This window comes from Coregonus clupeaformis, chromosome 19 (genome assembly GCF_020615455.1).
Source record: "Coregonus clupeaformis isolate EN_2021a chromosome 19, ASM2061545v1, whole genome shotgun sequence".
Lineage (NCBI taxonomy): Eukaryota > Metazoa > Chordata > Actinopteri > Salmoniformes > Salmonidae > Coregonus > Coregonus clupeaformis.
The window spans coordinates 43,060,637-43,122,610 of NC_059210.1; the positions used below are offsets into that span (position 1 = coordinate 43,060,637).

General features: G+C 43.8%; 1 protein-coding gene across 1 annotated transcript; it reads right to left on the minus strand.

Annotated features, from left to right (window-relative positions):
- Positions 1-29,433: 29,433 nt before the first annotated feature.
- LOC121531945 (protein FAM107B-like) lies at positions 29,434-48,009 on the minus strand. Its single transcript, XM_041837532.2, has 4 exons — positions 47,792-48,009; positions 34,738-34,912; positions 31,541-31,697; positions 29,434-29,561 (listed from the first exon to the last, which is right to left on the minus strand). The coding sequence occupies exons 2-4, from the start codon at positions 34,863-34,865 to the stop codon at positions 29,442-29,444; spliced, it is 405 nt and encodes a 134-aa protein (XP_041693466.1). The 5' UTR covers positions 34,866-34,912; positions 47,792-48,009; the 3' UTR covers positions 29,434-29,441.
- Between the last annotated feature and the right edge of the window lie 13,965 nt (positions 48,010-61,974).

Below are 61,974 nucleotides of genomic sequence, written 5' to 3' on the forward strand. Positions count from 1 at the left end.
ATAGTTATTAAAGCCATAAATATATCGCATTTGATTATAAGGGAACCAATAGCTCCAGCACCAATTTTAGGGAAAAAATACTTATTAGGGTTAGGATGGGGACGTTCCTCTCACATGGAGAGATAATTATGGAGAAGAAGTATACTTATCTAGTGCAAGCATTAAAATTTGTTCCGGTTAAGAATTATTGGTTAAAAGGCTATGTAATTCATAAAGTAACGCTTATAATGGAAGAGTTGAGGTCTGTTGTAGCCTCCACAGTCATTGAGGGAGTTCAGGAGGAGTAGATTACAGTAGTCACTCCAACAGTGAATAATACACATAGGATATCGGTAGTGAAGAGTGTTAATACATCAACTACATCAACTACTTTAATGGTAACTTTGGAAGGGATTAATGATACGATGGCAATAGCAAATGTAGGAAGTATGACACCGACAACAACTTTTCTGAAATTAAAGGGGTAGTAAGAAGGACTCAGGGGTTATGTTACGGATGGAGAGTGCTGTCAATGATAGTACGAATAGGGTTAAAATAGGAGAACAGATAGTAGTAGAGAGAATATAGATTCATCATGGAGGTACAGGATGAGGTCTTTGATTTTAATGACAGACAAGGAGAGGTATCTGCAGTACCGCTCGTTAGGGGAGAGAGAAACTAAAGGGAGTGGTTTGATTCTTCTGTTGTGAAAATTAGAGATAGATGGGTAGGTTCCAGCAGCTCATTCTGTAATATCAGTGAGGAATCTTGAGGGTCCATGTCTGTTGAGAATTCCAGCCAAACATTTTAGAGACGGTCGTTCGACCTCTATCCAGTATGTGTCAATCTTATGCTTTGTCATGACTGTGGTATCAGCAACAATCAGTAACAGATAAAATAATGTCGTTGTCAAAACATTTGTTTAAGCCTAGGGTTAGGTGTTATTGGGTTAAGTGAATTAACTTGGGTGCATTTGTTAGATGGAAAGGAAACTCAGGTAACAGCAAACCCTGGAGCATTTGAGGTGTAACCATTGAGGGCTAAAAGTTGTTTTGTTCTAATAAAACATATGAGGTAAGGGGTATGTTTATGGGAATATCAGATTGTGATGTTATATGATAACTTTGGGTATGCATGACCTTAAGGGTAGTAATGAGAAATATGTTACTTTTTATGTACCAGGTAGTAAGAACAGCAGGACTTTGATGGTTAAAAGATTAGCTTTTGCCTGACAATGTGACTATGGGGAATTTTAGAGATATTTGGAGGGTTTGTGGTGATAAAGCGTATATATTCTTACCCTATGGATGGATAGGATTTTGTTACATGTCAACGTTGAAGCTTCCATATGAGGTTTCTACCATTATAAGAGGGGTAGCACCGGACACAGAATTCTGAAGCTAGGTTTGAAATTGGATGAAAAGAGACATGGCTACATGTCATAGTCTTCAAGCCTATCATTGAAGGATAAATCTAAGGGAGAAGGGGGGACTTTTTCCATGGTATGGTGTAACATTTGGGAAGATCATATTGATAATATTAGGTATACTTTGAGTCCAGATAGTTCAGATATTATCAGATAGTTATATATGCATTGAAGAATATAAGGGATGCATTTGGGAGATCTGAGAAGACTTGGTTGCAAGATCAGGTAGGCCAGTAGGGGCAGTGAGGGGTTACATTTTAATGGCAGCTTTGATAACACTGTGTGATGTTTGTAATTTGTTACTGACCTTTGAGAAAGCTATGATATTGAGATAGGTTGGAGAGTGATGCCTGGAGACAACACTCAGATGCCGGTGTTGACTGTTCCTGATCTGGATGAAGATGGACAAGTGGAACTGAATGGATAAATATCATTTTTGATTATTTGATGATTTTTCAAACAAAAAATTTTTTTTTTTCAATATTGGGGTGATTTTAGTATGATTTTATGAATCAAGGGGGGGAAGAGGATAATGTGATTCATATATCATTTATATAGCATTTTTATATTCTTAGTTGATATTGATGTTTAATTTGAAAGTGTTGTTTTGCAAAAGATACTGTTTGGTCTTTCCTTTTCTTTCAGAAGCATTTGGGGGAACATATGGAGATTGAAATACTCAAACAGGGACAATATGAAGGGACAATATGACTGGAGGAGATGAAACAAGGAGGGTGTGGCCGATTCCATCATCAACAGTCCATTGGAAGAGGAGACTACGGGGAGATGAAGTGTAGTGGACTACATTTCAGTGTCTGCAATGAAATATAGACATATTTGATGTGTAATACATAATTGTGTCATATTCTTAGGTATTAATTTTTGTAGAATGATATTTGATGTTATTGAATACATGTGAGGATCTTAGATGTTTTTGTTTATTTCGGTGATGTTTAGGGACAGGGAATTTAGGCAGGGAGAGGTTCACTGTAGGGTCCAATGGGTTGACCAGCCTTACAAGTGGATGTTTTTGGATAGGATTTTGTTTGCAGGGGCTTACATGTGTATTTAATTGCATCATAGTTTCAAATGCATTTACATTGTTTATGAGGTTATCTGGAGTACCGAGGTGGTTGCCTGGGGCAGAGGGACCGTGAGAGAATTTTACTGTCTTGATTGATGGATGGATATCTGAAAAGATGGCTGCCGGACAGTTTTTCGCTCTTACACTCCATAGAGATTTGTTCATATGTCATAGTAATGTATTCACACTTCATAAACAGTTGTTCATATTTCATAGAAAGGTATTTACACTCTAGAGGAGAATGTTTTTGGTTTAATGTTAAAGATACTCAATAAGATAAATTGTTACTTGTCATAATCCTATTCTGTTTGTTTTCGAGACTTTTAGTTTGTCTCGAAAGGGGGGAATGTAGTGTATTGAGATTATGATGGTGTTAAATGTTTTTTAAGTGGAACTGAAAGAATGTTGATTTTAGTATCAAGAGGGAATGTTTTAGTGTAACGCCACATACAACAGACAGGAAGTGTGTTGTAGACAGGAGAGACTGGTGATTGGCCAGAAGAGGGAGCCCATCTTTTTGCATTGTTTATAAGTAGGGGTAAACGAAGAAGAGAGGCAGAGCGGCCATTCTGAGGCGCCGCTCTCCGGGTGTCATGTCACCTGTCACTTATGCTGAAAGCTTGTGATCTGAATAAACTTATGATCAAGGATTCAGTATGAGCGGACTCCTTTGTTTATCAGCAATAATTGCCACCACTCACTCGATACGACAGTATATTTCTATGTTGGGGGTTCTAGTTCTTCTATTTCTATGTTGGCTAGAGTGACTCCCAATCAGAGGCAACGGGTGTCAGCTGTCGTTGGTTGTCTCTGATTGGGAGCCACATTTAAACTGTCTGTTTTCCCTTTGTGTATGTGGGTTTTTGTTCCGTGTTGGTCATTGTTACCGTGGACTTCACGAGTCGTTTCTTGTTTTGTTTCGTTGTCTATTATCACTAAAGATAATAAAGTTTAAACATGTTCGTTCATCACGCTGCGCCTTGGTCTATTCCCTACGACGATCGTGACAGAAAAACCCACCATACCAGGACCAAGCAGCGTGTCCAGGAGCAGGCAGCCTGGACGTGGGAGCAGATTTTGGACGGACAGGGGTCCTGGACCTGGGAGGAAATCCTGGCCGGGATGGATCGCCAGCCATGGAGTGAGACGGTAGAGGCGCGACGGAGAGAGGAGCAACAGCGTGATCAGTGTCGTCGTCGGACGGTCGAGAGGCAACCCCAAAAAAATTTTAGGGGGGGGCACACGGCATGGGCGACTGGGCAGCAGGAGGCTGCCACAGGGCGATTAGGTGAGGAGGCCACCAGGTTAAGGGGGCTATTGGCGCAGAGGGAGCAGGAGTTAGTGGTGCAGAGGGTAGAGTTACTGGAGGCGATAAGGGAGAGGGTGAGAATAGAGGCACGGCGAGAGGAACTAGGTAGGCAGCTGAGGGAGCGGAGGGTTATGATGAAACCCAGTCCCGCTCCTCACACCAAGCAAGTGGTGTGCGTCACCAGTCCGGTCCGGCCCGTTCCTGCTCCCCGCACTAAGCCTACGGTGTGCGTCGCCAGCCCGGCCCGGCCTGTTCCTGCCACTCGCACCAAGCCTACGGTGTGCGTCGCCAGCCCGGCCCGGCCTGTTCCTGCCACTCGCACCAAGCCTACGGTGCGCGTCGCCAGCCCGGCCCGGCCTGTTCCTGCCCCTCGCACCAAGCCTAAGGTGTGCGTCGCCAGTCCGGCCCAGCCTGTTCCTGCCACTCGCACCAAGCCTACGGTGTGCGTCGCCAGCCCGGCCCGGCCTGTTCCTGCCCCTCGCACCAAGCCTAAGGTGTGCGTCGCCAGTCCGGCCCAGCCTGTTCCTGCCACTCGCACCAAGCCTACGGTGTGCGTCGCCAGCCCGGCCCGGCCTGTTCCTGCCACTCGCACCAAGCCTACGGTGCGCGTCGCCAGCCCGGCCCGGCCTGTTCCTGCCACTCGCACCAAGCCTACGGTGTGCGTCACCAGCCCGGCCCGGCCTGTTCCTGCCACTCGCACCAAGCCTACGGTGTGCGTCGCCAGCCCGGCCTGGCCTGTTCCTGCCACTCGCACCAAGCCTACGGTGCGCGTCGCCAGCCCGGCCCGGCCTGTTCCTGCCACTCGCACCAAGCCTATGGTGTGCGTCGCCAGCCCGGCCCGGCCTGTTCCTGCCACTCGCACCAAGCCTACGGTGCGCGTCGCCAGCCCGGCCCGGCCTGTTCCTGCCACTCGCACCAAGCCAGGGGTGCGAGTCGCCAGCCCGGCCCGGCCTGTTCCTGCCACTCGCACCAAGCCAGGGGTGCGAGTCGTCAGCCTGGTCCAGAACGTTTCTGCTACTCGCACCAAGCCAGGGGTGCGAGTCGTCAGCCTGGTCCAGCCCGTTCCTGCTACTCGCACAAAGCCAGGGGTGCGAGTCGTCAGCCTTGTAAAGCCCGTTGCTGCTCCACGCACCAAGCCAGGGGTGCGAGTCGTCAGCCCGGTAAAGCCCGTTCCGGCTCCACGCACCAAGCCAGGGGTGCGTATCGTCAGCCCGGTCCGGCCCGTTGCTGCTCCACGCACCAAGCCAGGGGTGCGCATCGTCAACCCGGTAAAGCCCGTTCCGGCTCCACGCACCAAGCCAGGGGTGCGCATCGTCAGCCCGGTCCGGCCCGTTGCTGCTCCACGCACCAAGCCAGGGGTGCGAGTCGTCAGTCCGGTAAAGCCCGTTCCGGCTCCACGCACCAAGCCAGGGGTGCGCATCGTCAGCCCGGTCCGGCCGTTGCTGCTCCACGCACCAAGCCAGGAGTGCGAGTCGTCCAGTCCGGTGAGGCCCGTTCGGCTCCACGCACTAAGCCAGGGGTGCGTATCGTCAGCCCGGTCCGGCCCGTTGCTGCTCCACGCACCAAGCCAGGGTGCGCGTCGTCAGCCCGGTCCGGTCCGTTCCTGCCTCACGCACCAAGCCAGGGGTGCGCGTCGTCAGTCCGGCACAACCCATGCCTGGGTCATCGGTGCCTAATCAGGTACCGCTCAACTGCTCCACAATGGAGCTGAAGCTAACCGCTCCTGCTACGTCCAGTTCAGCTCCAGCCAGTGGGGCCAGACTGGACCAGGGGCGCTATGGGGGGATTATTGGAGGGTGGTGGGCAAGGCCGGAGCCAGAACCGCCGCCGAGGAGGAATGCCCATCCAGCCCTCCCCTGTTTTGTTCTAGTGGAGGCGCGGTCGCAGTCCGCGCCTTTAGGGGGGGGGTACTGTCACACCCTGGCTCTGGGACTCTATATGTTGAGCCAGGGTGTGTTCATTCTATGTGGTATATTTCTATGTTGGGGGTTCTAGTTCTTCTATTTCTATGTTGGCTAGAGTGACTCCCAATCAGAGGCAACGAGTGTCAGCTGTCGTTGGTTGTCTCTGATTGGGAGCCATATTTAAACTGTCTGTTTTCCCTTTGTGTTTGTGGGTTTTTGTTCCGTGTTGGTCATTGTTACCGTGGACTTCACGAGTCGTTTCTTGTTTTGTTTCGTTGTCTATTATCACTAAAGATAATAAAGTTTAAACATGTTCGTTCATCACGCTGCGCCTTGGTCTATTCCCTACGACGATCGTGACAGTTCTGATTAATATAAAAAATATGTGGAGTTAGGAGTTGTTTTGTTTTGTTTAGATAAACACCTCAGCTACTGTTATCCGCCTGCCATTCTCACATGCTCCATGCTAGGAAACCACCATACCAGATGGACGACTTTCTGCCTGACTACATTGCAGATGTTGCATTGCATCAACCAAAGGCTCGTAGGGCGTCAGGTTGCTATATCATATAATATTATGTGTTTAGTTGATATGTTTAACACTTATCCAAGTGTTGTGAGATCTGGCAAGCATCTGCAATGTAGTCAGGAATGCCATCACGTCCTGTGGGTAGGCAAGGTTTAAAATTAGAGTGGGAATTGTGCTCTTGAAAAATTATCTGATGCTTGTACCTGTGCAGTTGTGTATGTTGGAACATTCTTAATGTGGGAGGCAAACTGTCTGCCTAGGGAGACATGTTTGGTGAGAGCACATGGCATATGGAGTTTGTGATAAGATGAATACTGCTACCTGGGGCCGTGCATTATCATGCTGAAACATAAGGTGATGGCGGCAGATGAATGGCACGATAGTGGGCCTCAGGATTTCATCAAGGCATTAAAATTGCTATCGATAAAATGCAATTGTGTTAATTGTCTGTAGCTTACGCCTTCGGATACCATAAACCCACTGCCACCATGGGGTACTCTGTTCACATTGTTGACATCAGCAAACCGCTCAACCACACACAATGCCATTCACGCTGTCTGCCATCGGTACAGTTGAAACCGGGATTCATCTGTGAAGAGCACACTTCTCCAGCGTACCAGTGGCCATCAAAGGTGAGCATTTGCCCACTGAAGTCGGTTGCGATGCCAAACTGCAGTCAGGTCAAGACCCTGGTGAAGACGACGAGCAAGCAGATGATCTTCCCTGAGACTTTTTCTGACAGTTTGTGCAGAAATTCTTCGGTTGTGCAAACCCACAGTTTCATCAGCTGCCCGGGTGTCTGGTCTCAGACAATCCCACAGGTGAAGAAGCCGGATGTGGAGGTCCTGGGCTGGCGTGGTTACACGTGGTCTGCGGCTGTGAGGCCTGTTGGACGTACTGCCAAATTCTCTAAAACAACGTTGGAGGTGGCTTATGGTGGAGAAATAAACATTACATTCTCTGGCAACAACTCTGGTGGACGTTCCTGCAGTCAACATGCCAATTGCACGCTCCCTTAAAACTTAAGGCATCTGTGGCATTGTGTGTTGTGTCAAAACTGCACATTTTAGAGTGGCCTTTTATTGACCCAAGCACAAGGTGCACCTGTGTAATGATCATGCTATTTAATCAGCTTCTTGATATGCCACACCTGTCAGGTGGATGGATTATCTTGGCAAAGGAGATATGCTCACTAACAGGGATGTAAACACATTTGTGCACCAAATTCGAGAGAAATAAGCTTTTTGTGAGTATGGAACATTTCTGTGATTTTTTTGTTTTAGCTCATGAAACATGGGACCAACACTGTACATGGTGCGTATATATTTTTGCTCAGTGTAGATAAATGAATATTGTTTTGAAAGAATATCTGTCAAATAATTTGCCTACAGGGAGGGACCAGGATATCTGGCCACAATGCAGACACAGTGGACAAATAAGAGACACATTTTACTACAATGTGTAGATGCAATGGCTACAATGTAGGCACAATCAGAATGTTGATAAGATCAGGACAAAGGGCACATGTTAGTACTAGGTATAAATGAGGATAAAGATACGGCAACCATTATGTTTCACTTCTTCTTCTGCTATGATATTCTATGGATGATATTTAAGTATCCTTACAAGTGCAGAAAAATTATAGGTTTATGGACTGAAGTCAAGATGAAGTACACATTTTTAGAAGAAGTTGACATTTACTATTTCAACACAAAAAAAAGAAATATGCCAATGTAGAATGAAGTAGTACATCGATATTGACAAAGTATGTAAGTCAATACCAAATTATGTACAGAGATTAGCAAAAATGACAAAATAACATGAAGATCAATGTATCAAAATAAACTACAAAATACTTGTATTTTGAAATGTATTTAATTAAAATACAGAAACAGCAAAAACATTCTCAGTAATAGTTCCAGAAACATTTTACTTGCAATTAATGTGTTAAATTGTTGTTAATCTACGTTGATTGAATGCACTGACTGCAAGTCACTCTGGATCAGAGTGTCTGCTAAATGACCAAAATGTACAGTGGGGAAAAAAAGTATTTAGTCAGCCACCAATTGTGCAAGTTCTCCCACTTAAAAAGATGAGAGAGGCCTGTAATTTTCATCATAGGTGCACGTCAACTATGACAGACAAAATTAGGAAAAAAATCCAGAAAATCACATTGTAGGATTTTTTATGGATTTATTAGCAAATTATGGTGGAAAATAAGTATTTGGTCACCTACAAACAAGCAAGATTTATAGCTTTCACAGACCTGTAACTTCTTCTTTAAGAGGCTCCTCTGTCCTCCACTGGTTACCTGTATTAATGGCACCTGTTTGAACTTGTTATCAGTATAAAAGACACCTGTCCACAACCTCAAACAGTCACACTCCAAACTCCACTATGGCCAAGACCAAAGAGCTGTCAAAGGACACCAGAAACAAAATAGTAGACCTGCACCAGGCTGGGAAGACTGAATCTGCAATAGGTAAGCATATTGGTTTGAAGAAATCAACTGTGGGAGCAATTAGTAGGAAATGGAAGACATACAAGACCACTGATAATCTCCCTCGATCTGGGGCTCCACGCAAGATCTCACCCCGTGGGGTCAAAATGATCACAAGAACGGTGAGCAAAAATCCCAGAACCACACGGGGGACCTAGTGAATGACCTGCAGAGAGCTGGGACCAAAGTAACAAAGCCTACCATCAGTAACACACTACGCCGCCAGGGACTCAAATCCTGCAGTGCTAGACGTGTCCCCCTGCTTAAGACAGTACATGTCCAGGCCCGTCTGAAGTTTGCTAGAGTGCATTTGGATGATCCAGAAGAGGATTGGGAGAATGTCATATGGTCAGATGAAACCAAAATAGAACTTTTTGGTAAAAACTCAACTCGTCGTGTTTGGAGGACAAAGAATGCTGAGTTGCATCCAAAGAACACCATACCTACTATGAAGCATGGGGGTGGAAACATCATGCTTTGGGGCTGTTTTTCTGCAAAGGGACCAGGACGACTGATCCGTGTAAAGGAAAGAATGAATGGGGCCATGTATCGTGAGATTTTGAGTGAAAACCTCCTTCCATCAGTAAGGGCATTGAAGATGAAACGTGGCTGGGTTTTTCAGCATGACAATGATCCCAAACACACCGCCCGGGCAACAAAGGAGTGGCTTCGTAAGAAGCATTTCAAGGTCCTGGAGTGGCCTAGCCAGTCTCCAGATCTCAACCCCATAGAAAATCTTTGGAGGGAGTTGAAAGTCTGTGTTGCCCAGCGACAGCCCCAAAACATCACTGCTCTAGAGGAGATATGCATGGAGGAATGGGCCAAAATACCAGCAACAGTGTGTGAAAACCTTGTGAAGACTTACAGAAAACGTTTGACCTGTGTCATTGCCAACAAAGGGTATATAACAAAGTATTGAGAAACTTTTGTTATTGACCAAATACTTTTTTTCCACCATCATTTGCAAATAAATTCATAAAAAATCCTTCAATGTGATTTTCTGGATTTTTTTTCCTCATTTTGTCTGTCATAGTTGACGTGTACCTATGATGAAAATTACAGGCCTCTCTCATCTTTTTAAGTGGGAGAACTTGCACAATTGGTGGCTGACTAAATACTTTTTTTCCCCACTGTAAATGTATATGGGAAAATGAACTCCAAAGCACATTGGATATTATTATTGGCCTTGTTTCATTAGAATAATACTCAGCATGCTTTGCAATTGTTCATTTTTACATATACATTTATATTTAGTTAATTTAGCAGACACTGTTATCACACCATAGTGCCATTAGACTTCTGATACCAATGTAGGGTGAAAGGGAGCCACAAAATTGTGAACTGCTATTAAAAATGGTATAGAAAAGTATTTTGTATTTTTAAAATACAGATTATAGCTCTCGAAAGTATCTTGTTACAAAATACATTGGAGTGTAGTTCAGCCCAGTGTAATACAAATTACAAAATACTCAGAAGTAATTGAAATACATATTTCAAATAAAGTGCATTCGGAAAGTATTCAGACCCATTGACTTTTTCCACATTTTGTTGCGTTACAGCCTTATTCTAAAATTGATACAATTATTTTTTTACTCATCAATCTACACACAATACCCCATAATGACAAAGCGAAAACAGGTTTTTGACATTCATGCAACTTTATTAAAAATAAAAACAGAAATACCTTATTTACATACGTATTCAGACTTTTTGCTATGACACTCAAAATTACATTTACTCAGAGGTGGATGAACGCAATGCCCTCGTTTGGGTATATGGACTGATCAGAGCCTGAAGGTACGGAGGTGCCGTTCCCCTCACAGCTCCGTAGGCAAGCACCATGGTCTTGTAGCAGATGCGAGCTTCAACTGGAAGCCAGTGGAGTGTGCGGAGGATCGGGGTGACGTGAGAGAACTTGGGAAGGTTGAACACCAGACGGGCTGCGGCGTTCTGGATGAGTTGTAGGGGTTTAATGGCACAGGCAGGGAGCCCAGCCAACAGCGAGTTGCAGTAATCCAGACGGGAGATGACAAGTGCCTGGATTAGGACCTGTGCCGCTTCCTGTGTAAGGCAGGGTCGTACTCTGCAAATGTTGTAGAGCATGATCCTATAGGATCGGGTCACCACCTTGATGTTAGCGGAGAACGACAGGGTGTTGTCCAGGGTCACGCCAAGGCTCTTTGCACTCTGGGAGGAGGACACAACAGAGTTGTCAACCGTGATGGCGAGATCATGGAACGGGCAGTCCTTCCCCGGGAGGAAGAGCAGCTCCGTCTTGCCGAGGTTCAGCTTGAGGTGGTGATCCGTCATCCACACTGATATGTCTGCCAGACATGCAGAGATGTGATTCACCACCTGGTTATCAGAAGGGGGAAAGGAGAAGATGAATTGTGTGTCGTCTGCATAGCAATGATAGGAGAGGCCATGTGAGGATATGACAGAGCCAAGTGACTTGGTGTATAGCGAGAATAGGAGAGGGCCTAGAACTGAGCCCTGGGGGACACCAGTGGTGAGAGCACGTGGTGCGGAGACAGATTCTCGCCACGCCACCTGGTAGGAGCGACCTGTCAGGTAGGACGCAATCCAAGAGTGAGCCGTGCCGAAGATGCCCAACTCGGAGAGGGTGGAGAGGAGGATCTGATGGTTCACAGTATCAAAGGCAGCAGATAGGTCTAGAAGGATGAGAGCAGAGGAGAGAGCGTTAGCTTTAGCAGTAAGAGAGCCTCCGTGACACAGAGAAGAGCAGTCTCAGTTGAATGACCAGTCTTAAAACCTGACTGGTTTGGATCAAGAAGGTCATTCTAAGAGAGATAGCAAGAGAGTTGGCTAAAGACGACACGCTCAAGAGTTTTGGAGAGAAGAGAAAGAAGGGATACTGGTCTGTAGTTGTTGACATCGGAGGGATTGAGTGTAGGTTTTTTGAGAAGGGGTGCAACTCTCGCTCTCTTGAAGACGGAAGGGACATAGCCAGCGGTCAAGGATGAGTTAATGAGCGAGGTGAGGTAAGGGAGAAGGTCTCCGGAAATGGTCTGGAGAAGAGAGGAGGGGATAGGGTCAAGCGGGCAGGTTGTTGGGCGGCCGGCCGTCACAAGTCGCAAGATTTCATCTGGAGAGAGAGGGGAGAAAGAAGTCAAAGCATAGGGTAGGGCAGTGTGAGCAGGACCAGCGGTGTCATTTGACTTAACAAACGAGGATCGGATGTCGTCAACATTCTTTTCAAAATGGTTGATGAAGTCATCCACAGAGAGGGAGGGGGGGGGAGGAGGATTCAGCAGGGAGGAGAAGGTGGCAAAGAGCTTCCTAGGGTTAGAGGCAGATGCTTGGAATTTAGAGTGGTAGAGAGTGGCTTTAGCAGCAGAAACAGAGGAAGAAAATGTAGAGAGGAGGGAGTGAAAAGATGCCAGGTCAGCAGGGAGTCTAGTTTTCCTCAATTGCCGCTCGGCTGCCCGGAGCCCTCTTCTGTGAGCTTGCAATGAGTCGTCAAGCCACGGAGCAGGAGGGGAGGACCGAGCCGGCCGGGAGGATAGGGGACATAGAGAGTCAAAGGATGCAGAAAGGGAGGAGAGGAGGGTTGAGGAGGCAGAATCAGGAGATTGGAGGGAGAAGGATTGAGCAGAGGGAAGAGATGATAAGATGGAAGAGGAGAGAATAGCGGGAGAGAGAGAGCGAAGGTTGCGACGGCGCATTACCATCTGAGTAGGGGCAGAGTGAGTAGTGTTGGAGGAGAGCGAGAGAGAAAATGATACATAGTAGTGGTCGAAGACTTGGAGGGGAGTTGCAGTGAGATTAGTAGAAGAACAGCATCTAGTAAAGATGAGGTCAAGTGTATTGCCTGCCTTGTGAGTAGGGGGGGACGTTGAGAGGGTGAGGTCAAAAGAGGAGAGGAGTGGAAAGAAGGAGGCAGAGAGAAATGAGTCAAAGGTAGACGTAGGGAGGTTAAAGTCACCCAGAACTGTGAGGGGTGAGCCATCCTCAGGAAAGGAACTTATCAAGGCGTCAAGCTCATTGATGAACTCTCCAAGGGAACCTGGAGGGTGATAAATGATAAGGATGGGCTAGTGACTGTGACAGCATGGAATTCAAATGAGGAGTGTCGTAGAAATATTTGACTCAAAAGTAGTCAACTCAAAAATATCTCTCAAGAGACTGGAGCTTGTGAATCCAAAAATTACACTTTATTATTTGCATAACAAAGCAGAGCTTGCTCCATGGAACAACTGTCTTTCTTTGGCTTAGAGCTCCCTTTTATACACACAAATGCATAATCATGTTTACATAGCATACAATTACTCCCCTTAGGGCAAATTATTAACTTATTTTAGTGCCACTCTACCCTTATCTTTCAACGTACAGATGTCACATGTGGCTTACTCCAAAAGGCCATGGGCGCTTTTCCACATGAGGCCTCTTCCACTTATCTCATTATATTGGTGGCAGACCCTTTCTCAAAAATAATACACATACATACATTAAGGCATGGTTACACACTGTATTGGCTATATTCCTTATTTAATCATACATCTGGATTATAGAATGTCAATCATGTTTACTATATTTTACTTTTGACATTCCCAACATTTGCCTTAATGATGCATAAAATATTACCATAGGAGATAGACAGATGGGTCAGGGGAGAAAGAGAGAATGTCCACTTGGGAGAGATGAGGATTCCTGTGCCACCACCCCGCTGACCAGATGCTCTCGGGGTATGCGAGAACACATGGTCAGACGAGGAGAGAGCAGTAGGAGTAGCAGTGTTTTCTGTGGTAATCCATGTTTCCGTCAGCGCCAAGAAGTCGAGGGACTGGAGGGTAGCATAGGCTGAGATGAACTCTGCCTTGTTGGCCGCAGAACGGCAGTTCCAGAGGCTGCCGGAGACCTGGAACTCCATGTGGGTCGTGCGTGCAGGGACCACCAGGTTAGAGAGGCAGCAGCCACGCGGTGTGAGGCTTTTGTATAGCCTGTGCGGAGAGGAGAGAACAGGGATAGACAAACACATAGTTGACAGGCTACAGAAAATGGCTACAATAATGCAAAGATCGGAATGAAATTAACTAAACATCTGGGAAAGCGAGAGAGCGGGGCCTCCCTCACTTATGTTTTACTGAAACACTCAAATATAACTCTCCCAACTTCCACTTTAGAAATTATAATTGTTGTAAACTACAGCGGTTCAATGTTTTCTAGGAATAGACTAACTTAGTTTATTCAGGAAGCTAACTTGGTACAGTATTCTTCCATGAAAACCGTCTAGGGCACCGAATTCTATGACGCCATAGCCAACTAGCATGCCAGGCTCCAATAACATGGTTTAGCACCAATACTCGGTTACATCAAACCACCAGTGTGTTAACACGCCAAGCAGATCATTCGTGTCCGTGTCTAACGTTGTGTAAAGTTTTGGGTTAGTTTTGACAGTTTGTGTGAGTCCGTCGTCAACTTATTCAGCCAGTTAGTTAGCTAGAATAGTTAGCATACTAGCTAGCCATTGCTCTCTGCCAACGAAAAAACACCCTCCTCCCACGGCATGAACACACAGAGAAAGCCAAGCTAACGTTAACTAGTCACCCATGTCCCGAATTCCCTTGAACGACTCTGGTTACCAGTATGTAAAAACAAAACACAAATGTAGGTTATAACTTACCCTTAGTAGCTACTGTTAGCCAGTTAAGTGCAAAGCTAGCCACTGAATCGACTCAGCCAGTTCGCGTCTGTTCGCTAGGTCGTTCCAGCTATTGTCTAGTTAGCTATCCAGGTAGCAACAAGCTAGCTACATTTCGAGTATAGTAGCTACTAACTACCTAACGTTAACGCTTCAGATAATGAGGTTAGAAAAACAGCTGAATGGTAGGCAGCTAGCTGGCATAATTACAGGTACTCTTAAGCGTGAAATAACATTGGAAACAACTATCCACAGTTGCTAATAGTTACCAGTAGCTACCCGCTAGCTAGTCCAGGTAGTGGGTTAGCTAGCCTCGTGCTTCACCGGGCTCAGCCGAATACAATACTTACCAACAATAATTACCTACAATAACCTACGATAACCTACGATAACTACCTAGATAAACTACCTACAATACCTAACTATAATCTAAATACATGGTTTAAGCTTTACTCGACACCATATAAGCCAAGCTCACCTCCCGCCAGAGAGAGACACAACCGCACCTGACGACCTTCAGCTCATGCGTACATACAGCTCAGATGCATCCTGTTTCCATTGATCATCCTTGAGATGTTTCTACAACTTGATTGGAGTCCACCTGTGATAAATTCAATTGATTGGACGTGATTTGGAAAGGCACACACCTGTCTATATAAGGTCCCACAGTTGACAGTGCATGTCAGAGCAAAATCCAAGCCATGAGGTCGAAGGAATTGTCCGTAGCGCTCCGAGACAGGATTGTGTCGAGGCACGGATTTGGGGAAAGGTACCAAAACATTTCTGCAGCATTGAAGGTTCCCAAGAACACAGTAGCCTCCATCATTCTTAAATGGAAGAAGTTTGGAACCACCAAGACTCTTCCAAGAGCTGGCCGCCCGGCCAATCTGAGCAATCGGGGGAGAAGGGCCTTGGTCAGGGAGGTGACCAAGAACCCGATGGTCACTCTGACAGAGCTCCAGAGTTCCTCGGTGGAGATGGGAGAACCTTCCAGAAGGACAACCATCTCTGCAGCACTCCACCAATCAGGCCTTTATGGTAGCGTGGTCAGAAGGAAGCCACTCCTCAGTAAAAGGCACATGACAGCCCGCTTGGAGTTTGCCATAAGGCACCTAATGGACTCTCTGACCATGAGAAACGAGATTCTCTGGTCTGATGAAACCAAGATTGAACTCTTTGGCCTGAATGGCAAGCGTTATGTCTGGAGGAAACCTGGCACCATCCCTACGGTGAAGCATGGTGGTGGCAGCATCATGCTGTGGGGATGTGGTCCTCTGTAGCTCAATTGGTAGAGCATGGCGCTTGTAACGCCAGGGTAGTGGGTTTGATCCCCGGGACCACCCATACCTAAAAAAAAAAAATGTATGCACGCATGACTGTAAGTCGCTTTGGATAAAAGCGTCTGCTAAATGGCATATTATATTATTATTATTATGTTTTTCAGCGGCAGGGACTGGGAGACTAGTCAGGATCGAGGGAAAGATGAACGGAGTAAAGTACAGAGAGATCCTTGATGATAACCTGCTCCAGAGCGCTCAGGACCTCAGACACGGGTGAAGGTTCACCTTCCAACAGGACAATGACCCTAAGCACAAAGTCAAGTACTGAGTAAAGGGTCTGAATACTTATGTAAATGTGATATTTCAGTTTTTAAAAAAAATAATTTGCAAAATCCAATTTTAATCCAATTTTTTTCATTTGCAAAAATGTCAAAACCTGCTTTTGCTTTGTCATTATGGGGTATTGTGTGTAGATTCACGAGGGGAAAAAAACTATTTAATCAATTTTAGAATAAGGCTGTAACGTAACAAAACGTGGAAAAAGTTAAACGGTCTGAATACTTTCCGAATGCACTGTATACTGCCAATCTCTTCTTATGTGGAATATAAACATGGTTGTGCTTGTATGGGTACCTTGTACATTTGATATGTTGCATAGTTCTGTTGAAGAATGTACTATGTTCTACTGGTCTATTGGTTAACAGTGTCTAAAGATACAGCATACAATGGCAGCAGTTGCTTCACCCACACCTGTTCCAGAGTTGCTTTTGGCAATGCTAAAAGATCTGGGCCAAAAGGAATTACAGACATTTCAGTGGTACCTTAAGAGGAGTGTGCTAGATGGCTTCCCTCCCATCACAGTTAGCAGTTTGGGGCTATGAAGGGGCTATGAAGATTTCACTGGAGATCCTGAGGAAGATGAACCTGAACAATCAAGCTAAGAAGTTACTGATAGGCTACAAAATAGGTGATGAATGTGCATGTGCCTATTTGTTTAGTCTGAGTACCAGTCTCTGTAGCTAATATTCCACTCCTTGCCACTCCTAGTCATTGCCAAATATTTTTGGCACATGGAGTACAGGGAGTGGATTAGCTAAAGAGACTGGTACCCAGGTTATTTGTTTGTGCACATACATGCTGTAAAGTTCATCTTACTAAATCAATCTTAGTAAGTTTGTCTATTGTTAGGGGTTAGCGTCTGGTTAGTCAAGATAAATAAAAGTTAACGCACAGAAGACCATCAAACAGATTTTATTGTGGTGACTATCTCGCAGCTTTTTGGCTGGGGCGCCGGGTGACACTGTTAGATTTGGAGTCAATAGTGTCTTGGGTAAACCAGTATACAGTATGTACTGTAAATCACCCAGTGTTGTACTGTATATTTTATATAAAAAAATAAAAAAAAATAAAAAAATATTTTGACATGTTTGAATTCTACTTGCACAAAGATAGTCATGTCTGATGGAGATTCTCTCTCTCTCTCTCTCTCTCTCTCTCTCTCTCTCTCTCTCTCTCTCTCTCTCTCACCAGATCAACCTGCTGCTCCCCACTCTAGCATGGCTGAGTCTACAACCAAATACCCTACAAATTACCATGGTATTGTGACATTGATATCAGCTCAAATAATATACTTAAATAGTTGTATACACAATTATAATTATTTTCCCAGGTTATTTTATATAAGATTAAATTAAAGGCTTTACATCTGTATCCCCCTGTATCCCCCTATATTCTAACACAAGCAATTGCCAGATTTGATCAATTATCTTTAATTGGAAATGTGAATTATTATCATTTCTGTTTTGGATTCCAAGGTGGGGTTGACCTGAAATGAAGTCTGGGGTGCTTGACGGTGTGAAGTGATGGTTGACTTGAGTGTTTTCTACAGTCATGATCTGTAGGGCTTCCAGAAACCTCACTGTTTAAAAAATCTTACTGTTGTCTCTCAACCATGCAGATGTGTTTAGATCTCAACACATCTCAACATCTTATGTAGGCAACGGAGTTCACAGTTTTCGAGGCAGCCACATTACCTCAGATATTGGCCATATCACACCACTACTGTCAAACCCTCCTATTCAATCCTATTCAGAAGACAGAGGCTGGGATTAGGACCCAGACTGGAATTTAGCACCAACTCATTCACCACAAGAACTCATACTTCAAAAACCTTGAATGACTCTTCAATGGATTTACTATCAGTATTATATTAGTAATATTAGTAATATTATATTAGATTCATTTTTAGAAAACATTTGTACCGCAATGCTGCCCATGTATCACCATTAAGCTTTAAACATGTATGTATGCATTTTAAACATTTTATTATGACCCAATAGTTTAGTGTCAGCCATGTGGTAAGTGTCCTCCCGAGTGGCACAGTGGTCTAAGGCACTGCATCGCAGTGCTAGCTGTGCCACTAGAGATCCTGGTTCGAATCCAGGCTCTGCTGTAGCCGGCCGCAACCGGGAGACCAATGGGGTGGCGCACAATTGGCCCAGCGTCGTCCAGGGTAGGGGAGGGAATGGCCGACAGGGAGGTAGCTCAGTTGGTAGAGCATGGCGAGTCCTGAAGAAACTCCTGTCACCACCAGAGGGCACTAATTGCTCCGAGTATCTACAGTGGAATAGAATTTCCAGTTATAAAAGATGTAAATGCATTTGTAAGTGTGATTGTTTTCACCTGAGAATAGATCGGTTGTATTTGGTGAAGCCTGCAAACCTGACACTAAGCTATGTAATGAATACTCTTGTAAGAGTTTGTAAATCTCTATCTATCTACTACAGCAGTTCACTTAAACTCCCTGTTTCACTGGTTACAGGCTTTTATTACACTAACAGCTGATTAAGGAAATCTGGGCACATATCCACAAAGCATCTCAAAAAAGGTCCAAGGAATCCTGTTAAAACCTGTTTCAAGACTGCAAAAACTCCCAGCTCAGAGTAGGTTTTAGGATGATGTTAAGATACTGCCCACAGTGGCCAGGAGTACAATCAAATCATAAAAGTTTATCTCTGCTGGTAATCAAATCAAATCACATTTTATTTGTCACATACACGTGTTTAGCAGATGTTATTGCGGATGTAGTGAAATGCTTGTGCTTCTAGCTCCGACAGTGCAGTAATATCTAACAAGTAATATCTAACAATTTCACAACATATACTCAATATACACAAATATAAGTAAGGAATGGTAGTAAGAATATATACATATATGGACGAGCAATGACAGAGCGGCATGGACTAAGATACAGTAGAATATTATAGAATGCAGTATATACATATGAGATGAGCAATGCAAGATATGTAAACATTATTAAAGTGACTAGTGTTCCATTTCTTAAAGGGATTTCTATCTCCTTTGTTTTGTTGATGTTAAGTGAGAGGTTATTTTCCTGGCACAACACTCCCAGAGCCCTCACCTCCTCCCTGTAGGCTGTCTCGTCATTGTTGGTAATCAAGCCTACTACTGTTGTGTCGTCTGCAAACTTGATGATTGAGTTGACGTACCGCAAAGGAAACATAGTGATGAAGCTCATGGACATTGTTGCAAATGATGGGGAATAACCAATCGCGAATCACCAGCTGTGAACACTATAGCAGGCTTCAGACAACCATAGTCAAATGTTGCAACATTAAAACGATTGATATCATTTTTGCTTGAAACGATCACTTTGCCTAGCCTACTCTTAATTATTGCCTAATATGTTGGCATGTGTAACCGGCACTGTACTGCACGGCTGTATCTATAATAATAATAATAATATGCCATTTAGCAGATGCTTTTATCCAAAGCGTCTTACAGTGGTCCTCTGTAGCTCAGCTGGTAGAGCACGGCGCTTGTAACGCCAAGGTAGTGGGTTCAATCCCCGGGACCACCCGTACACAAAAAAATAAATAATGTATGCACGCATGACTGTAAGTCGCTTTGGATAAAAGCATCTGCTAAATGGCATATTATTATATTACAGTCATGCATGCATACATTTTTGTGTATGGGTGGTCCCGGGGATCGAACCCACTACCTTGGCGTTACAAGCGCCGTGCTCTACCAGCTGAGCTACAGAAGACCACATATCACCATATCTCTGCGTTGTGTGTGATTGATTGGGACTATAGACATGGACTTCGGAGATCAGGCTGTTTTAATGAATCAGAATTCTCTCTGCATCCAAAAGAAAATACAAAACATTTGTAGAGCACAAATATGTTCTGCCCATTGTCGCCTCTTTCTCTCATAGTGCATCAAAATTATTTTTAGAAAACAAAAATGAGTACAACCTCTCCTTATAATGTATCAACACATAACATACATTTTACATAGATAAAACCACATACCTGCATCCAAAAGAAAATACAAACATTTGTAGAGCACAAATATGTTCTGCCCATTGTCGCCTCTTTCTACAACATAGACGCACAATACAAAGGACTGGAATCAGTCGAGGAGCTAGCCATCGTTCACACATACAATACCTTAGCTAGCTAGTAACCACATGTTGAATTCAGAATGTTAATATCATCCTAAAAAGTACAATTACAATTGCACCTTAATAATACCATCCAACTCTAAATATACAACATTATTCATGAACAAAACACTGTGTGTACGACTTTGTGCTTGAAGGAATCAAACTTTTCTAAAGACGACAGAAAAAGCGTGCCTACCTCTCATAGTGCATCAAACTTATTTGAGGACGAGCACGCAGGGCAAAACGTAAGTACACACTCTCCTATTCCCAGGATGCATGCATGCATAATAACAAATCAACATGCTATATTAATATGTTCACAAAGTACTTTAACAACTGTTACACATGCCATGCATAACCTTTTTTAAAAATCCAATTCTGATGTTGTTAAAAGCGGAATTTTGACAATATTACCGCTATATCAACACACTTGTCATCACTCCCATTTAACAACTCTAATGTTGCACACAGTGTTTGAAAGGTCCATAGTCATGGGAAGTAGGGGTGTTGAGGGTGCTGCAGCACCCCCTGAAAAATCTGAATATAAGAAAATTGATTAATAAAAAAAATAGATTATTATTTTCTCACACAGGTAGTGCGCTGGGCCTTTACTACACCTGTATTCAGGGCTGGTCCTGGCCATTCTGCTGCCCTAGGCACGACAAAAATATTGCAGCCCCTCCAAAACTAGAATAGTCTTAGTAAGCAAAATGAAGTTGAAAAGACGTCTAAAATACGTATTTTCCAGACGTTGAAGTAAGGTTCAATTTAGGTTCTGAATGAAATGTGAAAATATGTATTTTCCGGATGTTGAAAATACGTATTTTCCAGATGCTAAAATCAGGTAAATGTTTGTTTCTGAATTAAAGTTGAAAAGACATCATTTATAGACATCTATGTTTGGGCCAAATCAAGGCTGATCCAGACCGGACAAAATCTGAACCAAACCTAGATATCTATGATTGGTTCAGATTTGGTCCGGACTGGACCAAAAATCTATGTACGTGGACGTTGAAAATCAAGGCTGGTCTGGACCCCAAAAAAAGGCCTGTATTCCGGACATGACCAAAAAAAGACGTCCAAAAGACACCGGCGTCGGTCCGTGCTTACTGGGGTGTAGCCTATGGCGTCGGCCTGTAATGGCATTTTATGAATGCCCATCCATGTATTAGGCCTACCGTTTGTAAAACAGGCTGTTACTTTGGCTTTATTAGTCCTGATTTCTGTGACTGATCAATTTTGGTCATTTAAGCTCTGAATATCAGCTACCCAACTTCATCAGGAGTTAGAAATGCATAAGTATTTTATTTTCCTCTATGATCAGCTAGTCAAAAATTTATGGATAAAAACTTGAAACCACTGATTATGACAATTTAGCCCACGGGGTGAAACTCCTGGAAAGCAGTTGTGCGTAGCCTGATTATCCATTCCATATTGTCTATTTTACTTTGACCTGTCCTGTTTTTAGGATATGTTGTTAGTTAACATGTCAGCAATTTCTTTATTTGATTGGGCACCTTTTAGGTTAGGCTATTTGATCTGAGAAATCTGCATGATGTAAAAAGTGTCTGTCTGATTACATTGTCATACATGATTTATGTTAGATTATTTTTTTTACAGAACGTTGGTGGAGCGGCGCAGCGATACATCTCTCCAACAGCACCCTGGAAAGGCATGCTGGGAATGGACAAGAAAAATATTTTGCACCCCTGCCTTTGATAAAGTGGGCACTGTTTATCACACGGCGGGATCAGCGCTCACCTAAAAAGCCCATATGCCACTGGTTGAGAGAAATTGTCATTGTTTTGGGGCAGAATTATTTGAGGTTTTATGTGTTGTTGTAGGTGTGTCTTGGTCAGTTTAGCTCAGAAAATGGCGCCCTCTTCAATCTGCCACCATAGGCGTCCGCGTAATCCTGCCTGATGAGTGGGCCGGCTATGCCTGTATTAGTGGACCAATATGCAGTAGCCCTCTGCAGGCCTGGATATTTTTCTTCTTCTCACAAAATAGTGCACTGGGCCTTTACTACTCCTGTATTAGCGGACCGATACAGCAGTCTGTAGCGCAGGAAGAAATGTTTTTCTCCCAAATTCGCAGCACCCCCAACCCCAAACATCTTCCAGCCGCTATGGAAAGGTTTCCATATAACACAATCAAAGTTAACATACCCATTAAGCACAATGACGTTAAAAGACGTCTCTTAGAAGTATTTTTCAGACGTTGACGTCAGGTGCACTTCAGGTGCTGAATGAAAGGTGAAAATACGTATTTTCCGGATGTAAAAATACGTATTTTCCGGCCATTGAAATACATATTTTCCGGACATTGAAAATGCCTATTTTTACCTTTCATTCAGCACCTAAAATACAAATGATGTCAACATTTTGGGACGAAGTAGCCCCCCTATTTACACAAATGACAACACACATGTCACTAAATTCAGTACTTCCTAGTTCCATGTATCAGACAGTTATTTCAGTTATATTAAAACCAGGAAAATCTGGAGAGTCCTCTGCTAATTATAGACCCATAATTTTAATAAATTGTGATGAATAAAATAATAACAAAGCTTATAAGCAATAGAATGGCAAAATTCTTACCAGACCTGATACATATCAATCAAACAGGGTTTATTAAAAATAGACACTTACAAACAAATACAAGAACATGTTTCAGTTCAATACAATACGCAAATAAACAAGATAAAGATTTATCAACAATGGCTGTTGATGCCGAAATGGCTTGACCATCTTGAATGGCCTTTTCTATTCAAAATTGTGGAAGCTTTCAACTTTCCAGCTGTTATGATGAGTTTCTCAGGTATCAAAGAATCAAGGATGCAAGGATATACTTAGACACTTTGTAGACAGTTAATGCAAATGTTTAATGATCGGTACCGGGTTCGTTTCAACAATGACCAGAGCTTTGCCCTTGGTGTTACGAACTAACTTGAACAAAGGAAACACTCTACCTTATATACCCTCTATTACCCTCTTCCTGGCATACATCTGGCAAGTCTCCATGGGCACTCCCTGTCTTTGATGTTCATCACTCTTTAACCCAAGTCACTATCCTGCCCATCACTCATGCTATCCTAAACATCACTAATCTCCTTTGACATAATGGAATGTAGACTTTCTGTCTCCTAACCACTTATCTAGTAACTCTAACCTGTTCCCCACGATACTATGACATGACATCATTATACCATAAAAACATAATATCACCAGCTGAAATAATACATTTCATAAAAATATTGTATAAATGTCCTAAAGCAAAAATATACACAAAAAATACATTATCTGAAGAAATTGCTTTAGAAAGGGGTACAAGACAGGGATGTTCGCTCTCCCCCCTCCTTTTTGCACTTGCAATTGAACCGCTTACAGAAAGAATTAGACAGGACCCAAACGTAACAGGTATCAGTATTGGTCAACATGAACATTATTGGTCAACATTACTCCGATTGTAATGTGCCGTCGCAACCTTCGCTCTCTCTCTCCCGCTACTCTCTCCTCTTCCATCCTATCATCTCTTCCCTCTGCTAAATCCTTCTCCCTCCGGTCTCCTGATTCTGCCTCCTCAACCCTCCTCTCCTCCCTTTCTGCATATTTTGACTCTATATGTCCCCTATCCTCCCGGCCGGCTCGGTCCTCCCCTTCTGCTCCGTGGCTTGACGACTCATTGCGAGTTCACAGAAGAGGGCTCCGGGCAGCCGAGCGTAAATGTAGGAAAACTAGACTCCCTGTGGACCTGTCATCTTTTCACTCCCTCCTCTCTACATTCTCTTCCTCTGTTTTCGCTGCTAAAGCCACTTTCTACCACTCTAAATGTAAAGCCTCTGCCTCTAACCCTAGGAAGCTCTTTGCCACCTTCTCCTCCCTGCTGAATCCCCCTCCTCCTCCCCCTCCATCATTCCTCTCTGTGGATGACTTCGTCAACCATTTTGAAAAGAAGGTTGACGACATCCGATCCTCATTCATTAAGTCAAAGGACACCGCTGGTCCTGCTCACACTGCCCTACCCTATGCTTTAACTTCTTTCTCCCCTCTCTCGCCCAACAACCTGCCCGCTTGACCCTATCCCCTCCTCTCTTCTCCAGACCATTTCCGGAGACCTTCTCCCTTACCTCACCTCGCTCATCAACTCATCCTTGACCACTGGCCATGTCCCTTCCGTCTTCAAGAGAGCGAGAGTTGACCCCTCCTCAAAAAACCTACACTCGATCACTCCGATGTCAACAACTACAGACCAGTATCCCTTCTTTCTTTTCTCTCCAAAACTCTTGAGCGTGCCGTCTCTAGCCAACTCTCCTGCTATCTCTCTCAGAATGACCTTCTTGATCCAACCAGTCAGGTTTCAAGACTGGTCATTCAACTGAGACTGCTCTTCTCTGTGTCACGGAGGCTCTCCGCACTGCTAAAGCTAACTCTCTCTCCTCTGCTCTTATCCTTCTAGACCTATCCGCTGCCTTTGATACTGTGAACCATCAGATCCTCATCTCCACCCTCTCCAAGTTGGGCATCTCCGGTGCTGCTCACTCTTGGATTGTGTCCTACCTGACAGGTCGCTCCTACCAGGTGGCGTGGCGAGAATCTGTCGCCACACCACGTGCTCTCAACACTGGTGTCCCCCAGGGCTCAGTTCTAGGCCCTCTCCTATTCTCTCTATACACCAAGTCACTTGGCTCTGTCATATCCTCACATGGTCTCTCCTATCATTGCTACGCAGACAACACAATTAATTTTCTCCTTTCCACCTTCTGATAACCAGGTGACGAATCGCATCTCTGCATGTCTGGCAGACATATCAGTGTGGATGTCGGATCACCACCTCAAGCTGAACCTCGGCAAGACAGAGCTGCTCTTCCTCCCGGGGAAGGACTGCCCGCTCCATGATCTCGCCATCACGGTTGACAACTCCATTGTGTCCTCCTCCCAGAGTGCAAAGAACCATGGCGTGACCCTGGACAATACCCTGTCGTTCTCCGCTAACATCAAAGCGGTGACCCGATCCTACAGGTTCATGCTCTACAACATTCGCAGAGTACGACCCTACCTTACACAGAAAGCGGCACAGGTCCTAATCCAGGCACTTGTCATCTCCCGTCTGGATTACTGCAACTCACTGTTGGCTGGGCTCCCTGCCTGTGCCATTAAACCCCTTCAACTTATCCAGAACGCTGCAGCCCATCTGGTGTTCAACCTTCCCAAGTTCTCTCATGTCACCCCGCTCCTCCGCACACTCCACTGGCTTCCAGTTGAGGCTCGCATCTACTACAAGACCATGGTGCTTGCCTACGGAGCAAATAAGTATTTGACCCCTCTGCAAAACATGACTTAGTACTTGGTGGCAAAACCCTTGTTGGCAATCACAGAGGTCAGACGTTTCTTGTAGTTGGTACCAGGTTTGCACACATCTAAGGAGGGATTTTGTCCCACTCCTCTTTGCAGATCTTCTCCTAGTCATTAAGGTTTCGAGGCTGACGTTTGGCAACTCGAACCTTCAGCTCCCTCCACAGATTTTCTATGGGATTAAGGTCTGGAGACTGGCTAGGCCACTCCAGGACCTTAATGTGCTTCTTCTTGAGCCACTCCTTTGTTGCCTTGGCCGTGTGTTTTGGGTCATTGTCATGCTGGAATACCCATCCACGACCCATTTTCAATGCCCTGGCTGAGGGAAGGAGGTTCTCACCCAAGATTTGACGGTACATGGCCCCGTCCATCGTCCCTTTGATGCGGTGAAGTTGTCCTGTCCCCTTAGCAGAGAAACATCCCCAAAGCATAATGTTTCCACCTCCATGTTTGACAGTGGGGATGGTGTTCTTGGAGTCATAGACAGCATTCCTCCTCCTCCAAACACGGCGAGTTGAGTTGATACCAAAGAGCTCGATTTTGGTCTCATCTGACCACAACACTTTCACCCAGTTCTCCTCTGAATCATTCAGATGTTAATTGGCAAACTTCAGACAGGCCTATATATGTGCTTTCTTGAGCAGGGGGACCTTGCGGGCGCTGCAGGATTTCAGTCCTTCACGGCGTAGTGTGTTACCAATTGTTTTCTGTGTGACTATGGTCCCAGCTGCCTTGAGATCATTGACAAGCTCCTTCCGTGTAGTTCTGGGCTGATTCCTCACCGTTCTCATGATCATTGCAACTCCACGAGGTGAGATCTTGCATGGAGCCCCAGGCCGAGGGAGATTGACAGTTCTTTTGTGTTTCTTCCATTTGTGAATAATCGCACCAACTGTTGTCACCTTCTCACCAAGCTGCTTGGTGATGGTCTTGTAGCCCATTCCAGCCTTGTGTAGGTCTACAATCTTGTCCCTGACATCCTTGGAGAGCTCTTTGGTCTTGGCCATGGTGGAGAGTTTGGAATCTGATTGATTGATTGCTTCTGTGGACAGGTGTCTTTTATACAGGTAACAAGCTGAGATTAGGAGCACTCCCTTTAAGAGTGTGCTCCTAATCTCAGCTCGTTACCTGTATAAAAGACACCTGGGAGCCAGAAATCTTTCTGATTGAGAGGGGGTCAAATACTTATTTCCCTCATTAAAATGCAAATCAATTTATAACATTTTTGACATGCCTTTTTCTGGATTTTTTTGTTGTTATTCTGTCTCTCACTGTTCAAATAAACCTACCATTAAAAATATAGGCTGATCATTTCTTTGTCAGTGGGCAAATGTACAAAATCAGCAAGGGATCAAATTCTTCTTTCCCTCACTGTATGGGGGTGTAGTAAGATACCCAATGGGCTGGACGATTCTCTTCTCATCATTCATCTTGAAAAAACGTATATTTAAAACTTGGAAAATAATCAATCTGCCATCATTAACACAATGGAAAAATCTAATGATTTATTATTGAAATATTGAAATAGCATGGGCGACCGAGAAAAACAAATTGGTACGATTTAAGGCTAAGTGGCAAACAATAAGGAACATGGGATGGGGGTGTGAGCATGCAGGTCTTTAGTTAGATGTAGAATTGCTCGACTAAGGGCTCTATTCAATCCGCATCGCGGAAGTTTAGCTCTACAACTTCATTGACATTTTAAGGCAATGTTCCCGCTTTAGTGGAAACTGCATTCACGGTAAATGCTGCCTATGTCGGCTCAATCGGAAATTACCTTTACATTTCTGTCGCGGAATTTGTAATGCTTCAGCTTTATGGATTGAATAGAGCCCTAAGACCTCCTCAGAAAAAACGTCAAAATTAATCACAGATTTCTGGATATATCTTAGATTAATTCTAACTATTTTGAGGAAGTGTATACTGACTATGTTGTTGCTATGGCGCATTTTTTCTCTCGTTTATCATGCGAAGGTATTTTAAAGGAGTATGTGAGGCACAAACGTTCACGTCGCCTTGCCGAGTTCTGCTAGGAGCAAACCGAACCTAGTATGTCGACGCCTTTTGGCTACGTTTACATAGGCAGCCCAATTCTGATTATTTTTCCACTAATTGGTTTATGTACAAATCAGATCAGCTCTTTTGCCAATAATTGGGCAAAAGATCAGAATTCGGCTGCCCGTGTAAACACAGCCTAAATGGCAGGTATAATCCAAAAAAGAAGACCTTAGTGAAAACCTTAGTGAACTATGAACAAAATATTTACAAAAATGTATACAGAGCAGATCATTAGCCTATTGAGTAACATTACATGATGCATTACGCATTATGTATTGCGTCCTGCTGTAACATTATTCAATAGGCCGATTTGCTCTAATATTTTAGTAAATATTTGGTTAATAGTTCACTAAAGTTTTATGCATCAAACTGGCCTTCTTTTGTGTTTTCTTTTTGGATTATACCATGAAGAACACATAGCTAAAGGCTAGAGGTGTACAGGCATGCAGTGAACACCCCTTCGACGCACACAGCAAGATAAATTACACGTAAAAAATATATATTTTAATAAGCACATTTTGAAGAATGACACACAGAGGAGTGTGAACAGTTAAATTATATTTATTTAAAGTAAGATGATGTTAGGTCTGCAGAGGGACAGAGGAGATACCCAGAGATTCCCTGTCGGATTGTTTCCGACTTTCAGATATTCAGAGAAGCACAAAAACGCAGCATTGAACCAAATGCAATTATTGGAACAGTTGGCTCCCATGTGCACCTACTTTCTGGTATATGACATCATCTCTGCCGACCTCACATCCGAAATAAGACTAATTTAATATCACTTTTATTCATAAAAAAAAGTGAATTATTATAATTATAGGAAGAAAAGACCACTTGCACACTTGGGGGAGTTATAGTATTGCTTCAAATAGCATTAGCTGAAGAAGTGGCATGTTGAAAATAAAAACTAGGTGGTTGTTTTTTTCACACAACCAAACACTTGTCCTCTCCTGAGGGATATACTACAAAGCAGGCTCAATGAGTTGGCCAGCTAACTTGCCCAAATATTCTGAAATAACTTACATTGTTTTTAGAAATATACTTTTGAAATGGCATGGTCTAATTGACTTAACAACCAAAAACACATCTAAAATTTGAATTTCTTAATTAACCAGAAAATCAAAAGTTATTTCTGGTTGTTAATCAAAGTTAGCTGGCTAACTCATTGATCCTACTTTGTAGTATACCCCTCTGTTCAGGCTCCACACACTGAGCTGTAAAACTAATCTGAGATGTCTCTATCTCCCTATATGGGGCTAAAATACTACAAACATAAACATAAATAACAACACAGTAATTTGGCATTTTTACAAAACACAGCTTCAAGAGTCCATCCAGTGTCCGCTTTTCCATTCTGGGTTCTGAAAATGAAAGCAACGACAACAATAACAACAACATAAAGGAGAGCTTTCTGTGGCCGGAGAGAAGGGTGGACAGGAGAAAGAGGGGCAGACAGGAGACAGAGGGAATGGAAACTCTGTGTCGGTTTTGTTGGTCCCTGCATCAGACCTCCCCAGAAGACTGGCTGGCTGTCCTTCACGTGTAGCATCTTCCGTGTTTTGTGTCCGTGTTAAGTCTCCTCTCTGTCCATGTGTTGAGTGGAGAGGCTGAGGTGAGTACAGGTGGCTAAGTCTCCTCTCTGGCTGAAGTGAGGGGAGTTCTGTAGTGGACAGACAAAGAGGTATGTAGTACTGCTGGTCTGTAGTGGGCAGACAAATTGGTCTGTAGTCTTTAAGTCTTTCTCAACAGGGTCGGAGAAATCAAGAAGTCCACCTCAGATGACATGTGCCATAGAATCTGCACACAGTCACACACACTCGCACATGCACAAACATTCCTCTATGAACAGTACACAGTTGCTTTCTATTCCCCCCGTGGCTCCCTAAGTGGTAAGTTCATCCCCATCGGCCTCCTGCTTGGTCCTTCTCAGGTTGCTCTTCATCTTCACAAACTCAGGGGTGTTCTCCTGCTCCTCCTCATCCTTCTGCTGGTCCAGCTCAAGCTTAACACACAAGATAGAGAAGTAAGATAGGTTACAGTGAGGGAAAAAAGTATTTGATCCCCTGCTGATTTTGTATGTTTGCCCACTGACAAAGAAATGATCAGTCTATAATTTTAATGGTAGGTTTATTTGAACAGTGAGAGACAGAATAACAACAAAACAATCCAGAAAAACGCATGTCAAAAATGTTATAAATTGATTTGCATTTTAATGAGGGAAATAAGTATTTGACCCCCCTCTCAATCAGAAAGATTTCTGGCTCCCAGGTGTCTTTTATACAGGTAACGAGCTGAGATTAGAGCACACTCTTAAAGGGAGTGCTCCTAATCTCAGCTTGTTACCTGTATAAAAGACACCTGTCCACAGAAGCAATCAATCAATCAGATTCCAAACTCTCCACCATGGCCAAGACCAAAGAGCTCTCCAAGGATGTCAGGGACAAGATTGTAGACCTACACAAGGCTGGAATGGGCTACAAGACCATCACCAAGCAGCTTGGTGAGAAGGTGACAACAGTTGGTGCGATTATTCACAAATGGAAGAAACACAAAATAACTGTCAATCTCCCTCGGCCTGGGGCTCCATGCAAGATCTCACCTCGTGGAGTTGCAATGATCATGAGAATGGTGAGGAATCAGCCCAGAAATACACGGGAGGATCTTGTCAATGATCTCAAGGCAGCTGGGACCATAGTCACCAAGAAAACAATTGGTAACACACTACGCCGTGAAACTCTGAAATCCTGCAGCGCCCACAAGGTCCCCCTGCTCAAGAAAGCACATATACAGGGCCGTCTGAAGTTTGCCAATGAACATCTGAATGATTCAGAGGAGAACTGGGTGAAAGTGTTGTGGTCAGATGAGACCAAAATGGAGCTCTTTGGCATCAACTCAACGTGTTTGGAGGAGGAGGAATGCTGCCTATGACCCCAAGAACACATTTTTACATTTACATTTTAGTCATTTAGCAGACACTCTTATCCAGAGCGACTTACAGGAGCAATTAGGGTTAAGTGCCTTGCTTAAGGGCACATCGACAGATTTTTCACCTAGTCGGCTCGGGGATTAGAACCAGCGACCTTTCGGTTACTGGCACAACGCTCTTACCCACTAAGCTACCTGCCGCCCCCACTGTCACACATGGAGGTGGAAACATTATGCTTTGGGGATGTTTTTCTGCTAAGGGGACAGGACAACTTCACCGCATCAAAAGGACGATGGACGGGGCCATGTACTGTCAAATCTTGGGTGAGAACCTCCTTCCCTCAGCCAGGGCATTGAAAATGGGTCGTGGATGGGTATTCCAGCATGACAATGACCCAAAACACACGGCCAAGGCAACAAAGGAGTGGCTCAAGAAGAAGCACATTAAGGTCCTGGAGTGGCCTAGCCAGTCTCCAGACCTTAATCCCATAGAAAATCTGTGGAGGGAGCTGAATGTTCGAGTTGCCAAAAGTCAGCCTCGAAACCTTAATGACTTGGAGAAGATCTGCAAAGAGGAGTGGGACAAAATCCCTCCTGAGATGTGTGCAAACCTGGTGGCCAACTACAAGAAACGTCTGACCTCTGTGATTGCTAACAAGGGTTTTGCCACCAAGTACTAAGTCATGTTTTGCAGAGGGGTCAAATACTTATTTCCCTCATTAAAATGCAAATAAATTTATAACATTTTTGTCATGCGTTTTTCTGGATTTTTTTGTTGTTATTCTGTCTCTCACTGTTCAAATAAACCTACCATTAAAATTATAGACTGATCATGTCTTTGTCAGTGGGCAAACGTACAAAATCAGCAGGGGATCAAATACTTACAAGTACATTTTAGTGTGTGTGTGTGTGCATGTGTGTGTGTGTGTGTGTGATCCCCAACTGCCCTCTCCCTCTCCCTTTTCTCAAATGCTGTCGGTCTGTCTATCTTTACAGTGTTGGGTGTGTATGAGTAACACTGTGTGTGTGTGTGTGAGAGAGAGAATGTGTGTCTACCTGTTCTAGTTTCTGTTGTCTCTTCATGAGTTCAATCTCCAGGTCGCTCCTCTTGGTGTGGGCCTCCTGCTCCTCCCTCTGAGCCTTGAGAACTTGCTCTCTCTTCCTCTTCTCCAGAACCTTCTGGAGCTCCGGTTTGTTCTGGGGAGCCAGGCCCCTAGGAGAAACAACCAATCACAGATGTTATTATACTTCTTCCACAGCCAATGACAAGGCACTTTACTTACACAGACACAAACACAACTAGCCATTGATCTGATTACAGTTTGTACTTGGACAGAGACAGGCAGTTCTACATTGATTTATCCATCACTTCATATTTCAGAGAAAGTTACATAAAGCTGAGCCATCCCAGATTAGCCCACATCCAGTAATCTGAGGCAGGCTGGGGGCCATGGCTGGACTGGACAGGAATTGGCATTGGGATTAGGAGATTGAGATTATGTGATGAAATGTATGATGGCGGCGGGTCTTGACTTGACCATACACACAGATCAGTGTTGAGACACACAATTAGTGAATATCAATCAATCAAATGTATCCGCCTGTCTACAAATCATATCATCCTCTTTCCTAATATAGCTATCCCTTTCTTTCATTCCAAATTCTGAAAAGGGATTTGAGCTGTCCCCTCTGCCAGAGATGTGTTCCGGAGACTCTTATCTCCCTCACTAACTTTAAGCATCAGTTGTCAGAGCACCTTACCGATCACTGGACCTGTACACAGCCCATCTGGATTTAGCCCACCCAACTACTTCATCCCTATATTGTTATTTATTTTGCTCATTTGCACCCCGGTATCTCTATTTGCACATAATCTCTTGAACATCTATCATTCCAGTGTTAATACTAATTGTAATTATTTTGCACTATAGCCTATTTATTGCCTTACCTCCATAACTTGCTACATTTGCACACACTGTATATATATTTTCTGTTGTATTTTTTGACTTTATGTTTTGTTTTACCCCATATGTAACTCTGTGTTGTTGTTTTTATCGCACTGCTTTGCTTTATCTTGGCCAGGTCGCAGTTGTAAATGAGAACTTGTTCTCAACTGGCTTACCTGGTTAAATAAAGGTGAAATTAAAAAATTAATTAAAAAATGAAACGGGCATTTCCATTTTGTTGTTATGCTACTGTGTAAAGTTTGGGTTTCATGATTCAGATATTAAATCTGAAAGAGGAGTGGGCCATCTGAGTACAAACACCTATTAGTGAGATGACTACAATATTACCATAATATTTTTTTAAAATCGGAACGCTGAAACACTCTTGTTTTTACTTAATTTATACAGTGTCTAATTACGTTATTGCCCTGGTTTCAACTTAAAATGTTGTTCAGTAGGACAAAAACAGGAGAAGGTAAATGAGTGTTCTGAATAGATTATATCTAATAGGATAGAATAGTGTGTGGTGTGCATGTGTGTGTTTTATATAGCCTGACCTCCATCACTGTACATTTTAACTTTTTTTCTTCCTGACCTGAGTAAGTGATTTCAGAAGAGGTTAAATTATAGACTCAAAGATGCAGTTTTAACCGTTTTTTCTCTGTGCACACGCGCATGTATGTGTGACAGAACATCAGAGACCCTCTGAGGGGTATGGTGTTCTAATCCTCCTTGCACAACGTTCCCTTCCATCCATCTCTCTCTCTCAACCATCCATCTCTCTCATCATCACTACTCCGCTACACCCCAAACATTTCTCTCCATCCCCTTCCTCTCCTTCTCCTCTCAATAATATTATCTCCTTCTTTTCTCCTCCGGATCTCTCGTCCCCTATCCTCTCTCTTATGTATTTTCCCCCTCATCTCCTCCACAAAGAATACTAAAACCCTGTCAAAACATCTCCTCTTTCATATCACTTCTAAATCATATATATGTATACCTCATACCAACACTGAAACACACATAACACAAACACAATCCTTGTCCATCTCTATTTCACCCCTAACCCACTCCCTCCATCTCTCTCCCCCCTCCCTCCATCCCTCCATACTCCAGAGCCCTGTGTTCATGTCCATAATCCACATGGTTCTGTGCAGCGTGCTAACAGACAGGGCACAGTGATGTAACATCTGTCAACAGTACACACTGTGTTTGTGTGTGTGTGTTTATATATAGCTTAGTAACAAGGCCTTGGGCATTTGTCCATTTAGCATGAGAAAAGACTTGAGCCTCAGCACTGAGGCTGTCAAACACACGCACACACAGTCACAAATGAACGCAAATGAGCATTCACGCATAACCAGCGTGATTTGCTGCCACGGTCCATTCTGTGACTTACATCTTCCCCAGTGGCAACTGAAGGTACTACAAAAACATTCAACCCCCCCAAAAAATACAAAATACAATTCTGAATTTACCAAGACCCACCCATTTATTTTACCCACCCGCTCAGTGCAGAGGCAGAACTTTTCACCGGAAACACAAGTTATAGATTGTAAAAGTTATAGATTGTGATTGTTGTGTGCTTCTGTGTTGCTATAATAATATTGAAAGTGTTTGGGCAGGAGGAACATTTCCGTGCAGTAAGAGCATGTTTTTACGTAATAGTTCTGAGACAGCAGAATGCACTAAAGGTTTTATATAATAGTTCTTATTAAAGTTTCATGCATTAAGGTTTACATAACAGTACTGTGATGCATCTCCCCCGGTGGTACCCCCGATACAGGATGTCATAGCATAGCAACACAATGCAGTAGAACGCTGTCACACACTCCTAACAACAGAGCTAGGATCAGCTGACTAAACCCTCTATCCTAATCTTAACCAATAGATGGAGGACAACCTATCTGACCCCGAGTAAACAATGGATTACAAACAGAAACAGTAGGCGATCATAAACCTCTGATAGATCACACAGTCAAGATTCTGAGTTGAATATAAGGTTATAAACTGTTCATAACCACCATTGGCTTGGATCTCATCCATCCTCAGTAGGGGCCAGGATTTATGTCTACATTAACACAGTGATAAGCCCTGTGTGGGTCAGTCAATGGAAGATAAAATTGTGTTTATCTTCCATTGATGAATAGAAACTTGTTTACAGTTTCCCTCTTTTGAGTAAGACAAGGATCACCCGGATATAGACAACTGAGAAAGAAAATGCAGTAGAAACAGGAGAAATGGAGGGGAAGAAGGAGAAGTGAAGTGTGTGTTGTGTTGCCCCAGTGTCGCCCCCAGTCCCCTCACCTCTTTTGGTTCATCATGAGTTCTCGATGGAGGTCCTGGTGGTTTCTGGAGCCCTTGACTGGGTTCAACAGCTTCTTGGGTTTGATCAGCTCCTCACAGTCCCCCTCCAGATAGTCCGGCTCAGCCATCACACTCCTGCCCAGAGACAGAGACAGACCTGGGTCCACACACCGATCTGAGGGGATGCATTATGTTATTAGTTATTTATTATACATCTTGATTGATTTACTACTGTAATGGTTAACTACACAAGCACACACATTCTAAAATCACGCCTCACACTAGACACAATTACATGCAGCTGTTTTAAGACACTGTGTGTTTCTGTGCCCAGACATTAAGACCCCCACTACTGATGGCAGAGTCTTGAGTTACATAATCATTCCATTCCACCACAGGAATGTTCTATCCTCCATAAGGAGAACAATATCTGCATACAGACAGACTGCTCTCACTGCAGGTCTCTCAAATACCACTCTGAGAACAACAATAGAAACATATACAAATCTCCACTTCTTTGTATGGATATTCTTTACTTAAAATACCATACAGATATTGCATTAGGCTACTTTATTACACACATACAATACTAGTTGCTAAGCTAATCAGACATCAATCATCAAACAGGGAGTTCATCTCATGACCTATTCTCACAAACTGCTTTGAATATCCAAATATAAAGGCTACACATTTCCATGTCATACATTTAGTAATCTATTCAGATCATCAGAGTACAATTTCCTGCAGCCACCAAATGAATGAGTGCTATGTATGGATAGTAACCTATTTGTAGGATGTTCTATCTATTTTATACAGCCTACAGCTGATTTGTGTGTCCAATACCATTTTCCCCTTGGAGACAATCCATTGTATTTGGAAACTCATTATAGAACATGAAATATGGCTAGCCCAACACAGATAACGTCATAACGCCACAACTACTGACAATCAGGATAAAAGTAACCACACAGACATGCAAAAATCCAATCCAGTATCCATTCATTACCATAGCCAGGTATAAAAAGTTATGAGATACACTTACATCGGTAAAACATATGCATAATAAGACCGGCTAGAAGGCATTTTCATCAAACAACGCACATTTTTACAAACTCTCCAACTTACCCTGCATGAGGTGAGGAAAAACTGGTATTCTACACATAGTCGCCATCTGGACTATTGATTTAATAATAATAATAATAATAATAATAATAGTGGTACTGTAATATCAGTAGCCTAGTATGACCTCTGGACAGGAGAGGAGAAGAGAAAACAGAGGAGCTCCTGCTGATCTGTGTTCACGCAGCTGTCCTACTGAGGGGAGTGGAGCCGCTGGTTGGAATGAGCTTTGATGAGATGCACTATTATCTAATAGCAGCCCACTACACACACACTCTCCTCACACACACCCTCCCCTCTCTCTCTCACACACACACACACACACACACACACACACACACACACACACACACACACACACACACACACACACACACACACACACACACACACACACACACACACACCCTGGAAACGTCAAACAACTTTCCATTTATGAAGAAACCGACAACAAGCTATTCTCTTTCTCAGAGTTCAAAGGTGAGCTAGATGAGTAATTGGCTGCATTCCAATGTGTATGTGTTTCTATGAATAAGTAGCCTAGGACAAAGGTACTCTGAGATGTTAGAACTGTGTGCATTACTTAGGTAACAGTAACAATTCATAGCCTATGACACAAGAAGCATTTCTCAGAATGGATCATCAGCATCGTGCAGTGTAGGCTAAAGGGCCAAAAACAACCCATCTGAGATATAGTCCTGCAGCCTACTTCATCATAAAAAATAAAAAAACATAAGTTCTAAACTTCATAAATTGAAAGTTGAGTCTGTGTGTAAGCCTGTGTGTTGAAGGTACAACAACAATAAAAACATCACTGACACTGGGATACAGCGAGCATGTAGCTGTAATACTGTATGCACCATTAAAAACAAATAACCTGAGGAGATGTAATGCTTTTATCTCACCAGTAGAGCTCGCCGCTGCCTCACATCCCAGAGAAGACCATAACAAAGAGCCAGTTACATAACAAAGAGATTGATAAACAACCATGTCTCCCACATGTTTTGAATGGGGGTTTTCTCTTGATGAGGGCCAGATGTACTGAGCATTTGCATGAGAGGAAGAGTCGATAAATAATTTACATGAGAGTAACATCCTCAGAGAGGCACAGTCGACAAAGAAAAACGGAAATATGTTATTTAGATCCCATTAAGTGAGAGATGAGACTATTGCGTTTTACACCATGTGGGGGTATAAATGTGCAGACATTGCACTTGAACAAAACAAAACGTTTTGTCGTCATAAATTAAATATAACCCGTGTTTTTCACATGAAGGCAATAGTGTGTGTGTGTGTTCATGCATGCTGTGTGTATGCGTGTCTGTGCAGTGTGTGTGCATGTGCTGATTGTGTACATCAAAAGCAATAACCGTAAGTGTGAGCAGCGGTGGGTAGTGGAGCAAGCAGGTGGGGGGTGTTAAGAAAGCATCCGTTCGCTTAACACATCTGGTGCCACTTCCACCTCCTCGCCTCAGGGGAAAAGGAAGTGACATAGGGAGTTGAAAGGGCCAAGGCTCACCCCCTATCCCCTCTAGTCCCTGACGGGCTACATCTCAATAGTCTAAAGTGGCTTTGACTATCCTCATCTCCCTTTCTTCGTGATCAATTATTAGACGCGACCTGAATGGTGAAAACATAGTTCTGAAAATCTACCTGTGGTTTTTAAAAAGAATACAAGGGAAGGAAGTCATTTTAGAGTATGGAGACAATTCCTCTCCTTTCTTGCCTGGGACAGACAGACATTCAGAGAGGTGTGACATACTGCCACCAAACTTGCTCACTACAATACTGTCACAGAGAGCTCTGTCCTTTCTTTCCCATCTGGTTGGTCACTCAAACGTCTGTGTGGTCATACTCCCCAGAGGAATCCTTCGGGGAGTATATACACACATACACACACACCCTCCCATCTTATCCTGTGGGACATGTCTGTCAACACCAAGACCCAATCACCATTTATAGGCAAAAGGAAATATAAACAGCTTTCAACAGCGTGTGTGTGTGTGGATGTGTGTGTGTATATTACTTTTCAGGAGTGCACTTCCTGCTATTCCAGGCATCCTAATTAAAACAGCTCCTTCATTTTTATAGGTGTAGGAACCAGATGGCTTTTATGGGAGAATCTCAATTGCATACTCCTCACATTCTCTCTCCTTCTCAAAACCCATTGGAGGAGAAGGTCAGAGGGGCGGGACCTCTGGCTTTCTCATCCAATGGGTTTAGAGCAGAAGGTGAGTAGAGAGGATGAGAGGAGTATGCAATTGAGATTCTCCCAATGAGTCTCCAGTTATCCCTGACAACCTCAACACAGAGGAACTAACACTCTGCAAGCACACTGTCATATGGTCAGAGGACACTGTACTACCCACACAGGAGAGGAGAGGAGTCAAACTGCAGTCTTCATCTTCTTGTTTACTCTTTCCATGTCGCCCCTACCACGACCTCTACGGGACTATGACCTCACATCCTGTGTGTGAGTGACACTGTGAAACCAGCGGGTGGGAGAGAGGGGTGAAAGGTAAAAATAAACAAAGAGAGATAGAGACAGGGAGAAAGAGAGCGTAACTAGCCCATTCATTACAATCAGAGGCTGACAACATCTCAAAGCAATACTAATGAGTGAACTAATGGGTGAGTACTTTCTGATTGGGTGTCCACTTGTGTTTGTATGTCTAAGAGGCAAAGAGGGAGGAAGGGAGGGAATGATGGTGTGAGTGTGTGTATAAAGGAGGTGTGTGTATAAAGGAGGTGTGTGTAAAGGAGGTGTGTGTGTAAGGGAGGTGTGTGTCTGTATAAAGGAGGTGTGTGTAAGGGAGGTGTGTGTGTGTATAAAGGAGGTGTGTGTGTAAGGGAGGTGTGTGTGTGTATAAAGGAGGTGTGTGTGTAAGGGAGGTGTGTGTGTGTATAAAGGAGGTGTGTGTGTGTAAGGGAGGTGTGTGTGTGTGTATAAAGGAGGTGTGTGTGTATAAAGGAGGTGTGTGTGTGTATAAAGGAGGTGTGTGTGTGTGTATAAAGGAGGTGTGTGTGTGTATAAAGGAGGTGTGTGTGTGTATAAAGGAGGTGTGTGTATAAAGGAGGTGTGTGTGTGTATAAGGGAGGTGTGTGTGTGTATAAAGAAAGGTGTGTGTGTATAAGGGAGGTGTGTGTGTGTGTATAAGGGAGGTGTGTGTGTGTATAAAGGAGGTGTGTGTATAAAGGAGATGTGTGTATAAGGGAGGTGTGTGTATAAGGGAGGTGTGTGTATAAGGGAGGTGTGTGTATAAGGGAGATGTGTGTGTGTATAAGGGAGATGTGTGTGTGTATAAGGGAGGTGTGTGTATGTATAAGGGAGGTGTGTGTGTGTGTGTGTATAAGGGAGGTGTGCGTGTGCGTCCCTGAGACTACCTGGGGCGGCAGGTAGCTTAGTGGTTAAGAGCGTTGTGCTAGTAACCGAAAGGTCGCTGGTTCTAATCCCCGAGCCGACTAGGTGAAAAATCTGTCGATGTGCCCTTGAGCAAGGCACTTAACCCTAATTGCTCCTGTAAGTCGCTCTGGATAAGAGTGTCTGCTAAATGACTAAAATGTAAAATGTACCCTTGCAGGCTGCATTAGGGCTAATTGAATGACAGTCAGAGTGCTGCACTAGGCTATTGCATCAGCACTGGTTGCCCTTCATTGGGACTGAGCTTCAACAGACTCTCACGCATGCACACACAAACTTTCTGTTGTTGGCCTGGTGTCAAGTTTGTGAGTGATGACTGGTCACCATGGTGATTATGGAAAAATGACAGTTGAGTGGAAGTTGTGAGATGATTTAATAGACTAAAATAATCTAAATGATGGGAAATTACACTTGCTTCTTGCGAGGTCGGAGGTTGAGAGAAACCCATTCTCTTTGTCCATGTAGTTCTGATGCCCTCAGAGTGAGAGAGAGGGAGCGGGAGAGAGAAATGACCCCTTGCCCCACACAACACACACATTTAGCCATGAAGAAAACCCTGAGAAAAAGACAGAGATATACAGCCTTCTAACTGACAGAGGAGAGATGAGGAGGAGGAGGGGGAAAGGAGGAATATGTGGACCAGTGACGTTTAGCAGCTCAGATGTTGTTTCTCACTCAGGTCCCCACACGAAGCACATCCACCCAGAATTAGTTTAGGGTGGCTGAGGTCTGGTTAGTATTTCAGGTCCCAGAGCTGGAATAGAGGGGGCTGAGGAGAGGCCTGGAATTTTAGAGTCTCTTCCCTGAATGACTGCTGGGAGATCACCCACCCCCCCCACACACACACACTGGATGATGTCAATATGAGGTGGGGTTCTATACATCAGACGTTTCTCAGAACACACATCCACATAGAGCTGAGTGAGTCATGTCAGGCGTGCTCTGTGTCAGACACTAGGAATGTGAACTCAACTACAAACGTCACTTCAGTTCCCTAGGAGGAGCCCTGTAAGGCTGTAACATCATAACACTGGGAATACTGAAACAGTGAAACACCCAAATGGAACGTTTGTGAACTCTAATCAGCCCTGATGTCACTCCTCAGGGAATAGTGAAAACAGTGAGACAGCCCAAGTACAACACACCCTATCAGTGTCAGCCTACCACTGAGGGATTTAGCATTACAGCTACCAGCCAAGAGACACACCACAAAATCATGTCTACGGGCACAGAGAATGTTGATTTCCTCAAGTACACAGTTCTTGTCCATTGCAGCTTGTGCAAACTAGTCTTTGCTGGGAAGTGAAAGTGCAACAGCAGCATTTCCCAACCATGACCTAAGCATTTAACTTGCCATGGTCAGAGTGTACAACAAAGTGTACAGCCCTCATTAGAGGGCTGAATCAGTTACGAGCGGGTCGAGTTAGGATTCAATTCTACGTCGGGCAGAAATTAGCATTTGAATCAGGAAAGTTTCCTTTCACGACCTCTACAAGCCAGAACATTTAATCAAATGATATTTTAACATACTTTACCGGTTGTCCGTGCAGTTGGTCCTTTTGGTGGTAGGAATGTGAGACAATATATCCACAAAAAAAGTATAATTACATCAACTTTTCAAAGGCTGGTAGTGTGTTCAGATTTCTATCACCTGAAGCATGAGCAGAACCATGTAAACATGTGCATGTGTTCTACAACTATGCATGTGTCTAGTACATGTATTTTCATCTTGTGCACATTATGTAATTATACTTTCCGGTGGAAATACTGTCTCACATTCCTACCGCCAAAAGGACCAACCACACGGAGAACCAGTAAAGTATATTACAAATGTTGTCCTTTTATTTAACGTTCTGGCTTGTAGAGGTCGTGAAAGGAAACTTTCCTGATTCAAACACTAATTTCTGCCCAACGTATAATTAGTTCGATGCAATTCAACATTGGGTTTATAAGCAAGGATATATGTGGTCCTCTGTAGCTCAATTGGTAGAGCATGGCGCTTGTAACGCCAGGGTAGTGGGTTCGATCCCCGGGACCACCCATACGTAAAAATGTATGCGCACATGACTGTAAGTCGCTTTGGATAAAAGCATCTGCTAAATAGCTTATTATTATTTATTATTATGTAGCTTTGTTCATAAACCTATCTGCACAGAGATGTTCTCTCACTCTCTCTGCCACACCCAGGCATCTTCCTGTGGGGCAATCTCCACACTGTACTGTGAGATGGCTCCACTTAAGCTTTATCTGTTTCATACTAAGTAACTAACCAACCCAACTAGCTAGCTACCTAACTAACCAACTAGCTGGTCCCAGTTCTATATTAAAACCCAATGTATCTCTGAAGCCTGTCAAGATAAACCGTCTGTTTTAGTTCAATTCAACAGATTTTCTGAGGCATTGAGTGTGGTATTTAGCCATGAGCTTTAGCCTATCTCTTAGTTAGACACAAAATAGATATACTGTGAGGGAAAAGTGAAGTCATGTTCCTCCCCCATTGTTAAGGGTTATTTTTCAAGGAGAGGCTTGTGTTATCATACACACACTCACACACGTTGTGACTGGCAGGGTGAGAGGTAGAATAAAGAGTGAATGGGGCTCATTGAAAGAGCAGAGGCATCAGTTTGAGTCCTGCCATCGGAATGTGATGAACCTGCAGAACTATTGTAATACTGGCGCACGCCCACACCCACATACAGTACACACCTCAGAGAACAGAGGATAGACACAGATGGCTGTGTAACCAACCATATCATACACCTGTCCTGTCCTCCAGACAGACAAGGGGAAATCAAAGCCTGTTCATACCCCCTGCCCCCAGACACACACACACACCCCTGACGGACACCTGCCTCACAGATGATGGGGGTGGGGTAGAGGGGGCTGTTTTGGGTGACAGCTGTCCCTCTCTCCTGTCCCCCTGACACAATGACAGCTCTATGGGTCACATATACCCCCTCACAGCTGGCACCAACACATGCGTACATAGGAATGCTCAAGGTATATCTGACCAACCATATCTCTTCACTTCAGGTCAGACAGCACTGCGAGGAGGAATGACCTTACTTCAACAGACGCACACACCGTTAGAACAGACAGTCAGACCCCTGCAGATCTCTTATTGTGAGCTAAACCCTGATTGGATGGAGGGTATGGTAGTGCGGATTAGGTCTCCTTTGTTTACATGCTGCTGCAAAAAACAGCAACAACAACAACTGTTACCGTTAGCAACATGATTGATACTCTAACAGATAGAGACAGACGGATACACATACACATGCACCACAGGGGCACCAAACACACACACACACAACAGGGTAATGATACACAAAAACAAACACTAATTGAACACATTGGTCACCAAACAACCAGGTGTCCCAAAAGCAGACTAATAGTAGTTATCATCATACAGTATCTTTGTTCTCTTTTGTGTTTTGTTGTTGTCTAAATTGCAGCACAAATCAGGAGTTGTAATGTAGTAACACACAATACACAGAAAAAAAAAAAATTCTATCCTTTTTGTCAACAAGTAATTTTCAATATACATCAATTACGGCTCTGAAACTCTTGCCCATTATACTAACTATGGACAGTTAGTTAGTTGGCCTACTCGGTGACTTTAGTTTCCGACTGACCTCAAAGAGTACAGTAATGCGGTCATGTACCTCCATTCTGAACAAAGACAGTGTGTGTGTGTGTGTGTGTTGAATAATACAGGATCATATGTCTTATCATATGATTCAGCCTAGGTCTTAATCTAATGAATGTAGCTCGGACTCCCAATCTCCTGTATCCTTTAGCCTGACAATCTCTCTTACTGTTGGGAGGGGATCTTTTAAAGTCTCTCTGTCTCTCTGTGTGTCTGTGTGTGTGTGTGTGTGTGTGTGTGTGCAAAACCTATTTTCTTTTAAATACAGAGTGGCTGATGCAGTTATGGTACTTTATTCTGATTGAGGCTACTGGCCCTAATGAAGGGAAATCAATGCAGAGCCATAGAGAAGCTGTGTGTGTGTGTGTGTGTGTGTGTGTGCATGCATTCGTGTCTTTGTTCCATGCCATAAACATTATTCAGAGAGGTAGTGTATGAATATGTAATAATAAAACTGTGTTGGTGTGTATGTGTGTAAGCACATGCTATATGGCCCCATCTTTTGTTGTATGGATGTTACTGAACACCATTTGTAGGGCAGAAAGAGAGAGTAAAACATGTCCCAGGTGTGTGACCACCTCCAGCCCTCAGCTCTAACATCAGGTCTAGTCCACACAGAGGGGAGGGGAGAGATCTCCCCCACCGTGCTGCCATAATGCACATCCATGACAACCATAGTGCCAGCATGGTGTAAATAAATCATTTTTGTTCTAGGGTTCTATCACTTCATCATTGCATGAAGCATTTCATCGTGGCTTATAGGTTATGGGCAATTCCATGGTAAAGGAATTACGCTGATTTCAAACTTTAACACACCATACAACTCTATGCACAAGGACTACTTTTAACAATTTACACAGAACATTTTACAAAAACACATTTTCTTGAAGAACAGTACAGATGCAAAGTTTGGTAACAGAATGACGGCACCAACAACACAAACCATCATTATGTTACCAATCTTTGCATCTGCACTGTATCTTATGTAGACTAGCCTAGCCTATACACAGAGATCCAGATCAGATACAGCACAGTGATCTACTGTCAGTGAAACAGTGGCTGTTCAGCACATAACAAAGACAAGTCTTTATTATGACATGATCAGATGATTTTATCCAAGACAAATATATACAGTATGTGGAACGTGGCAATCAGACTCACAACCTCCAACTCTAGTGGAGTCGTCTGTGACAGATCAAGCCCTAAAAGACCAGTTATTTGTATCAGATCAGGAAGATTTCAATGGAAGTGCAGAGAGGGGCTGCCATAGCATGAAGATCCCTACTGCAAACAAAGAGAGCAGAGACTCACACACACACTGCACTTACAGTAGACAGACAGACACACACACACTCTGATAGAGATAAAGATACAAACACACATGCGCAGACCCAGACTTACACACACAGATGAAGAGACATAAGCAACAAGGTAGACTTTCCTGCTCATAAATACTAATCATATGAGAGGAGGTTAGTGGAAACTAAATCAAGAGAGAGAGAGAGAGAGAGAACACGAGAGAGAGAACAAGACAGAGAGAGAGCTAGAGGGAGATATGTGGCTTGCGAAAGGATTCACCCCACTTGGCATTTTTCCTATTTTGTTGCCTTACAACCTGGAATTTAAATCGATTTTTGGGGGGTTTGTATCATTTGATTTACACAACATGCCTACCACTTTGAAGATGCAAAATATTTTTTATTGTGAAACAAACAAGAAAAAAGAAAAAAAACGGAAAACTTGAGCATGCATAACTATTCACCCCCCCCCAAAGTCAATACTTTGTAGAGCAACCTTTTGCAGCAATTACAGCTGCAAGTCTCTTGGGGTATGTCTCTATAAGCTTGGCATATCTAGCCACTGGGATCTTTGCCCATTCTTCAAGGCAAAACTGCTCCAGCACCTTCAAGTTGGATGGGTTCTGCTTGTGTACAGCAATCTTTAAGTCAAACCACAGATTATCAATTGGATTGAGGTCTGGGCTTTGACTAGGCCATTCAAAGACATTTAAATGTTTCCCCTTAAACCACTCAAGTGTTGCTTTAGCAGTATGCTTAGGGTCATTGTCCTGCTGGAAGGTGAACCTCCGTCCCAGTCTCAAATCTCTGGAAGACTGAAAGAGGTTTCCCTCAAGAATTTCCCTGTATTTAGCGCCATCCATCATTCCTTCAATTCTGACCAGTTTCCCAGTCCCTGCCGATGGTGTTCTCGGGTTGATGAGAGGTGTTGGGTTTGCGCCAGACATAGCGTTTTCCTTGATGGCCAAAAAGCTCAATTTTAGTCTCATCTGACCAGAGTACCTTCTTCCATATGTTTGGGGAGTCTCCCACATGCCTTTTGGCGAACACCAAACATGTTTGCTTATTTTTGTCTTTAAGCAATGGCTTTTTTCCGGCCACTCTTCCGTAAAGCCCAGCTCTGGAGTGTATGGCTTAAAGTGGTCCTATGGACTCCAATCTCCGCTGTGGAGCTTTGCAGCTCCTTCAGGGTTATCTTTGGTCTCTTTGTTGCTTCTCTGATTAATGCCCTCTTTGCCTGATCCGTGAGTTTTGGTGGGCAGCCCTCTCTTGGCAGGTTTGTTGTGGTGCCATATTCTTTTTTTAAATAATTGATTTAATGGTGCTCCGTGGGATGTTCAAAGTTTCAGATATTTTTTATAACCCAACCCTGATCTGTACTTCTCCACAACTTTGTCCCTGACCTGTTTGGAGAGCTCCTTGGTCTTCATGGTGCCGCTTGCTTGGTGGTGCCCCTTGCTTGGTGGTGCCCCTTGCTTAGTGGTGTTGCAGACACTGGGGCCTTTCAGAACAGGTGTATATATACGGAGATCATGTGACAGATCATGTGACACTTAGATTGCACACAGGTGGACTTTATTTAACTAATTATGTGACTTCTGAAGGTAATTGGTTGAACCAGATCTTATTTAGGGGCTTCATAGCAAAGGGGGTGAATACATATGCACGCACCACTTTTCCGTTATTAATTTTTTTGAATTCTATGAAACAAGTTATTTTTTTCATTTCACTTCACCAATTTGGACTATTTTGTGTATGTCCATTACATGAAATCCAAATAAAAATCAATTTAAATTACAGGTTGTAATGCAACAAATTAGGAAAAACGCCAAGGGGGATGAATACTTTTGCAAGGCACTGTAGGTCTGCTCAGGATAGTCTGCTGACTAATGAACATGGTTGTCCTACTCCAACCGCACAGCAGCACAGAGACATTTTACACACTGATTGATGTACAGTATATACCTAGAGGGCCCTAAACACATGTGCATTCTGAGACATGGACAAATTCCATTCCAGAATACCTGAGACAGGGACACATTACATTCTAGAATACCTGAGATATGGACAAATTCCATTCCAGAATACCTGAGACAGGGACACATTCCATTCCAGAATACCTGAGACAGACATTTCTTTGTGGCGTATTGCTGCACGCTGCAGTTGGTAATGTATATCCTGATATCACTGGGGATGATATGTCTGCATTCCATGGAGAACCCTACCAGTGTGTGTGTGTGTCCCATACGGGAAACATGATGAACAAAGAAAGAGCATGATCAGGGGAAGCGAGGGCAAGATAGAGAGAGAAAAATAGAGAAAAGGCGGGGGTAGTTCAAAGATCAGAAAACAGATGTAAAGCTAACTCTCTTCTAAATGACTACCACATGTGTTGGGACTTTCCTCTCTTCCACACTCACTCACTCTCTCTGCTCTAGAACACAGTGCAACTCACTCATTCATATTCTTCCTTTCAATTATTAATATCTTTCACTCATCTCTCCCATCTCCTTCTCTCTTGCTCACTCTTTATCCCTATTTCTCCCCTCTAGCTCTCTGACAGACCCTGATTACTGGAAGTGAACTTCAGAGAAATTACTCAAGACAAGTATTTCCTCTGTGACCCAACAACTTGTTTACTTAAACTATAGACTATCCTGACAGACTTAACATTGCACGTGAGATGTGGTTATGGGTTCCGTGGTCAATTCCAACTATTATCTGTAGAATACTTTATGGACCTCGAGATTGAATCTCTCCCGTATGCACTATACCTTGCTTCACTTCTGTCTGGTAGATATGAGATATGTCTGGGTTGAGTATGGTTAGAGTTTGACTACTGTAGCTGTCAGAAGGAGCCTTGGCTATATGTTATTACTGACTGCACACACACAGACACACACACACACAGTGTATTTCTGGTTGACAGTGACAGGCCAGTGTTTCAGCCAGCAGAGCAGTTCATCATGGCCTGTCTATATGATGCTGTCAAACACTGGGACACACACAACCTCATAAACAGTTGATCACTCAGACTTCAGCTATCCAACTCCAAACTAACAAAAGGCACCTACCTGATAGAGCAGAAGCTTAGCCCACTTCAGTAACAATATGTAGCCTGTAGGCCTATCTGTCGATATCAAAAAAGTACAGAAAACCACTCACACACATTGCTTCATAAGATTTCAATAAACATGTTCCATAAACTCATTGGTTAAACGTCCTCAAGTTTGTAAGGATTGATAGAGGTAGACAGATGGTCGAAACAACCATCTGATTCTAAATCTCTGCTGCTTCTTTCTTCACTGTCCCGTTGGTAAGCGAAACAACATGCGCTTCTGAAGCGACAATGAGCCCCGAGTTTCAGTTTTTTTCTATAGCCTCCAATACAATACTTATCTGCGCGGCTTTGTTTTTAGACTATTAAACACAACTAGATTATTATATATCGAGCACTACACGCGGCCCGATGGATAGGTTATAGTTTAAGCAGACGCACTGCTTTGTGTCCTGTGAGCTCACAGACAGAACAAAAAAGCGCGCACACACACACACACACCTACCTACCTAAACTCGATCCCGACGCTACTTCTCCAACTGGACTAGTTTAATAATTAAAAGGACAAAGTGGTTTTGAGCCTCATTAGTGCGTCTCCAGATCACTTCTCCGTTTAGGTGTGTCTGCTATTCTGCTTTTCTCCTTCGAAACTGTTCAACTGCACACACATACACACTCCGGACCTATAGACATTTCAGATTAACGTTGAATGGGCGGGCCAACGTGATGTCATACTCCTCCTCTCTTTCTCTATCTGCTCAAGCTGTTGACGGGGGAGACATATGTTTTTTTACATTCTATGGGGGAGACCCCTCACGCGCGGGGCGGGGCGAGGCGTGGCAGGGTAGCGATGGATGTGGCTGGAGCTGGGAGACGGCGCGCGCAACACACGATACAGAGCGGCACACACATAGAAAGAGAGCATCCATCCGAGACATAGTAAACCTTTAAGCTTAATAAACTACTTTTCATCTACTCATTTTATACGTTTGCACTCAAAAATAGAATGACGTAAATGTAAATGTAAAAATGTTACTACTTTTGTTCAGCTAAATAGCCCAACTATTTTCTGAACATGTGCGTATTATATTGTATAGGTTAGCATACTAAATGTTGCTGCAGTAGAGTAATTAATCTTCTTACAGATCAGCCAATACTGGGTCTGCTCATCGACCTCCTCCTGTTTAAGCTGCTGTTTGAAACCACTAGTTTAACTAGAGATCTGCTAGTTTCAGTCTAGGCTTCTATCTCCCCAGTGACCACATGGCCAGGCCCACTGATTTTAATATATATATATATATATATATATATATATATATATATTATTTCACCTGTATTTAACCAGGTAAGCCAGTTGAGAACAAGTTCACAACTGCGACCTGGCCAAGATAAAGCAAAGCAGTGCGATAAAAACAACAACACAGAGTTACATATGGGGTAAACAAAACATAAAGTTAAACAAACTAGACAAAAAACTAAAAAAACTGGCTATTTACACAAGGACACTACAGAAAACACGACCGCACTGCTACGCAATCTTGGATAGGCATGGGGTGTCCAGGATTCTGTGTGTGTTGTTGGGGAGACTGAAGACTGAACATGTGGGAGGGGCCACAGTGGAAGGGGCCAAAGGGGTCAAATCAAATGTTATTTGTCACATGCGTTGAATACAACAGGTGTAGACTTTACTGTGAAATGCTTCCTTATGAGCCCTTTCCCAACAATGTAGAGTAAAAAAAAAGATATAAGTAACACAATAAAATAACGAGGCTATATACAAGGAGTACTGTACTGAGTTGAGGTAATTGAGGTAATATGTACATGTAGGTAGGGGTAAAAGTGACTAGGCAATCAGGATAGACAATAAACAGAGTAACAGCAGCGTATGTGAAGATTGTGAAAGAGTGTGAAAGTGTATCTATGTGTGAGTGTGTGTGGTGTCAATATGCATGTGTGTGTGTGTGTGTGTGTGTGTGTGTGTGTGTGTGTTTTGTGTGTGTGAGCGTAAGTAGTGTGTGTGTATATGTGAGTGTGTGGGTACAGTCCAGTGAGTGTGCACAGAGCCAGTGCAAGAGAGTCAGTGCAAAAAAAGGGGGTCAATGTAAATAGTCTGGGTAGCCATTTGCTTAATTGTTCAGCAGTCTTACAGCTTGGCACTCTGGTACCGCTTTCCATACGGTAGCAGAGAGAACAGTCTATGACTTGGGTGGCTGGAGTCTTTGACAATTTTTCAGGCCTTCCTCTGACACCGCCTGGTATAGAGGTCCTGGATGGCAGGGAGCTCGGCCCCAGTGATGTATGGCATAAAGTCAAGTCAGACCACATGTACATTCCATGGTGCTTTCTCACATTGGTAGAGGGGATCCATAAGGGTGTGTGTGTGTGTGTGTGTGTGTGTGTGTGTGTGTGTGTGTGTGTGTGTGTGTGTGTGTGTGTGTGTGTGTGTGTGTGTGTGTGTGTGTGTGTGTGTGTGTGTGTGTGAACAATGCGGTGAGTCATGACGGGATCACCACTGACTGAGAGGACACTCTCACCAGAGACCACTGTTACTGCAGCCCTCCATCATTCAGAGAGAGACATCAAAGGAATTAAACATACTGTAGTGTAAGTACATAGTTAGGATTATGATTAATCATTGAGAGCAAGTATTACTTGATATTGTATTGCATAACTCATGCAGAGCTTCTGACGACAGAAGTACACTAAGATCTCTGATGAATAAGCTTGCTTAAACCTGCAGACATGCATTAGGTCCCCATACTAATGCCTGGGTTTTGGCTAAGTGGGCTAAAACTGTATTGTTGTGCGCAGATGAAACAAGATTCAAATCCAGATTCAAATCCAGACAGTCACATAGTCTTGCAATGTAGTCATCGTTTATTCAAGACTTGCAGAACTTCATTTTCAGTTGTGGGTTGTAAGGGAAATGTTTAAGTGTAGGAAAGTAAGCACACCGCTGATCAGAGGTCTTATCACACACATCTGTCAATGCCTTCGGTTCTGGGGTAAGGCTTTGTTGTTATAGCGGGAAGTTTAGGGGACTTTTTTAACCCACAACTGAGAGGTTGCAGCAGGTAGCCTAGCAATTAAGAGTGTTGGGCCAGTAGGCAAAAGGTTGCTGGTTTGAATACCGAGCCGCCTAGGTAAAACAATTCTGTTGATGTGCCCTTGAGCAAGGCACTTAACCCTAATTGCTCTGGATAAGAGCTTCTGCTAAATGACTAACATTTTGAAGTTGTGTGGTTCATTGGAACACTTTATTTTATGATATAGAAATTAACTGGTATTCACTAGGAAGTCATGAATGGGTACTTCTTGATACTTAAAATAATTTTACACAACTGGTAACTACAATTTAATTTCTAAGTAAATACCAGGTCATTTATGTACCCTAAACACTCTTGATATCATTAACCCATACAATCAACACATTTACATGTCCATGGTGACAGTTTTTCAAGCCTCAGGAATGGAAAATCACTGCCTGACGCTAACTTAGACAACTTCATGTGCACTTTGTCATAAATATCTCTGTTAAAGATGCACTCTGGGATCTTAAGCACAACAAATTAGTAACATATTGCCAAAATTCATATGATATCATACAAATTGGAAAATTCGTAGCATATCACACAAAATGGATGACATATTACACAATTGGATGACGTAGTACACTAATAACACAGACCACTTTTGGCTCATGAGCACCACTTTCAAAACTACTGGCTGAAATTATACAAATGTTTGAGAGTGCATCTCCTCTCATGCCCTTGGCTGACCTGTATAGTAGTGTATACTGTAAGGATACAGTATAGTGAGTCTGTCACGTATGTATTTGTTCCTGACCTCAAATACTGTTTTGTTCTCACTGGGATGCTGTTGACTGGCTAGCTGTGTTTCTACTGTGTGTGTCTTGGCCCTGTCTGACTATCTCATATCTCAGACACAGCTGCTTCTACTATCATCACAGGAGTCTTTCCCACAAACTAGCGAGACTGTGTGTCTGTGTGTGTGATTGTGTGCATGTGTGTATGTATACAGTGAGGGAAAAAAGTATTTGATCCCCTGCTGATTTTGTACGTTTGCCCACTGACAAAAAATAATCAGTCTATAATTTTTATGATAGGTTTATTTGAACAGTGAGAGACAGAATAACAACAAAAAAATCCAGAAAAACGCATGGCAAAAATGTTATAAATTGATTTGCATTTTAATGAGGGAAATAAGTATTTGACCCCCTCTCAATCAGAAAGATTTCTGGCTCCCAGGTGTCTTTTATACAGGTAACGAGCTGAGATTAGGAGCACACTCTTAAAGGGAGTGCTCCTAATCTCAGCTTGTTACCTGTATAAAAGACACCTGTCCACAGAAGCAATCAATGAATCAGATTCCAAACTCTCCACCATGGCCAAGACCAAAGTGCTCTCCAAGGATGTCAGGGACAACATTGTAGACCTACACAAGGCTGGAATGGGCTACAAGACCATTGCCAAGCAGCTTGGTGAGAAGGTGACAGCAGTTGGTGCGATTATTCGCAAATGGAACACAAAATAACTGTCAATCTCCCTCGGCCTGGGGCTCCATGCAAGATCTCACCTCGTGGAGTTGCAATGATCATGAGAACGGTGAGGAATCAGGCCAGAACTACACGGGAGGATCTTGTCAATGATCTCAAGGCAGCTGGGACCATAGTCACACAGAAAACAATTGGTAACACACTACGCCTTGAAGGACTGAAATCCTGCAGCGCCCGCAAGGTCCCCCTGCTCAAGAAAGCACATATACAGGGCCGACTGAAGTTTGTCAATGAACATCTGAATGATTCAGAGGAGAACTGGGTGAAAGTGTTGTGGTCAGATGCTCTTTGGCATCAACTCAACTTGCCATGTTTGGAGGAGGAGGAATGCTGCCTATGACCCCAAGAACACCATCCCCACCATCAAACATGGAGGTGGCAACATTATGCTTTGGGGGTATTTTTCTGCTAAGGGGACAGGACAACTTCACCGCATCAAAGGGACGATGGACGGGGCCATGTATCGTCAAATCTTGGGTGAGAACCTCCTTCCCTCAGCCAGGGCATTGAAAATGGGTCGTGGATGGGTATACCAGCATGACAATGACCCAAAACACACGGCCAAGGCAACAAAGGAGTGGCACAAGAAGAAGCACATTTAGGTCCTGGAGTGGCCTAGCCAGTCTCCAGACCTTAATCCCATAGAAAATCTGTGGAGGGAGCTGAAGGTTCGAGTTGCCAAACGTCAGCCTCAAAACCTTAATGATTTGGAGAAGATCTGCAAAGAGGAGTGGAACAAAATCCCTCCTGAGATGTGTGCAAACCTGGTGGCCAACTACAAGAAACGTCTGACCTCTGTGATTGCCAACAAGGGTTTTGCCACCAAGTACTAAATCATGTTTTGCAGAGGGGTCAAATACTTATTTCCCTCATTAAAATGCAAATCAATTTATAACATTTTTGACATGCGTTTTTCTTATTTTTTTGTTGTTATTCTGTCTCTCACTGTTCAAATAAACCTACCATTAAAATTATAGACTGATCATGTCTTTGTCAGTGGGCAAACGTACAAAATCAGCAGGGGATCAAATACTTTTTTCCCTCACTGTATGTGATTTCAGCTCCAACCATTGCTCCAGACTCCCAAGGAACTTCTCTTTAAACAGGAAGTGGTGGTTATCTTAAACCATGGTAACTGGATTGTCTTCCTGTGAGTGATAGTGACTCTCTCTGCTCCTCTCAGATTATAGGACTTTTCAGTTGATAGGAGGTAAAAACTACAAGTATAAGGCAGTCAAAACCATATGGTAATGACTGTTAGTTGGTATGTTGCTTTTGGTTGTATTATGCAGTTATTGGCACATGTAGTGAACATATGTCTCCTAAAAAACGTTCATATGTTATGTGGAAATCATATGCTCTAATGACGTTCATTCCATGATAGTTTCAATAGGTAGCCTAAACATCAGAGCTGAACCCAGTAGTTACAGCCTACAATGTGAAACAATAATAATAGCATTTACAGGAAACCATTTTCTCACTGTTCCTATCTTTTTTATGTGTGTGTTCCCTATAAGCTTGCATGTACTCCAGTCAATGTTGATGGATAGATAGTAAATAATGCTACATAATGGTACATGCAAAGCCCTTCTGTGTGTGACTTAGTTGTGAAGGACTGGAGGACTGTCCTACATACACTGCATGGCCAAAAGTATGTGGACACCTACTCGTCGAATATCTCATTCCAAAATCAATGGCATTAATATGGAGTTGGTCTCCCCTTTGCTGCTATAACAGCCTCCACTCTTCTGGGAAGGCTTTCCACTAGATATGTTGGAACATTGCTGCAGGGACTTGCCTCCATTCAGCCACAAGAGCATTAGTGAGGTCGGGCACTGATATTGGGCGATTAGGCCCGGCTCGCAGTCGGCGATCCAATTTATCCCAAAGTGTTCGATGGGGTTGAGGTCTGGGCTTTGTTCAGGCCAGTCAAGTTCTTCCACACCGATCTCGACAAACCATTTCTGTATGTACCTCGCTTTGTGCACTGGGGGCATTGTCATGCTGAAACAGGAAAGGGCCTTCCCCAATCTTTTGCCACAAAGTTGGAAATACAGAATCATCTAGAATGTCATTGTATGCTGTAGCGTTAAAATTTCCCTTCACTTGAATTAATGGGCATAGCCCGAACCATAAAAAACAGCCCCAGACCATTATTCCTCCTCCACCAAACTTTACAGTTGGCACTATGCATTTGGGCAGGTAGCATTCTCCTGGCATCTGCCAAACCCAGATTGGTCCGTCGTACTGCCAGATGGTGAAGCGTGATTCATCACTCCAGAGAACACGTTTCCACTGCTCCAGAGTCCAATGGCGGCAAGCTTTACACCACTCCAGCCGACGCTTGGCATTGCGCATGGTGATCTTAGGCTTGTGTGCAGCTGCTCGGCCATGGAAACCCATTTTCTGAAGCTCCCAACAAACAGTTGCATCAGCACTCAGTGGTCCCATTCTGTGAGATTGTTGCTCCTAGACGTTTCCACTTCACAAAACAGCACTTACTGTACAGTTGACCGGGGCAGCTCTAGCAGGGCAGAAATTTGACAAACGTACTTGTTGGAAAGGTGGCATCCTATGACGGTGCCACATTGAAAGTCACTGAGCTCTTCAGTACGGGCCATTCTACTGCCAATGTTTGTCTATGGAGATTGCATGTCTGTGTGCTCGAATTTGTACACCTGTCAGCAACGGGTGTGGCTGAAATAGCCAAATCCACTAATTTGAATGGGTGTCCACGTACTATAGAATACTATGGTATAAATACTATAGTATTCACTGTAGTGTTGCGGAAATGACTGTAGTATCAATAAAATAAAATAAAATGTTACTTGTCATATGCGCCGAATACAACAGGTGTAGACCTGAAATGCTTACCAACAAGAGTACCAACAAGAGTAATAAGAGTTAAGAAAATATTTACTAAATATAGTAAAGTTTAAAAAAGTAACACAATGAAATAACAATAACGAGTCTATATATACAGGGGGTATTGGTACTGAGTCAATGTGTGGGGGAACAGGTTCATCGAGGTAATTGAGGAAATATTTACATGTAGGTAGGGGTAAAGTGACTATGCATAGATAATAAACAGCTAGTAGCAGCAGCGTAAAAAAAGGGGAGGTCAATGCAAATAGCCCGGGTAGCCATTTCATTAGCTGTTCAGCAGTCTTATGGCTTGGGGTAGAAGCTGTTAAGGAGCCTTTTGGACCTAGACTTGGCACTCTGGTACCGCTTGCTGTGTGGTAGCAGAGAGAATAGTCTATGACTAGGGTGTTTGGAGTTGTTGGCAATTTTTAGGGCCTTCCTCTGACACGGCCTGGTATAGAGCTCCTGGATGGCAGGAAACTTGGCCCAAGTGATGTACTGGGCCGTACGCACTATCCTCTGTAGAGCCTTGCGGTCTGATAATGAGCAGTTGCCATACCAGGCGGTGATGCAACCAGTCAGGATGCTCTCGATGGTGCAGCTGTATAACTTTTTGACGATCTGAGGACCCATGACAAATCTTTTCAGTATGCTGAGGGGGAATAGGCAGTGTCGTGACCTCTTCACAACTGTCTTAACGTGTTTGGACCATGATAGTTTGTTGGTGATGTGGACACCAAGGAACTTGAAGCTCTCGACATGCTCTACTACAGCCCCGTCGATGAGAATAGGGGTGTGCTCGGCCCTCATTTTCCTGTAGTCCACAATCATGTCCTTTGTCTTGATCACGTTGAGGGAGAGGTTGTTGTCCTGCCACCACACTGCCAGGTCTCTGACCTCCTCCCTATAGGCTGTCTCATCGTTGACGGTGATCAGGGCTACCACCGCTGTGTCGTCTTCAAACTTAATGACGGTGTTGGAGTCGTGCTTGGCCACGCAGTCGTATGTGAACATGGAGTACAGGAGGGGACTAAGCACTCACCCCTGAGGGGCCCCCATGTTGAGGATCCGAATGGCCAATGTGTTTTTGCCTACCCTCACCACCTGGGGGCGGCCCTTCAGGAAGTCCAGGATCCAGTTGCAGGGGGAGGTGTTTAGTCCCAGGGTCCTTAGCTTAGTGATGAGCTTTGAGGGCACTATGGTGTTGAACACTGAGCTGTAGTCAATGAACAGCATTCTCACGTAGGTGTTCCTTTTGTCCAGGTGGGAAAGGGCATTGTGGAGTGCAATAGAGATTGCGTCATCTGTGGATCTGTTTGGGCGGTATGCAAATTAGAGTGGGTCAAGGGTTTCTGGGATGATGGTGTTGATGTGAGCCATGACCAGCCTTTCAAAACACTTCATGGCTACAGATGTGAGTGCTATGTGTCGGTAGTCATTTAGGCGGGTTACCTTGGTATCCTTGGACACAGAGACTATGGTGGTCTGCTTGAAACATGTTGGTATTACAGACTCGGTCAGGAACAGGTTGAAAATGTCAGTGAAGACACTTGCCAGTTGGTCAGCACATGCTCTGAGTACACGTCCTGGTAATCCGTCTGGCCCTGCGGCCTTGTGAATGTTGATGTCACGACTTCCTCCGAAGCTGCCTCCTCTCCTTGTTCGGGCAGGCTTCAGCGTTCGTCATCACTGGCCTTCTAGCCACTGCCGCTCCTCATCTCATCATTCCATTAGTTTTGTCTTGTTTATTACACACACCTGGTTCATATCCCCTCATCAGTACCTGTATAAGTATTCCCTCTGCCCCCCATGTCTTTGTGTGTGATTGTTTATTGTGGAGGTTACTATAGCTCGGTGGAGCTATATTGTATTTTGTATCGCCGGGATATTCACCCATGTGCCTTATTTTCTCCAGTGCGCCGTAATACCACACTGGAGTGTTTTACGCATTGCTGCGTACCGCCGTCTTACCGAATAAACCATTTATTCTGTGATTTACCCTCCTGCGCCTGACTCCGTCCAAATCACCCACCACAGTTGACCTTTTTAAAGGTCTTACTCTCATCGGCTACGGAGAGCGTAATATATTTTAGTATTTACAGTTGATTATGGTATAAATACTGTTGTAAAAAAAACAGTAGTATTTACTGTAGTGTTTTTGTCGACTGTAGTATACTGTAGTATTTACTGTAGTGTTTTTGTCGACTGTAGTATACTGTAGTATTTACTGTAGTGTTTTTGCAGACTGTAGTATACTGTAGTATTTACTGTAGTGTTTTTGTGAACTGTAGTATACTGTAGTATTTACTATAGTGTTTTTGCTGACTGTAGTATAATGTTGTATTTACTGTAGTGTTTTTGCAGACTGTAGTATACTGTAATATTTACTATAGTGTTTTTGTTTTATTATCTTTGACATAGCAGTGGGGTTTTGTCCTTAATGAAACCGCCCTTGCTGTCTCTGCCTGGCCTGCTCCCCTCTCTCAACTGGGATTCTCTGCCTCTGACCCTATTACGGGGGCTGAGTCACAGGCACTCTAGTGCTCTTCCATGCCGTCCCTAGGAGGGTTGTGTCACGTGCAAGGCTTTTTTTGCTATACTCGACTTGAGTGGGTTGAGTCACTGGCGTGATCTGCCTGTCCGGTTTTGCGCCCCCCCCTCGGGCTCATGTGGTGGAGGAGATCTTCGTGGGCTATACTCAGCCTTGCATGATGACACCTTGCTGTCCCCAGTCCGCCTGGCCTTGCTGCTATTCCAGTTTCAACTGTTCTGCCTGCGGCTACGAAACCCCTACCTGTCCCAGACCTGCTGTTTTCAACTCTTTAATGATCGGCTATGAAAAGCCAACTGAGAGACCTGAGCCCTAGGACCATACGTCGGGACTACCGGCCGTGGTGACTCCTTGCTGTCCCCAGTCCGCCTGGCCTTGCTGCTATTCCAGTTTCAACTGTTCTGCCTGCGGTTATGGAACCCCTACCTGTCCCAGACCTGCTGTTTTCAACTCTTAATGATCGGCTATGAAAAGCCAACTGAGATTTATTCCTGATTATTATTTGACCATGCTTGTCACTTATGAACATTTTTGAACATCTTGGCATGGTTCTGTTATAATCTCCACCCGGCACAGCCAGAAGAGGACTGGCCACCCCTCATAGCCTGGTTCCTCTCTAGGTTTCTTCCTAGGCTTTCGCCTTTCTAGGGAGTTTTTCCTAGCCACCGTGCTTCTACACCTGCATTACTAGCTGTTTGGGGTTTTAGGCTGGGTTTCTGTACAGCACTTCGAGATATTAGCTGATGTAAGAAGGGCTATATAAAATAAAATTGATTGATTGATTGATTGTCTCAGGGTAGTAAGTTGGTGGTCTGTTGATATCCCTCTAGTGGTGTGAGGGTTGTGCTTTGGCAAAGTGGGTGGGGTTATATACTGCCTAGTCTATGTGCCTAGCTGGTGTAATTTTCCTGTCTTATCTGCTGTCCTGTGCGAACTTAAGAATGCTCCCTCTAATTCTCCAATCTCTCACTCTCCCTCTCTCTCTCTCTCTCTCTCTCTCTCTCTCTCTCTCTCTCTCTCTCTCTCTCTCTCTCTCTCTCTCTCTCTCTCTCTCTCTCTCTCTCTCTCTCTCTCTCTCTCTCTCTCTCTCTCTCTCTCTCTCTCTCTCTCTCTCTCCCCTCCCGGAGGACCTGAGCCCTAGGACCATGCCTCAGGACTACCTGGCCTGATGACTCCTGGCTGTCCCCTTCCCCAGTCCACCTGGTCGTGCTGCTGATCCAGTTTCTGCTGTTTTGCCTGTGGCGATGGAACTCTGACCTGTTCACCAGACGTGCTACCTTGTTGTGCTGCTGCTCAAGTTTCAACTGTTCTGCCTGTGGCGATGGAACTCTGACCTGTTCACCGGACGTGCTACCTTGTCCCAGACCTGCAGTTTCAACCCTCTCTCTCTCTCTCTCTCTCTCTCTCTCTCTCTCTCTCTCCCTCTCCCTCTCCCTCTCCCTCTCCCTCTCCCTCTCTCTCTCTCTCTCTACTGCACCTGCTGTCTCGACCTCTGAATGCTCGGCTATTGCTCAGCCAACTGACATTTACTCCTGAGGTGCTGACCTGTTGTACCCTCTACAACCACTGTGATTATTATTTGACCATGCTGGTCATCTATGAACATTTGAACATCTTGAAGAATGATCTGGCCTTAATGGCCATGTACTCTTATAATCTCTACCTGCACAGCCAGAAGAGGACCTTCCACCCCTCAGAGCCTGGTTCCTCTCTAGGTTTCTTCCTAGGTTCCTGCCTTTCTAGGGAGTTTTTCCTTGCCACCGTGCTTCTACATCTGCATTGCTTGCTGTTTGGGGTTTTAGGCTGGCTTTCTGTATAAGCATTTTTGACATCTGCTGATGCAACAAGGGCTTTATAAATACATTTGATTTGATTTGATTTGACCTACTGGACAAAATACTCAAAGAGCACATTTTCCATAACTTGCAGGTAGGTAGGGCTGAGGTCTGAACGCATAGTTCAGAGCTTCTACTCTTTTCTATAACCTGTAGGGAACACAATATATGGTCTACACTTGGCATGTAGGTTTCTCAATTACGGTATGGATTGGCACAAATTGGGATATGGGTATTTACTGTGGTGTTTTTGAAGTCTATAACACACTGTAGTATTTATTATAGTATTCTACAGTATACTACAAAATGATATAGTAAGAAATACACATGATCGAGGGATACTACAGTGTGTAGTATAGTATTCTACAGTATAAATTAAACAAATCACATTTTATTGGTCGTGTACACATATTTAGCAGATTATATCACAGGTGCAGCGAAATGCTTATGTTCCTTGCTCCAACAGTGCAGTATACCTAACAATACATAGAGCATGGCGTTTGCAATGCCAGGGTTGTGGGTTCGATTCCCACGGGTGCCAGTATGAAAAATACAAAAATAATGTATGCACTCACTAACTATAAGTCGCTCTGGATAAGAGCATCTGCTAAATGACTAAAATGTAAATGTAATGCAAAACAATACACACAAATGCAAAAAATAAAGAATTTAAGAAATTTCTGAATGAGCAATGTCAGAGTTGGGAATATATATATATGTATATGATGGTGTGTATAGACAGTAGTTATACAGTGAGGGAAAAAAGTATTTGATCCCCTGCTGATTTTGTACATTTGCCCACTGACAAAGAAATGATCAGTCTATAATTTTAATGGTAGGATTATTTGAACAGTGAGAGACAGAATAACAACAAAAAAATCCAGAAAAACGCATGTCAAAAATGTTTTAAATTGATTTGCATTTTAATGAGGGAAATAAGTATTTGACCCCCTCTCAATCAGAAAGATTTCTGGCTCCCAGGTGTCTTTTATACAGGTAACAAGCTGAGATTAGGAGCACACTCTTAAAGGGAGTGCTCCTAATCTCAGCTTGTTACCTGTATAAAAGACACCTGTCCACAGATTGGTCCTCTGTAGCTCAATTGGTAGAGCATGGCGCTTGTAACACCAGGGTAGTGGGTTCGATCCCCGGGACCACCCATGCGTAAAAATGTATGCACACATGACTGTAAATCGCTTTGGATTAAAGCGTCTGCTAAATGGCATATTTTATTAAGCAATCAATCAATCAGATTCCAAACTCTCCACAATGGCCAAGACCAAAGAGCTCTCCAAGAATGTCAAGGACAAGATTGTAGACCTAGACAAGGCTGGAATGGGTGACAAGGCTGGAATGGGCTACAAGACCATCGCCAAGCAGTTTAGTGAGAAGGTGACAACAGTTGGTGCGATTATTCGCAAATGGAAGAAACACAAAAGAACTGTCAATCTCCCTCGGCCTGGGGCTCCATGCAAGATCTCACCTCGTGGAGTTGCAATGATCATGAGAATGGTGAGGAATCAGCCCAGAACTACACGGGAGGATCTTGTCATTGATCTCAAGGCAGCTGGGACCATAGTCACCAAGAAAACAATTGGCAACACACTACGCCGTGAAGGACTGAAATCCTGCAGCGCCCGCAAGGTCCCCCTGCTCAAGAAAGCACATATACAGGGCCGTCTGAAGTTTGCCAATGAACATCTGAATGATTCAGAGGAGAACTGGGTGAAAGTGTTGTGGTCAGATGAGACCAAAATCGAGCTCTTTGCCATCAACTCAACTCGCCGTGTTTGGAGGAGGAGGAATGCTGCCTATGACCCCAAGAACACCATCCCCACCGTCAAACATGGAGGTGGAAACATTATGCTTTGGGGGGATTTTTCTGCTAAGGGGACAGGACAACTTCACCGCATCAAAGGGACGATGGATGGGGCCATGTACCGTCAAATCTTGGGTGAGAACCTCCTTCCCTCAGCCAGGGCATTGAAAATGGGTCGTGGATGGGTATTCCAGCATGACAATGACCCAAAACACACGGCCAAGGCAACAAAGGAGTGGCTCAAGAAGAAGCACATTAAGGTCCTGGAGTGGCCTAGCCAGTCTCCAGACCTTAATCCCATAGAAAATCTGTGGAGGGAGCTGAAGGTTCGAGTTGCCAAACGTCAGCCTCAAAACCTTAATGACTTGGAGAAGATCTGCAAAGAGGAGTGGGACAAAATCCCTCCTGAGATGTGTGCAAACCTGGTAGCCAACTACAAAAAACGTCTGACCTCTGTGATTGCCAACAAGGGTTTTGCCACCAAGTACTAAATCATGTTTTGCAGAGGGGTCAAATACTTATTTCCCTCATTCAAATGCAAATCAATTCATAACATTTTTTACATGCATTTTTCTGGATTTTTTTGATGTTATTCTGTCTCTCACTGTTCAAATAAACCTACCATTAAAATTATAGACTGATCATGTCTTTGTCAGTGGGCAAACGTACAAAATCAGCAGGGGATCAAATACTTTTTTCCCTCACTGTATGGGTTGAGCCTTGACTAAAATACAGTATATACATGAAGTGGGTAAAACAGTATGTAAACAACAGTCTCTAAGGTGCAGGGTAGAGTACCGGGTGGTAGCCGGCTAGTAACAGGGACTAAGTTCAGGGCAGGATACTGGGCAGAGGCTGGCTAGTGGTGACTGTTTAACAGTCTGATGGCCTGGAGATAGAAGCTGTTTTTCAGTCTTTTGGTCCCAGCGTTGATGGGCCCCGTGTAGCTCAGTTGGTAGAGCATGGTGCTTGCAACGCCATGGTTGTGGGTTCGTTTCCCACGGGAGGGCCAGTATGAAAAAAATTAAAGTAAATGTATTCACTCA

Excerpts from the sequence above, each read along its gene's own strand:
- LOC121531945 (XM_041837532.2), bottom strand. The coding sequence starts at position 34,865 with ATGGCTGAGCCGGACTATCTGGAGGGGGACTGTGAGGAGCTGATCAAA. Across the intron at positions 31,698-34,737 it reads CTCATGATGAACCAAAAGAG|GGGCCTGGCTCCCCAGAACA; the intron begins GTGAGGGGACTG and ends TGTTTCTCCTAG. Across the intron at positions 29,562-31,540 it reads GACAACAGAAACTAGAACAG|CTTGAGCTGGACCAGCAGAA; the intron begins GTAGACACACAT and ends TTGTGTGTTAAG.